This window comes from Lethenteron reissneri, chromosome 55 (assembly GCF_015708825.2).
Source record: "Lethenteron reissneri isolate LAM-NWPU_2019-01 chromosome 55, ASM1570882v1, whole genome shotgun sequence".
Classification (NCBI taxonomy): Eukaryota; Metazoa; Chordata; class Hyperoartia; order Petromyzontiformes; family Petromyzontidae; genus Lethenteron; species Lethenteron reissneri.
In genome coordinates, this window is record NC_083833.1 from 11,761,117 (window position 1) to 11,833,205 (window position 72,089).

Genomic DNA, 72,089 nt, shown 5'->3' on the forward strand with positions numbered 1-72,089 from the left:
AACCCAGAGAGAGAGAAAAAGGTAAACTTGGAACTTCCCCGTAGAAGTGGTTCAATCTTAATTTTGGAGCTTTCGTGACTGCAGGAATTATTCTTTGGTTTTTTCGGTAAAGTCACGTATAAAAATAAAATAATAAATTAAATAATAGCATACGACGTTTCGATTGCAACACAAGCAATCATCATCAGGTATAATGAAATAGCGACATAGAATATAACCAGAAAACTATAGACAGACATATAAGCAGACAGATATCACCAAGATACATAGAGAGAGCAACCCAGGTACAGAGAGAGGTGATCGTCTCTGTGGGGTGGCCTTAAATAGACAGAGGGGGGCGGAGGCAGAGAGAGGGAGGGGGTAGGGAAAACATTTACATGTCAATGAGTACGAAGGGAGGGGAGTAAGGTAAGCAGGCTTAGAGGGAGACAGAACACACTAAATTAAATAACCTAGCAAAGTATCGAAATGTTATGTAAAACGACACAGAGAGTCGGTCAACACACAATTAACGCATTGCCTGGTCGATTACGTATTTCAAAGATTGCTAAGTTAGAATTTAAGTGTGAAAATTCCAAAGAAAGACAAAACATAAAAAAGAGGAACGGAGACACACAGACAGAGCAGAACCTAAGAACGATACAAAACGAGTGTAGACAGAGAAAATTACACTAAATATACAGGCAGAGAGAGAGAACAAGAAAACCAGAGAGAGAGAAAAAGGTAAACTTGAAACTTCCCCGTAGAAGTGGTTCAATCTTAATTTTGGAGCTTTCGTGACTGCAGGAATTATTCTTTGGTTTTTTCGGTAAAGTCACGTATACAAATAAAATAATAAATTAAATAATAGCAAACGACGTTTCGATTGCAACACAAGCAATCATCATCAGGTATAATGAAATAGCGACATAGAATATAACCAGAAAACTATAGACAGACATATAAGCAGACAGATATCACCAAGATACATAGAGAGAGCAACCCAGGTACAGAGAGAGGTGATCGTCTCTGTGGGGTGGCCTTAAATAGACAGAGGGGGGCGGAGGCAGAGAGAGGGAGGGGGTAGGGAAAACATTTACATGTCAATGAGTACGAAGGGAGGGGAGTAAGGTAAGCAGGCTTAGAGGGAGACAGAACACACTAAATTAAATAACCTAGCAAAGTATCGAAATGTTATGTAAAACGACACAGAGAGTCGGTCAACACACAATTAACGCATTGCCTGGTCGATTACGTATTTCAAAGATTGCTAAGTTAGAATTTAAGTGTGAAAATTCCAAAGAAAGACAAAACATAAAAAAGAGGAACGGAGACACACAGACAGAGCAGAACCTAAGAACGATACAAAACGAGTGTAGACAGAGAAAATTACACTAAATATACAGGCAGAGAGAGAGAACAAGAAACCCAGAGAGAGAGAAAAGGGTAAACTTGGAACTTCCCCGTAGAAGTGGTTCAATCTTAATTTTGGAGCTTTCGTGACTGCAGGAATTATTCTTTGGTTTTTTCGGTAAAGTCACGTATAAAAATAAAATAATAAATTAAATAATAGGATACGACGTTTCGATTGCAACACAAGCAATCATCATCAGGTATAATGAAATAGCGACATAGAATATAACCAGAAAACTATAGACAGACATATAAGCAGACAGATATCACCAAGATACATAGAGAGAGCAACACAGGTACAGAGAGGGGGGATCGTCTCTGTGGGGTGGCCTTAAATAGACAGAGTTTTCTGGTTAGATTTTATGTTGCTATTTCACTTCTACGGGGAAGTTCCAAGTTTACCTTTTTCTCTCTCTCTGGGTTTCTTGTTCTCTCTCTCTGCCTGTATATTTAGTGTAATTTTCTCTGTCTACACTCGTTTTGTATCGTTCTTAGGTTCTGCTCTGTCTGTGTGTCTCCGTTCCTTTTTTTTATGTTTTGTCTTTCTTTGGAATTTTCACACTTAAATTCTAACTTAGCAATCTTTGAAATACGTAATCGACCAGGCAATGCGTTAATTGTGTGTTGACCGACTCTCTGTGTCGTTTTACATAACATTTCGATACTTTGCTAGGTTATTTAATTTAGTGTGTTCTGTCTCCCTCTAAGCCTGCTTACCTTACTCCCCTCCCTTCGTACTCATTGACATGTAAATGTTTTCCCTACCCCCTCCCTCTCTCTGCCTCCGCCCCCCTCTGTCTATTTAAGGCCACCCCACAGAGACGATCACCTCTCTCTGTACCTGGGTTGCTCTCTCTATGTATCTTGGTGATATCTGTCTGCTTATATGTCTGTCTATAGTTTTCTGGTTATATTCTATGTCGCTATTTCATTATACCTGATGATGATTGCTTGTGTTGCAATCGAAACGTCGTATGCTATTATTTAATTTATTATTTTATTTTTATACGTGACTTTACCGAAAAAACCAAAGAATAATTCCTGCAGTCACGAAAGCTCCAAAATTAAGATTGAACCACTTCTACGGGGAAGTTCCAAGTTTACCTTTTTCTCTCTCTCTGGGTTTCTTGTTCTCTCTCTCTGCCTGTATATTTAGTGTAATTTTCTCTGTCTACACTCGTTTTGTATCGTTCTTAGGTTCTGCTCTGTCTGTGTGTCTCCGTTCCTCTTTTTTATGTTTTGTCTTTCTTTGGAATTTTCACACCTAAATTCTAACTTAGCAATCTTTGAAATACGTAATCGACCAGGCAATGCGTTAATTGTGTGTTGACCGACTCTCTGTGTCGTTTTACATAACATTTCGATACTTTGCTAGGTTATTTAATTTAGTGTGTTCTGTCTCCCTCTAAGCCTGCTTACCTTACTCCCCTCCCTTCGTACTCATTGACATGTAAATGTTTTCCCTACCCCCTCCCTCTCTCTGCCTCCGCCCCCCTCTGTCTATTTAAGGCCACCCCACAGAGACGATCACCTCTCTCTGTACCTGGGTTGCTCTCTCTATGTATCTTGGTGATATCTGTCTGCTTATATGTCTGTCTATAGTTTTCTGGTTATATTCTATGTCGCTATTTCATTATACCTGATGATGATTGCTTGTGTTGCAATCGAAACGTCGTATGCTATTATTTAATTTATTATTTTATTTTTATACGTGACTTTACCGAAAAAACCAAAGAATAATTCCTGCAGTCACGAAAGCTCCAAAATTAAGATTGAACCACTTCTACGGGGAAGTTCCAAGTTTACCTTTTTCTCTCTCTCTGGGTTTCTTGTTCTCTCTCTCTGCCTGTATATTTAGTGTAATTTTCTCTGTCTACACTCGTTTTGTATCGTTCTTAGGTTCTGCTCTGTCTGTGTGTCTCCGTTCCTCTTTTTTATGTTTTGTCTTTCTTTGGAATTTTCACACTTAAATTCTAACTTAGCAATCTTTGAAATACGTAATCGACCAGGCAATGCGTTAATTGTGTGTTGACCGACTCTCTGTGTCGTTTTACATAACATTTCGATACTTTGCTAGGTTATTTAATTTAGTGTGTTCTGTCTCCCTCTAAGCCTGCTTACCTTACTCCCCTCCCTTCGTACTCATTGACATGTAAATGTTTTCCCTACCCCCTCCCTCTCTCTGCCTCCGCCCCCCTCTGTCTATTTAAGGCCACCCCACAGAGACGATCACCTCTCTCTGTACCTGGGTTGCTCTCTCTATGTATCTTGGTGATATCTGTCTGCTTATATGTCTGTCTATAGTTTTCTGGTTATATTCTATGTCGCTATTTCATTATACCTGATGATGATTGCTTGTGTTGCAATCGAAACGTCGTATGCTATTATTTAATTTATTATTTTATTTTTATACGTGACTTTACCGAAAAAACCAAAGAATAATTCCTGCAGTCACGAAAGCTCCAAAATTAAGATCTTTAGTATGGATAATATTAGTTGTCAAAGTCTGGATGTTAAACCCTCTAAACTCCCAAACCCCAACACCCCTACCCTCTAAACCCCTAAACCCAATCACCCTCTAAACCCCTAACCCTCAAAACCCCCATACCTCTAAACCCCTAAACACATACCCTTATAACCTCCACAACTCCTAACCATCTAAACCATTCAACCTCTAACAATCGAAACCTATAAACCTCTAAAAACCTATCTCTCTAAACCCCCCCTCTAACCCCAAAATCTTCTAAACTCTAACATTCTAAACACCTAATCCTCTAAAGGACCTTACCCTTAAAACTCTAACCGTCTAAAAATCTCTCCCTCTAAAACCCAAACCCATAAACCCCCAAAACTATAACTGTCTAAATCCCTCACCCTCTAAACTCATACACCCCTAATAGCCTAATCCTCTAAACACCTAACACTATACAGCCCTTTACCCTTAAAACCCTAACCCTCTAAACCCCTAACCCTTGAATTCCCTCAAGCCCTAACACACTCAACCCCTGAACCCGAAACCCTCGAAATCCATAAACCTCGAAACCCCTTATCCCCAAAACACCCTAACTCTTCAAAACCCATAAATTGTTTAACTCATAAGCTCCTATCCATCTAAACCACTAAACCTATAACAATCAAAACCTATAAACACTTCAAACACATACCTCTCTAAAACCCTAACCCTCTAAACACCTTTACCCTTGAAACCCTAATCCTTTAAACCCCTAAACCTCGACACCTCTAAACTCCGAACCCTTAAACCCCTAACCCATCACTCTGTAAACCTTTAAACCCCTTAACTTATAATCCTCTAAATCCCTACCCCTCTAAACGCCTTTACACATAAACCCTATCCTTCTAAACTCCTCACCCTTTGAAACCCAAACCCAAATACCCTGAAACCCCAAACCCCCTAACACTCTAAACCCCTTTACCGTTAAATTCCGAATCCTCGAAATCCCTACACCTCTACACCCCTAACCCTCTAAACACCAACCCTCTAAACCCCTAACCCTTAAAATCCTCAACCCCTATTACGCTCAACCCCTAAACACCTCGAAGACGCTGATCCCCTAAAAACCTCAAAACCTCAAAACCCTTAACACTTAACCTTATAAACTCCTAACCCTCTAAACCACTAACCCTGTAACAATCGGAACCGATAACCTTCTAAACTGTAACCCTCTAAAACCCTAACCCTGCAAGCTCATCACCCTCTAAATCGCTAAAATCTTAAACCCCTTTACCCTTAAAACCCTCACCCTCTCAACCCCTAAACCTCTAAACCCAAAACCCTCTAAATACCTAACCATCTAAACCTCTAAACCCATCACCCTGTACATCTCTAAACCCTCAACTTATAATCCTCTAAATCCCCAACCCTTTAAACCGATTTACCCATAAAACTCTATCCATCTAACTCCTCACCCTTTGAAACCCTAACCCAAATACCCTAAAATCCCAAACCCCCTAACACGCTAAACCCTTTTACTGTTAAAACAATAATTCTCTAAACCCATAGATCTGTAGTGACATAAGAAGGGAGGGGCTGCTGGGGGCTCTGGGTTCCCAGGTGGGTCCAGACGCTTAAGCCTCTGGGCGCCAGGCACTGGGTTCCCAGGGGGTCCAGACGCTTAAGCCTCTGGGCGCCAGGCGTTGGGTTCCCAGGCGCTTAAGCCTTTTTGGCGCCGCCAACGGGGGGGGGGGGGGGGGGGCTGTGTGTGCTCTGTGGGATGTCTGGTGGCGCACACGGCCCCACCCCTCGTTAGACCAGGCATAAAATGAGAGCTCCCTGGACGATCAGGGCCCAGTTGTAACTCAAGACCCAAGACCCACGACCAGCCATCTGAAGACCCTGGGATGCTGCGAGAGCCAGCGCTGGGACTCGGGAACTCCTGACTCTACGACCTTGTGAGGGCGAGTTCCGGAGCGTAGCCAGAGTAGAGTATCTAGGCTGTGTAGCTAGGCTGTGTACCTAGGCTGTAACAGAGTATCAGGACTATTGGAGAGTTGGAGTACTGTTGGAGTGTTGTATTGTAATAAAGAAGTACATCTACAAGTGTCTCCGGAACCCGTTATATTTGGCGTCAGAGGTGGCAATGGAGACAAGAAGTAAGCCACGTACCTTCAGTCCTGACGGCGATGTTGAGGAGCAAGCGGCGACGGGGCAGCCAACTCGGGCCGACAACAACGCCGCACCGCCGGCTGAGCAGTCGTCCACCACACCTGCCGATCCTCCTCCAGCGTCGGGAGCAGCAATGGAGGAAACGCTGCTTCGCCTCACCGAGCTGCTCCACGCCACCGTCTCCATCCTTGACGACATGCGTCGCTCACAGGCGGAGGCAGCAGGGAGAGAGGCGGCGCAGCGACCGCGCCATTCCGCCGGCTCCAACACAAAGACATCCGGGTGTGTCGTCACTTCTGCGGGGGGAGCAGTGGCCACTGGGAGCGACGTCACTTCCGGGCCCAGCGTGGGCCAACCCGATGACGCCGCGTCATCAGCGCTGCGTCCCTCACCGCCGGGTGACAGCTGTTTGCGACCGAGCAACGCCGCGTCATCAGCGCTGCGTCCCTCACCGCCGGGTGACAGCTGTTTGCGACCCAGCAACGCCGCGTCATCAGCGCTGCGTCCCTCACCGCCGGGTGACAGCTGTTTGCGACCGCCGAGTGACAGCGCTGCGAACGCGAAGCCAGCTTCAGCCGGGTTGCCAGGCAACGGAAGCTTGGCTCACGTCCAGCAACGCCTGCCGGCACTCAAGGCATTTTCTTCAGAGGGGGGTGAGTGGGCAGCGTTCGAACGCCGGTTCGTCTCTCTTATAGAGACGTCCGGCTGGTCGGAGTATGAAGCGCTCCAGGGCCTCCCGGCCATGCTCGACGACGACTCTCTCGCAGCACTCCTTGCTGTGCCACGCGCGAAACGTGCCACGCTTACGGATGCCCTTCATCAGATGCGGCTGATTTATGGACCCCCATCCGAAGCACGTCACCGCTTCGATGCGAGGAGGAAGAAGGCCTCCGAGTCAGCGATGGGGTACCGCAGCGCGCTGCTGGCCATGGCGAAGGTTGCCTACCCTCGCATGGATGAAGACGCTGTGGAGTCACTCGTGCTGCAGAAGCTCATGAGCTTGGCCCGCCAGCTTCGAGTTGCCATGCCGACAGCCGACGACGACTTCACGTCGCTACGTGCTGCCAGGTGCATCCAAGCACACCTACATTGCGATGAGGACACGACCATCGCAGCCTGCGCAGGCCCACCTGATGCACAAGCATATGACGTGCATTCGGGGCCTCATCAGGCCTTCGCAGCAACAGAAAATCGCGGATCGTCCAACTGGCGAACCCAGCGAGATCACCACCAGCGGGACCAGCCAACCTCGCGCCAGGACAGAGCGTCCATCGTCTGCCACAACTGTGGCCTTCGGGGCCATGTGGCGTCCGGCTGCCGGGTCCCCCGACGCCGGACTTCAGGACCTCCGGCGCCTCGGCCACCACCGTATCCTCGGCATACCCAGGCGAGTCACGACACCTCGCACTCTCGGCCCCCACTTACAACAAGCACGCACCCTCACACCACACAGGGGGGTCATGCTTCGGAGGAGGGGGATACGGGCCCATCATTGAACAACTGGGCGCTCAGACCGGGTCAATGGTCCGAGTTGGCCCATAGGGTCGTTGCCGCTGCGGCAGGGTCCTCTGCCGTAGTGGGTTCCATCGAGGGCGTTGATGTTCGTATGTTGATCGATACGGGTGCGTCGGCGACCATCATTTCAGACATAATTTTTAACATTTTGCCCGATACATGCCGTCCCTTGCAGCCAGTTGATGTGCCATGCTATGCCGCAAATGGGGGTTCGTTGGGCATCACCGGACGGATCAATGCTCAGATCCGCATTGCTGACGTCCAATTAGTTGGGCCCATTTTGGTCTCATCAACCCTCGCCGTTCCGTGCCTCCTCGGAACAGATTTCTTGGGGAAGATGCCCATTAAAATTCTCATTAACAAAGGGTGTATTGAGCTCCCCTCCAGCCGACGCATGGCCTTCCTACCCACACCCACTCGGTTGCACTCCGCATCTACGACGGTGCAGGCGTTGGCGGCGTGCACAATTCACATTCCTCCTGGCTCTCAGATGCTAGTTCCCCTCCGGTTTCGTAAACCCCTTGATTACGACGCGTTCATGGGGGGTGCTGTGATCGGGCCTTCGCGTTCAGCTGAGCGGGTGTTGGACCTCGTGTGTGCACAAACGCTCGTGCGAAGCGACCACGACCCCTTTATCCAGGTCCTTAACGCGGGATTGGAAACGGCCGTTATCTGTCAGGGAATGGTGCTTGCTCACGCGACGCCAGCCCCGCCAGAAGATGTGATCGTGGGTCACGTAGGGGGCGAGTTCTCTTCCGTTGCCAAGCCAGGTCCTGACACAGGATGGCTCGACGCGCTTTGCTCCACTTCTGCCGATTTGTCACCATTACAGCATGCTAAATTACGCACGCTGCTGAGCGATTTCGCCGACGTTTTCAGTCAAAGCAAATTCGACATTGGCTGCACTAAATTGCTAAGCCACCACATCGACACGGGTGATGCCACTCCAATTCGTCAAAACCCATTCCGGTTGAGCCCGGCCGAAAAGGAACATGTACGGGTGGCCGTCAACGATATGTTGGCGGCCGATGTTATTGCGCCATCAAATAGCCCATGGGGGCGCCGATCGTTCTTGTTAAGAAGCACGACGGGAGCCTCCGCTTTTGTGTTGACTTCAGGAAACTTAATAAGATTTCTGTGGCCGACGCCTACCCGCTTCCCAGGATGGACGAGTCGCTCGATGCCTTAGCAGGTGCGCATTACTTCTCCACCTTGGATCTCCTCTCGGGGTTTTGGCAGCTACCCCTTGATGACGCATCCAAACCAAAAACGGCCTTTCGCACGCCGCAGGGACTGTTCCAATTCAACAGACTTCCCATGGGTCTTCACTCGGCCCCGGCGACGTTCCAGCGCCTGATGGAGCTGGTCCTCGCTGGGCTCCAGTGGGATTCTTGCCTAATCTACCTCGACGATGTAATCGTGTTCAGCAAAACTTTTGATGAACACCTCACGCGATTGAAGGCAGTTTTCCTTAAAATGCGAGCGGCTAACCTCAAATTCAAACCGCAAAAGTGCCACCTCATGAGGGATTCGGTTCGTTATTTGGGCCATATTGTCAGCCGCTCGGGAATTGCCACGGACCCCAAAAAGACAAATTGCGTGCGCTCATGGCCAACTCCTACCTCTGTTGGGGAGGTGCGGAGTTTTATCGGCTTCGCCTCATATTATCGACGATTTGTTGCGGGATTCGCATCCATCGCACAGCCCCTCCACGCATTAACGGCCAAAGGGGTCAAATTCCGCTGGGGAGAGTTAGAACAGGCATCGTTCAATGCCGTCCGAAAAGCACTGGTCGATGCTCCTACCCTGTCTTATCCAGATTTTACCACTCCGTTCATTCTGGATACAGACGCCAGCAACACCGGAATTGGAGGGGTGCTGTCGCAAATTGTCAATGGAGTGGAGCGCGTTGTCGCCTTTGGCAGCAGGGTGCTGTCGCCCGCGGAGCAACGTTACTGCGTGACGCGCCGCGAATTGCTTGCTATAGTTTTTTTCATAAAGCAGTACAGGCCATACGTGTATGGCAGGCATTTCACAATACGCTCCGACCACGTGGCGCTACAATACGCCTTGCGAGTGGACCAACCATCTGGACAGCTCTCGCGTTGGCTCGAGATCCTCCAGGACTTTGCGTTCACTGTCATTTACCGCAAGGGGATTCAACACGGGAACGCCGACGGGTTGTCGCGACTGCCGAACAATGAGCGCTGTGCTTGTTTTTTGGGTGCAGGGCGTTGTAGGCGGCCTGACGGGGTACCGCCCCCATCCCTTGCGGCCGCGGCCGGGGATGGGGTCGGGGACCACGGGGCTCCCTCCACGCAAGTTCCGCAGGACGCATTGCTGGGCCTCGGGTTGGACGACTGGGGGCGTCTTCAGATGGAAGACGTCTCCCTCCTCAAATTGAGACGCCGCACTAGGGATGCCGAGGGTCACAGGGGGCAGGGGGGCCCCGTATCATATGTCATCCGGGAAGGCGTCCTCATGCATTGGGATGGGGGGTCCCAATCCCACACATTGGTGGTGCCCACCTCCCTGCGGGGGCGACTTGTGTGGGAAACCCACAGTCGCCTCTTGCACTTGGGTGTTCAGAAAACACTAGCTAAAATCCAATTGGAATTTTTCTGGCCGGGCATGGCAAACGATGTGGCTGACCTTGTCAAGGTTGCACAGAATGTGCACGGCGGAAACCACCTGCTAGGCCGTCCTGCCCGCCGCTCCAATCCATTAAAGTTTCCCGGGTCAATGAGATTGTCGCATTGGATATTTTGGGTCCGTTTCCCGCTACTCCTCGGGGTAGTAAGTACCTTTTGGTTGGGGTCGAATATTTTACCCGATGGGCCATGGCCTGGCCACTCCCCAACCAGTCTGCAGCAGCCATTACGGAGGCCTTTTTCCAGGGCTACGTCCTGGACAAGGGTGCTCCCGAACGCCTGCTGACCGACCAAGGGAAAAATTTCTCTTCCACCCTGTTGCGGGATGTGTGCAACCTGCTAGGGACACACAAAATTCGCACCTCGCCATATCACCCCCAGACTGACGGTATGGTCGAGCGATTACATAGGACACTTACCTCCATGTTAAGCCACCAGGTGTCTGAGTCACAGACTGATTGGGATCTCCACATACCTGGTGTCTTGGCCGCCTATAGAATGGCGCCCCATGCTGCCACGGGGTACTCGCCATTCTATCTTATGTATGGTAGGGAGGTTTGCCCCCCAATCGACGTACAATTGCACATTAAACAGCCCGCACCTAAGGCTAAGATTGCCGACCACATCCGTGCTAATGTGCGTCGTCTCGTGGATGCCCGGGAGGCTGCTCAAAATAACTCAGAAGCCCGTCAGCTTGCCAACGAGCGGTTGCGGAATCTCCGCACATCCCGCCACGTTTGGGTAGAAGGAGACCGCGCCTGGCTCCACTGCCCGCAGGTACCATTGGCTACTTCCTCAAAACTGCTTAAGCCTTGGAGAGGCCCGGTTGTTATTATTCGCGTTCTCCGCCCGCAGTGTGTCAGGATCCAGCATGGCAAGCGACGTTGGTTCGTGCACCCGTCACGTCTAAAACCTTACATTCAACCCTACACACCTCCTTCACTTCTCCGCGGCCGAGAGCGCGACATGTCTGACGAGCCGCGCCGCGATGATGCTGCTTCTAACTCTCGGGCAGGTCCCGCTGTCCCGCCCTCAGGTGCCTTGGGAATGAAATCCACCACGGCCGACCAAGCGGGAACAAGCTTGCCCGCGGATCAGCGACCCAGGACACAAGCGCAACAGCGGGTCGTCGGTCCCCTCCCGTCTCTGTCGCGACCGATGGACCTGCCACTCGGACTCGCTCAAAACTCAAACGATTTTCATGACCCCCACCCACGAACTCTCGTCCCAACGCGACGCCACTCACCTTGCCATCATGTATAGTGGGCGATTGTGGCGTGCGTTCATCCTGCATATATGTGTTTATACAGTGTTGTTCTGCATCGGTGACCACAGGAGGGGGAGAGGCGCTTTCTTCTCATTTTTTTTCTTGATTTGTCACACACTCATTCTGATGGTTAACAAATAATTTATTGTACAATTGTATTTTTTTTTGACAGCCGGGTCGGCTGGAGGCTACGTAGAGGGGGGTAATGTAGTGACATAAGAAGGGAGGGGCTGCTGGGGGCTCTGGGTTCCCAGGTGGGTCCAGACGCTTAAGCCTCTGGGCGCCAGGCACTGGGTTCCCAGGGGGTCCAGACGCTTAAGCCTCTGGGCGCCAGGCGTTGGGTTCCCAGGCGCTTAAGCCTTTTTGGCGCCGCCAACGGGGGGGGGGGGGGCTGTGTGTGCTCTGTGGGATGTCTGGTGGCGCACACGGCCCCACCCCTCGTTAGACCAGGCATAAAATGAGAGCTCCCTGGACGATCAGGGCCCAGTTGTAACTCAAGACCCAAGACCCACGACCAGCCATCTGAAGACCCTGGGATGCTGCGAGAGCCAGCGCTGGGACTCGGGAACTCCCGACTCTGGAACTCCCGACTCTACGACCTTGTGAGGGCGAGTTCCGGAGCGTAGCCAGAGTAGAGTATCTAGGCTGTGTAGCTAGGCTGTGTACCTAGGCTGTAACAGAGTATCAGGACTATTGGAGAGTTGGAGTACTGTTGGAGTGTTGTATTGTAATAAAGAAGTACATCTACAAGTGTCTCCGGAACCCGTTATAGATCTCTCCACCCCTAATTCTTTAAACACCTAACCCTCAAAACCCTTAACCCTTTGTGTGGAGTGTGGTGTGGTGGGTGTCACGGGGTGGGTGGATGCAGGGTGTGTGTGGTGTGTGGTGGGTGTCACGGGGTGGGTGGGTCCAGGGTGTGTGTGGAGTGTGGTGGGTAGTGGGTGTCACGGGGTAGGTGGGTGGGTGCAGGGTGTGTGTGGAGTGTGATGGGTGGTGGGTATCACGAAGTGGGTGGGTGCAGGGTGTTTGTGGAGTGTGGTGGGTGGTAAGTGTCACTGGGTGGGTCAGGGTGTGTGTGGTGTGTGGTGGCTGTCACGGGGTGGGTGGGTGCAGGGTGTGTGTGGTGTGCGGTGGGTGTCATGGGGTGGGTGGGTGCAGGGTGTGTGTGGAGTGTGGTGTGTGGTAGGTGTCACGGGGTGGGTGGGTGCAGGGTGTGTGTGGAGTGTGGTGGGTAGTGGGTGTCACGGGGTAGGTGGGTGGGTGCAGGGTGTATGTGGAGTGTGATGGGTGGTGGGTATCACGGGGTGGGTGGGTGCAGGGTGTGTGTGGAGTGTGGTGGGTGGTAGGTGTCACTGGGTGGGTCAGGGTGTGTGTGGAGTGTGGTTTGTGGTGGGTGTCACGGAGTGTGGTGTCTGGTGGCTGTCACGGGGTGGGTGGGTGCAGGGGTGTGTGGTGTGCGGTGGGTGTCATGGGGTGGGTGGGTGCAGGGTGTGTGTGGAGTGTGGTGTGTGGTGGGTGTCACGGGGTGGGTGGGTGCAGTGTGTGTGTGGTGTGTGGTAGTTGTCACGGGGTGGGCGGGTGCAGGGTGTGTGTGGAGGTTGGTGGGTGTCACGGGGTGGGTGGGTGCAGGGTGTGTGTGGAGTGTGGTGAGTATCACAGGGTGGGTGGGTGCAGTGTGTGTGTGGTGTGTGGTAGTTGTCACGGGGTGGGTCGGTGCGCAGGGTGTGTGTGGTGTGTGGTGGCTGTCACGGGGTGGGTGGGTGCAGGGTGTGTGTGGTGTGCGGTGGGTGTCATGGGGTGGGTGGGTGCAGGGTGTGTGTGGAGTGTGGTGTGTGGTGGGTGTCACGGGGTGGGTGGGTGCAGTGTGTGTGTGGTGGGTGTCACGGGGTGGGTGGGTGCAGGGTGTGCGTGGTGGGTGTGGTGATAGTGGTCGTGGATGACACCGATCAACGACCACCACTCTACTGTGCGGTGGAACGGACACCACACAGCAGCACGCGTCGGAGGATTGAGCGGATGACTCTCCCCATCACCACCACCTGATCCTCTACCCTTGTTTTCTCCTTCTCCTCCACCACCATCTCTTCCACCACGATCTCCTCCACCAAGGGTGTCCTCCTGCACCACCAGCTGCTCTACCAGGGTGTCCTCCTCCTGCACCACCAACTCCTCCACCAGGATCTCCTCCTCCTGCACCACCAACTCCTCCACCAGGGTCTCCTCCTCCTGCACCACCAACTCCTCCACCAGAGTCTCCTCCTCCTGCACCACCAACTCCTCCACCAGAGTCTCCTCCTCCTGCACCACCAGCTCCTCCACCAGGGTCTCCTCCTCCTGCACCACCAGCTCCTCCACCAGGGTCTCCTCCTCCTGCACCACCAGCTTCTCCACCAGGGTCTCCTCTTCCTCCACAACCTTCAGCTTCCATTCAGAGTCCTGGGCGAGCGAGGAGAATGGGGGCAGCGCCGGCTCCGCTCTGTGAAGATATGTGCACGACATCGTTCCAACTTACTGCTACAGCAGAGACCGCAGCCATCCCCTCCTCCACCATCGGGGGGGTGGGGGGTGGCGATGTCACAGTGGATGAAGGGCTACATGGCAAAGATATGGCCGCTTCATTATTTGTCCTCACCCAGAAAGTAATTATAAAAATACATCCGTATATAACCGAATGTACACGTGGGATTTGAACTCTCCGTGTGTTAGTTTGTGGGCGGCAGGGCTGGAACTCACAGCCAAAGAGGGACCTAGGTTTGATGCCCATACTTGGGCCACTTTCTCCATGTGGAACATGGAGTTGTGATTTGCCTTGGCCCCACACCTCTCTATGGACTGCCTTGAACATTGGACAAGCAAAAAGTGGGTTACCGTCGTTCAGCAGCTCCAAAGCACTGTACACGGCCAGGAGTAGCAGTGGTGGTGGCATTGCTGGTGGTGCTGGTGACTGCGGTCCGGAGCCACCTGTGATCCAGCGCCTGCGCTGGTGTCATACGACAATCCGGATCCCATCTGTTGAGAGACGCGTGGGAGATACACGCGCCGCACGTGGTGAGAGAAGCTTGGTGAGAGCATTGAACTTCCTTCCCTTCTCCGAAGAGGTCCAGGAATGCACGGCAGCAGCGGAAGCAGCAGGAGCAATCGCAATCCTCGGATGCCCAATAGCTTAAAAATGCCCCGAGCTTCGCATTGGCCAGCAGCATCTTGCACGGACCTCCCCCTCCTCCACAGAGGGCTATCTTGACACCGGTGGTACTGCACATCAGCAGGTCCACTCAATTCCACATTTTCCTTGCGATCGGTGGAGAGTGATCGCCGATCAATTGGAGGGGGGGATCCTCATGGGGAGGGAGTGGTGGGTGGTCCTTACCGCAGACAGAAGCTGACGAATTCCACAAACGCCGGGTCATGGCTTTTGAGCACCCTGTCAAGTGGGAAGCTCCCTGGTACCCTTTTCTTGCCTGGGCAGAACATCTTCCCTCGATGGTCTGCGGGAGCCATGCACAGCGGGACAAATGCAGTCACCAACCACCAAGTCGCCTACTTACCCACTTACCAACCCATCTATCAACCCACTCACCCACCCACCCACTCTTCCACCTACACAATCACTCACTCACCTACCCACCTACCCAATCACCGACCCACCCACCCACCCACTCACCCGCCCACCCATTGACCAATTCACCCACTTACCCTACAACCTACTCGCCTACTCACCCACATACCCACCCAATTGCCCACACACCTATTTACCCACCCACTCACCCAAGGAATTTAAAATACAAAGAGGCCATTCCCTTCCCCCTCCCCCCAAAAAAATGACAACAGCCGCAGGCCTCTCCTTAAAACTGAATCCGGTCCGTCGCTCGCACCACCCTTTAACTCACCAAACAACTGCCTACTGTCGGGAGCTGCGTTCACCATGTATCTTGGAGGCATTCCCAGAATCTGCAACATGGTTGAGACAAAGACAAAGGTCACCCATGTAACCTCGGCTGACTGTAGGGGCAAGTGCTGTTAGTATGGCGTAGCAACAGCAGCAGCGCTTGTTGAGGGCCAGCATTATGGCACACAGAGACAGGGGGTGGTGGGCCACATTGACCCAGGTATTTTACACACTGCTCTAGATACTCATTTAAGGCTGAGTCTGACTAAGAGAGGCCCAGGACAGGTTCAGATAATCATCACTAGTGTGGGCCATGCTAACCGCTACACTACCGCTCCCGTCACACGTACAAGACGGACACGTGTACACACATACACAACATACGACGGACGCTATTCGCCAGATCACTAATTGGCCACCCCCCTTCCTGCCACCCCCAAAACCCACGACTCCAAGGAAAGAGAGAGGGATCACGAGCGGATGGACGCCCAGTGGGAAATACCTCAATGCAGCGCGGGAGATGATCTTCGTCACTTTCGGACTGAAATAATTGCCTGCCCGTTGCCAACTCTGCCACCGTGCAACCTAGCGCCCACATGTCTACTCCACAGGTCAAGCTGTAGCCCAGGTACAGCACCGGAGCCTTGTATTCCAGGGTCGCACCAACATCCATAGCTGCACACCAATCACAAGAACAACACATATATGTGTGTTTGTGTACTCACTGTTTCTTAAACAGCATCTTCATCACACACATAAACAGTCACATGTACAGACACTCAGATACTCACACAGACACAATCAGACAAACACTTACACACAGATACTCGCACACAGACACAGAGACCACCCATACACAAAGAAACCCACAGACACCTACACGCAGACGCTCACACACCCAGGTGAGGTCACTCACGTTGACTTTCCACAAAAAAGCTCGTGCCAAAGTCTGTGACCCTCACAGTGCCGGTCACGGTGTCCTTGACGAGAACATTTTCCTGCAGCAGAAGGGGCAGAATTAATTCAAACTCAGAGATTATGCCGATAACATTCAGCCAGCAGTTGAACGATCACGTACCACCACCTACACTAAACAGGGGAACTAAACGAGGCGTAGTGCCGTTGACGAGCGTCGGTCATGTACAACATTCAGTGTTTGTTGACAGCTATTACTGCCCCTTTCAATTGCGTCTAAAATAGAGATTTGAGTTGAGACTCGTGTTCAAAGCACTCTGAGGCACCATCGAAGTAAAGGAGGGCAGCCCTATTGACAACTGATCGTGGTTCCTCCGACAGGAGAGCCGCATGGAGCTCACAGCTGCAAGAGTGCCCTTTAACGGGTTACGGACCAAAAGCTCCACATGAGAGCTCGCGGATTCCATGATGGAAGTTTTCCATTCGCAGTGTGGAAGCTGACAATGGGCAGCTGTCAGGTCAAAATACATGTTTAGCACACTTAGGAAATCTTTTTATTTGCTCCAGTTTCTGTCTCCGAAGGACTGGGGTAACGCTGTGATCAACGTTGCCGGCACGACTCTACACTACAGTTTAATTCATACGGCATTATCTTCACCAGGGGTACTATGACCCTGCCTCCTTCCAGTTAGATGGAAAGAGCGAACGCATCGACCTTGTGACTAACGTGGCCGGTGTTCTCCGTGGAACGATTCCCTAATAACGATACACCTCTGCAACAAAGTCATACTGAATGCTGTGTCCACTCACTGGCTTGATGTCCGCATGAACTATGTTCCTGGAATAGATGTGGCACAGGAACATGAGGATTCCCCTGGTATAGCTTTTCACCATTACCATGTCCAACCGGAACCCCGATTCTCTCATCACATCATAAAGGCTCTCCCTGTGAGAGAGACAAAGCGGAAACAAAACCAACACAGTTTCAGTGTCATCTCCTTAAATGCTCTGCTGATTCTGCTAACGACAATAATCTTAATATTGTTCGTGCATGTTCACGACCAATATTTAGAGTCATAGTTCAGTGTGAGTTCAGGTCGTTGGTTTGTCGATAAACCAAAACAGTTGGCTCATTTGCCCACTTGACAAATAGATTTAATTGGCATTTTTGCCAGGTGGTAGAGGGTTATCCATGGGGAGAAGATAAAAACTCCGCCTGGTAAGGTCATGGGGTTTGATCCTGAACTTGACACATGTACATTTGGAGTTTGCATGTTCTCCCTGTGATCATGTGGATTATTCTGTAGGTCCTCTGGTTTTCCCCTACACATTTCGAATCAACATGCATTTATAGTATTTGGCTGCTATACATTTCCACGTGATTAGTTACTTTGTTAAGCTATAATTTGTGGGCAGGTCACTTACAAAAAATAACTAATAGGTCAGTGGACTTTCCCAGGAAAATAAAAAAGTTTGTTTAGTTAATCAGTTGACCACGCTATAAGTGGGGGAGGGGTAGATGAAACACGCGGTACATACTTCAACAGCTCCAGGACAAGGCAGTGGTGTCCCCTGAAATCAAAGCTGTTTAGGACTTTTATGACGTTATAATCTTCATTGCTGTCCTCACTCTGAAGTTCCAGAGCTATCTGGAGCTCCATCCTCTGCAATGCTTCTTCCTTGGAGCTGCGCAGAGGAAGTCCACAAATTAATAACTTACACTTGCTTAAGAAATACCCAGAGGCAAATACTATTCAGAATAAAATAATTAAATATACTTTCACCAGGAGTCGACGTAGGGTGCCCAATAGGATTTGAAGGTGAATAGCCATTCAAATCAGATTGGTCATTCGGGAAAACTAAATGCAAACGCGTGTTAAAACAACGCGTTTGTGCTATAACCGTGGTTCTTCCACACTTTTTACACAATGCAGAATGTGCCTGTTGTAACACGAAACGCGACCATTACAAGATGGACCACGCCCATTCTAACAAGATACGCACCCATTATAACACGGAATAAGCCCATCATAACGTGGTTTGTGAGTAGTCGACAACAAAATACTTTTTTGAGCTGCACCTTTGAGCGGTATGATACAGTACTCGGAATGATAAAAGTAACATGACAGCATACCCTCAGTTATTGGCCTCATCATCTCAGTGTATGCATTGTATCTCACCAAACTTTATTGTTACATTATTTATGGAGAGATTATTTTCGCTCAATGCTTTTTCGCTTAATGCGGAACTTTTCAGGAATGTATCTACAGCATTAAATGATGACTTACTGTAATGTGGAGGTAATCTTTTAGCAACGGGATGTTTTGGCCCATACCAGTTGACACTATGTGTGTATGTATTTTAAGTTTTAGGGACGAAAAACCAGAGTACCCAGAAGGAACCGATGCAGAACACGGGTAGAACGTACACACTCCACACACAATGGCGCCCGAGTCAGGAGCCGAACCAAGGCCCCCCCTTCTCGCTGTGAAGCACGAGTGTCACCACCGCATCGCCCGGCAATGGACTTAACAACAACGTCGGCCTCGTAATGGCACGTCTCTGAAGTCTTACCTCGACGGTGACACTAAGATCTTTACAGCAACCAAGGTGTTCCTTTTGTGGTCAAGGCACTGGATCACCTGGCCTTGACCTCCTTCCCCAATCATCTTGAGCACCTCATAGCGGTAGTGGAGGTGATCATGTCGGAACTGCACAAAGAGGTACAATCATTTAACTGACTATTGTTAAAATCACAACGTTTAAGAAGTGTGAATGTAATACAAAAAATTGCTGGAGTTATGAAGTTTTATTTTACCATAATTTGGAATGCTCAGATGTCTGCTGGCTGAGTTACCCTTAAAAAGAGCTTCTGAGCTCAACGGGCTTTACTCGGGAAATAAACTTCTGATTCAGATGTGTGCGGGTGAGTGCGTTGGTGAGTGGGCGAGTGGGTCGGTGAGGGATTGAGTGGGTGTAATTGTCGAATGCTTTGATACTGTCTGCTGGCTAAGATTCCCTTGAAAATTTGATTCTTATCTAAAAGGGCTTTACTCGGGATTAAACATTCTGATTTTGAAGCTCGTTGGTGTGTGCGTGTGTCATTGCCCTGGTTGGTAATTCAGGGGCAATAACAAGAAGCCACAAACCCCGCTATCTCTGGGCCCTGTGACCGCTCCCAAGGCTGTCGTTTTGTGGTGAGCCTCACCAGAATGTAATTACGTTCGTCGTCATCATATCCATGCCTGTTGAATCCCTTGGGTTTGTTGTCGAGCGCAAAGTACCACACTTCTTGCATGGCTGCGAGCTCCAGCTTTTCGCGGTCAGTCAAGTAAGGGCCAAAGTGAGCCAGGATTTCTGCAGGCACGAGGAGAATAACAACAACAGCTGTGTGAACCAACATTTTTAGCAATTTATAGGGTAAATATTTCAGGATTGGGATGTTTTTGCCAATCCCAACTATGTATGTTGAACTTCTTTTGCACCGCATGTAGCCAATGGTGCTAATCAACAGTGTGGGGGAAGGTTAATAAACTAAACGCAAATAAGTTCCACGCATCTGTTAGAGCCTTTAACAGACTGCGAGACAAGAAGGCTGACATGATCGAGGCTCTCACCTTTCTGAAGAGATGGCGCGACAACAAGGTAATATCGACCACATTTACACTCACATCAGCTTCTGTCACTTCTCCCAACTCTAAACGGATCTTATTCAGAGCTAGCCTTTCTCTAATCTCAGAGAGGATAAGACTTGAACTTGATAATTTAGACAAATGTCTACTACAATCACACTTAACATTAACAGATAAAATGTCCGCATCTGTTTGGAACCTTGCAGATAATATGCCTGCTTCTTCTGCCACAACAATGTCCTCAAAATGCAAGGTTAAAATTGTTGCTAAATTCAAAAACTTGTCAAAAAAGAAACCAGATCCACACATTAAAAAGCTAGATGTTAACAAGACTGTTAACAATCATAGTAACAGCACGATAGCCTAAAATCGGTATAAGCTAAAGGGCTGAATTTTGCTGTCACCCCCAAACACATCCCAGCGGATCACAATTGCCCAGGTAGGTGTAGCCCTCAAAGGCTTGGGACACATCCCGACAGAGGTGGCAAGATCTGAAATTGCTACCATCCTTAAAAATGCTAAGAATCCCATTAGTAACATCAGCAAGGATGAGCACTCTGAACTCGTCAAATTGAAAAAGAGAGAGGACATAGTCATCCTCTCAGCCGACAAGGGATGCTACTGTCATCATGGATAAAACCACATACAGCAACACAAACCAGGACCTTCTTAATGATGGCAATTACACCAAAATCAACAACGATCCTACCAACCGCCTGGCTACAAAAACCAACAATATTACCAATTCGACATCTCTAATTGAACCATTCAAGCGGCTCTCCCTAAAACCTTCTGCTACTAGACCACCCAGATTCTATGGTCTTCCAAAAATCCATAAAGAAGGCACTCCACTTCGGCCCATCGTTTCCACTATCAACTCACCTCCCTACAAATTGTCCATATTTCTGTCTGAGACCTTGCTTCCATTCACGGCCAAGACTACCTCAGCAGTACGTAACTCAGCTCACTTGGTCTTTCTAATCAAGGGCATTTCACTGTCCCCAGATGATTTGCTCGTCAGCTTTGATGTAGTCTCTCTGTTCACCAAGGTTCCTGTACCTGACAACTTAGCAATAATTGAAGACTTGGTCCAACATGGACTGAATCCTGATGTACCAACTTTGGTTAGGCACTGCCTTACCAACACTTACTCTTTGGTTCTTTCGGTAAAGTCACGTAGGTATAAACTAAAATAAATGACGACGTTTCGATCGCAACACAAGCAGTCGTCTTAAGGTGTAAAAAATATAATGCAGCAGTGGAACTGCTGAACCAGCACTTACTTCACCTGGAATGGTACTTTCTACAAACAAAAAAGGTACCCCCATGGGTTCCCCATTATCACCAGTGATAGCAAATGTTTTCATGGAGAAATTTGAAACTGATGCGATCCAGACATCCACCCTACGTCCTTCCTTGTGGAAGAGATACGCAGATGACACTTTCGTCATTTGGCCACATGGCCCGCCAGCATTGAATCAATTTTTCAACAACATCAATTCCATACACCCATCCATCAAATTCACCATGGTAGTGGAAAAGGATGGTAAGCTACCATTCCTGGATGTTTTGTTTGAGAAGAGACCTGACGGCTCGTTGGGACACTCTATCCACAGAAAAGCCACCCACACAGATTCCTATCTAAACCTGATTCCCACCACCATCCGGCTCAGAAGAATTCTCTCATCAAAACCACTACACCATAGGGCCCACTGCATTTCCGACCAACACCACCTAGCCAGTGAACTGGAACACGTACACCAGGCCCTCAAGATGAATGGGTACTCGGACTGCATTATTCGCAAAGCTGTTTCTCCAACCATGTAGAAACAATCCCCTGAGAGGCCAATCAAAACCATCACTTTACCATACATAGCAGGTGTTACCAAAAATATTTCCAAAATCTTAAACAAACACAAGATCCAGGTCCGATTCAATACAATACACAAAATCCGTGATCTCATCCCATCTATGAAGGAGGTCATTCCTGACATGCAATATCTTGGAGTCTACAAACTGAATTGTACCTGCAGTAGCAGTTACATTGTGGAAACAAAACGACATGTCTCGGACCGTGTTCGCGGACACAAGGCAGATCTGAAACATGGCAGAACCAATACCTCTGCCGTGGCTGACCATTGTTATAACGCTGTGGGCTCGGATCATAATGTTTTTTCCGAGACCAAGGTACTCTGCAAACCTTCAGGCAACTATCAAAGGTTTTTTCATGAAGCCATCCGGATATATAAACATAGACATAACTTCAACTGAGAAGATGGATACAAATTGAGCAATCATTGGAAGGATGTTATTAACCAGGTAAAGCCCTAACTGGTTGTGGTTGTTTCCATCATACCCGCCAGGTACGAGTAGATTTTTCCGATTTACTTTCCCCCCGTGTCCCACACTCAGCTTCCCACTTCTAGCTCCACCTACTCCCCCCCCAGCCTCACTTCTTCTCCTCCTAGCACTCACGCAGCTCCCCTTCCCCTGCTCTACACCCCCCCTCCATTTCTCTCTCTCCCCCCTTGCTCCTCCCCCCTTTCTTACCTATGTAATAATCCTTCGGAGACGGCTTCGGAATCGGTCCTCTTTATTTTTACTTCCACGATACACTTATTTCACTCACGCTCCATTGTTGGCAGACAACAGAGAGCGGGCAGACTTCACACCAGCTCCCACCGCGCACGTGGCACCCGGAGCCCCCGTACGCGCGTGGCTCTCGCCCCGTTCGTTTCCCAGTCTGCTCTCGATCATTCTCTCTCACTCTCTCTTAATCCCTTCGTCACGTGGTCCCCCCGGCCAATCCTCCATGGACAGCCTCGACCGTTCTCGATGGTTCCCTGTCACTCCCGGGACCACGCCTCTCATCCGGATCCCCATTAGCTGGGGCCCCGAATGGCTGGGCCAATCACTCCTGATGACATGCCGTGATCACGCCGGGCCCACGCTCCCTATCTCAACCATTATTGGCTACAAAGCAGGACCGGCAAGCCAATCCCCACGTGAACCCTCTATGGCTGTTATTACACCTATATAACCTCTTGCCATGGCAGCTCTCTCGCCTAATTCAGTATTTTTTATTGCTGTGGTTGTTCCACCTGATTAAGATTGCTTGTATTGCGATCGAAACGTGATTTGTTTTATTTTATTTCTACCTACGTGACGTTACCGAAAGAACAAATGAGTATAGAAATTAGTTGTCAATCTAGATTATTTAAACGTGAATAGCTAGTAGTTTCCTAATATTGGAAGAGCATTCCAGATGGCCGCAGAAGCACATTTGAAAGCCTTTGATGTTGTTTCAGTACGGAGGCCAGAGCACAGATAATTATCCCCATGCAACATGGCCACCATGAAATCCCCCATGTAACATGGCCACCGTGATACAGTATCCAATGCAACATGATTACCATTAAGTCCCCCATGTAACATAGCCAACATGATGCAGTCTCCAATGCAACATGATTACCATTAAGTCCCCCATGTAACATGGCCACCATGATGCAGTCTCCAATGCAACATGATTACCATTAAGTCCCCCATGTAACATGGCTATCTTGACATCACCCATACAACCACCATGAAGTCTCCCATGCACCAAAGGCACTGTGACGTCCCCCATGCAACATGGCCGCCGTGATGTCCCACCATTTACCGTGGCCACTGTGACGTCCCTCATTACTGTTCTTACCTTTCGGCGATTTGGTACAGATGGAGCCGGTGCCGTCTGAGGACAGCGCACTCCACGTGGTGAAATAATTGTCGTTACTCAGAGCCTCTCCAGCTCGGCTCATCTACACACACACAAAGACAAAGGTCCACCACATAGGCTTGATTAAGATGTTGAAGCAAGTGCAGGAGGCGAGCACTGAGCCAGCATCTCTGAGATCCTGGGCTCCACATTCAGGAGGGTCCTGCCGAGATGTTGTCGGTTCTCAGCATTGAGATATTTGGCCAATATCAGATGCCATGCTTGGATTTACAATGAAAGACGCGTTGATTTTGAGGTTACACGCAGGTCAATAGGATTGTTCAAACTGTTAAGAGGAGTGATTGGGGCTCGGGCATGACGAGCCATGGCCAGGAGGGACAAAAATGGCTGATAGTCAAGAATAATAACGGAGCGGCAGTCAAGGAACGAAACACATCTGAGAGGAGAGCCACCAGAGAGATGGTGCGACAAAATCGGCACTTGGTGGATTATTCCATCACAGCATCTTAGGGGTAGCAGGGTCTCAGGGAGGTAGGCATTTTCATCCATCAGTGGATAGATAACAGTGCTGTAAATGCTCACGCGTAGACAGGCAGGTACACCAACAGGATCTCGGAGAGACACTCTGATAGACGTACACACACTCAGGCGGACAAGGAGAAGCACACGCAGGTATACAGGTAGGTGCACAAGTAGAGGGGAAAACACACGTCCACCCATATTTTACCACACAATTTGAGGAGCCACACGTACCTCCATGGTAGCAACTTGCAGAGTAGGGTGTTCAGAGCTCACTGTGTCTCTCGCGCGGTCTGGGTCTCTGCGTGGAGAGCGGGAGACGGAGGCGAGGGTCACACAAAACCGACGGGGTGCGACGACAATCATGTCTAAACACGCGTCATGTCACAATGTGGACTCTCATCATCAACATGGACTCACATTATCATCACAGACTCACAACCTCACCACTCACCCCTAACACAAAACACAACAAAAACAACAACGACCGCCATTCGCCACTAAGTAGCGGCAAATGCCAGGCCAGGTGCACTTTGAGACCACGTGAAATGCTGAAGGCTCACTGACAGGTCACAGGTCAGACCCAGGTGCCAAGAGTTGACTGACTGAAATGACTGTGCCAACGTGCTGCATTTTAGCCGCCCAGATCAAAGGTCGTTGTTGTGACCGTCGCTCCTTTGTTCGGACACCAGCAACTCTGCGACTAACACCACCACTAACACCACCATTAACACCACTACAAACACCACCACCACTAAAAAAGACAAAGATCCCCCATATAGCCTGAACATACTGTAGGGGCAAGTGCTGTTAGCAAGCACCTATAAAGGCCGGCATGGCACACGAGGGGGTGGGTGGCCAACACCACGCCTGGCCGCCTTTGTCTCCCTAGCGGCAATGTTTACACATCATACCAGGTACTCATTTGAGGTGGAGTCTACCTGGCCGTGAGCGGAAATCGAACCCGGGTCGCCAGGTTCGTAACGCAGCACGCTAACCACTACACTACAGCTCCCCTCAACTAACACCAGCACTAACACCACTACCATTAACACTACGAACCCCAAAAACACCACCACCAACATCAACTCCACCAACACGGCCACCACTAAAACCACCACACTAACACCACTATTATTAACACCACAAACCATCACTAATATCACCACCACCAATACCACCAACATTAACACCACCACTCCTCCTCCTGCTCGTACAGGACACCAAAGACAACGATCCGCAATAGAGCCTTAACAGGCTGTAGGGACAAGTGCTCTTAGCCAGCAGTACGTATGAAGGCCGGCACGGTACACAAGGCGGTGGGTGGTCAGCACCAAGCCCGACCGCCTTTGTCTCCCCAGTGGCGATGTTTACGCATCGCACCAGGTACTCATTTGAGACTGAGTCGACCTGGGGGAGGGCCGGGAACGGTTCAGATTATCGTCACTGGTGTTGGCCGTGAGCGGGAATCGAACCCGGGTCACCGCTACACACAGACTCACACAGACCCACACACACGTACACAGACTCACTTAGAGACTCACACCACCACCGCCACCACTCACCCACAGCTCGGCTCCACTCCTCACCTGCTCTAGAGTTTGTCTGCGCCTCTCGAACGGCCAAACTGCCAGGGGGAAGCACGTGGCGCGAGATGCGGGGGCGGTAGAAGGTAATGACGCCCCCGTGACGTAATAACCATGGGCTCCTCCCCCCATGCCCCCAAGTCCCCCTTGTCCCTCTCCCTTCACAACCCCTCCATGCCCCCCCATGCTCCCCCACGACCCCCCTGCCCATGCTGCCCCCCATCGCGACCCCCCATGCCCCCCCTCGCGACCCCCCAATGCCCCCCATGGCCCCACCTGCCCCCCCTTGCGACCCCCCCATGCCCCCCGCTCCGCCCCCACGGCCCCCCCTCGCGACCCCCCCCCCTTGCCCCCCCTGCCCCTCCCTACACACACAGATACTCACACACAGACTCACTTAGAGAGACTCACACCACCACCACCACCACTCACACACAGCTCGGCTCCAATCCTCACCTGCTCTAGAGGTTGTCGGCGCCTCTCGAACGGCCAAACTGCCGGAGGGAAGCACGTGGCGCGAGATGCGGCGTGACGTAATAGCCATTAGCTCCTCCCCCCACCTCAGCTCCTCCCCCCATGCTCCCCCTTGCCCTCCCTGCCCCTCCTCCTTCACAACCCCCATGCCCCCCCACGACCACCCCACGACCACCTCCCATGCTCCCCCCTGGTAAGTTTAAGTTCATTTAATAGGTATAGCCCTGTGAGCCATTCGGCTCTTGAATCGGGTGCAACCGCAACAAACAAAAAACAAAAACGTGAACAAAAAACATCTTAAAGTGAATATGTGACTGAGTGCAAATAGAAAATCCAAGAAAACACAGCAAAATATTGCAGAAAAAACACCGTACACCAACGCTGTGTGCAAAAATCCCAGTGGGATGGGAGTCAAACAACAACAACCACAAGACAACTTAGATTAAGGCCATCCGTCTAACTCTGTACTACAACAAACAAATATGGCTAAACCAATGCACTTTTCACAATCACCACAATAAAGCCATGAAAGCAATGAAACAGTGATCATAGGAACTGTGACGGAATTTTCACAATAAATGACATAAACAACATGTACTACCAAAACCCTGCAGCCATAGCTGGCTGCATGAGCCACTCCACAACAGCAGGAGCATCAATCGGAGTATTTGGTTTCCCGCTCACGGCCACCGTCAGTGGGTCGCGAAAGCTTCTGAAGCGGCGGCTCGCTGGGCCCACTCTACGTCGACTCAGCCTGAAGGTGAGAACCTCGCGCGGTGTGCACACATCAGCAGTGGAAGCAGTGGTTCGGGGGAACAGAGGAGGCGCCTGGCCCACAGCCATCACGTTCTAGACGCCTACTGAGTTCACGGCGCTGCTTCAAGCAGAGCCCGGCCCTGCTGCTGATGATGATGAGGCGCTGATGGTGGAAACCGGCCCCAGAGTGGCCCTCGTGTTGAGCCGTAGCTGATGAGAGGCACTCCCAGACGGCAGTGTGTTTTTATCTCTGGAGGGACGGGTTTGTTGTGGAGGCGAATCGCCTGCTTCTGGAAAAGGCATCCACTAGAGGCCGCTATATAGGGGTATTTGGTCTACTCTTCCACGCTGGTCCGGACGTGTTGGAGCGTTAGCTCGCTGGACTTGCAATGCAGAGGTGCAGGTTCGATTCCATTTCCTACTCACCTACCCACTCATTCAGTCACTCAGCCATTCACCCACTCAGCCATTCACCCACCCACTCTGGCACTCTCTCATCCACTCACCCACTCTCTGGGCATCTATGAAAAAGAGATTCATAGCTCATCGAATTCCTCCAGCACAAAATATACTGATTTCTCACCCACCCACGCAGTCATTCACCCACCCACTCTGGCACTCATCCACTCACCCATTCACTCAGCCACTCGCCCACTCACTTGGCCACCCACTCACCTACTCACTCTCCCACCCACTCAGCCACTCACCCAACCACTCACTCACCCACCCACTCAGCCAGCCACTCGCCCAACCAGCCACTCACACACCCAGCCACTCACCCACCCACTCAGCCACCCACTCAGCCACTCGCCCACTCACTCAGCCACCCACTCTCTCACCCAATTAGTCATTGGTTCACCCACTGCCACCCACGCACTCTCTCGCCAACCCACCGACTCTCTCGACAACCCACCCAACCACCCACAGGAAGACACGGAGACACAAGGAGACAAGGAGACCCACAGGGACAGAGCCTTGATACAGTGGTTGTGTAGGTGGTGTGAGAGTGTATCAGCATCATTGTGGTTGTTGTGGTGGTTATGTTGGTGGTTATGGTTGTGGTGGTTGAGGTTATGTTGTTTGTGGCGGTTATGGTTTCGATTTAAAGCTTTCGTGACTGCAGGAATTCATCTTCTTGGTTCTTTCGGTAAAGTCACGTAGAAGGGACATAATAAAATAATTCTCATGACGTTTCGGCCACAACGCAAGCAGCCGTCCTCAGGTGAAGAACAGGTCTGTCGGAAAGACAATGTCTGAATGGGCACCACCAGGCTTGGCAGCATATATTGTTTATTATGTTTTATTTTTATTATTTTATTATTTCCCTTCTACGTGACTCTACCGAAAGAACCAAGAAGAGGTGGTGGTTATGGTTATAGTTGTGGGGGTAGTGGTTATACTTATGGTTATGTAGCTGGTGGTTGTGGTTATATTTGTGATGGTGGTTATGGTCGCAGTGATTGTGGTTATATTTGTTGTGGTTATAACCCGCGATGTATTTCGTCGAGGATGGATGCCGCCGCGTGCAGGAGTTGGGCGAGGCGGGAGTGAGCCACCCGACGGTGCTGAGCCGCCGGGCGGCGGGCAGTGTGCAGCTCGGCCGGCGGCGCTTCTCCTCCCCCCTCCGGGGCTGCCAACCCCGGTGCTGTTGAGTCGTCCTCCTCTTCCTCCGGAGCCCTGGTACGAGTTTCTCTTCGCGTCTCCATAATAGCGATTCAGATAGCTATTTGGCTACTTCTGACGCCAGTTGTAGTGGGTAGAACGGAGAGCGAGACTTCTTACCAAAAGAACCAAAGAGTATGAACTTATATGGTTTATTTAACCTATTTTTAGTGGTTTGCTATCCTTCCCTTTGCACTCCTATCGTTTTTGTATTGTTTGTTGTTGTGACGTTATGACCACGTGCCCCCTACTGGCACATCTGTGATCAAAGAGCTTTATAGCTCATCGGATTCCTCCGGCACAGAATCAATACCAATTCTGATGATACCGTAATGAACACGTTTGAATCGATTCGCGTTCTTCGCTTTACAAAAATAGTCGTGGAATCGATTCTTGTGGAATCTGTTCTCGTGGGATCGAATCATCGATATTAATTACAGAGATTAATCAAAGACGTCGCTAGGTGCATCGTGGTGCCGCACTCAGAGTGCAAGCTCGTGGTTTGTTGCTGTTCGCTGCTGCATCTTCGTCTGGGCTTGCTTCTCCGATTCAGCGCGGTTGGCTACGTACGGTGCGAAAAAAGTTTGCGTCTTCTTCTGGAGACACGTGCCACGCGCCGGCTGATTGTTATTTAAAAACTATAAACTAAACTATTAAGCTATATTTTTACCAGGAAGGCCCTACTGAGCTATGTAGCTTTATTTTTTCAGAAGCCACCTGGCCATCACAAATGATAGCCTACGGGAGTTTGTGTCGGTGGGAGCGGTGGTGTAGCACAATAGGGGGCACAGGTGGTGCATCGGCCAGTCATCTCAGTCAGGCAACCAGTGGCAACCTGGGTTTATCTGTCCGTGACCTGCTGCCAGCGGGCGTTCGACGCTTCACGTGGCCTTAACGTGCACGTAGCGAATGGCGGTTGTTGTTGATGGTCGTCTCGCGGTTAGCGCTACGCTGCACTACGAACCCAGCGACCCGAGTTTGATTCCCGCTCACGGCCAACACCGGTGACTATTCCGTTCCTGGGCCTCCCTGAGGTCGACTCAGCCTCAAATGAGTACCTGGTGCATTGTATAAACATCGCCACTGGGGAGAAAAAGGCGGCCGGATGTGGTGCTGGCCACACACCCCCATCGTGTATCAAAGGTGCTGCTCGCTAACAGCACTTGCACCCGACAGTCCGTCGAAGGCTACACGGGGGATCTTTGTCTTTGTTTGGTGGTGCAGCTGAGGAGGCGCAACTGCACAGCGAGTACCTCTACCGCAAGGCGCACGAGGCCAAGAAGATCCTCGTGGAGGAGAAGGCGTGGCTCAAGAGGGCGCTCGATGATAACGGGCAGCGAGACAGATCTAGAGACGGGCTCGCGACGACGAGACGGACGAGAGACAGCGAGACAGACTAGAGACGATGATACGCGCAAGACAGACTAGAGAGAGATCTAGAGACAATGAGACATGCAAGACGGACTAAGATGGGACAAGATGGTCTGATGATACAGGCGAGAAGACAACAGCGCTTGGAAAGCGTTTCCGAATGAATCCATGCGTGCGCATTATTTTTCTTCCTTGTTAATTCTCCCCCCCGCCCGCCCCCCATCCACTGCCTTCCTCCCCCATCCCCCTGAGGTCACCGTAGAATACCTGGTGCTGCCCACGGACCTGCGGCGGGAGGTGCTTGAACTCCAGAAGGCCGCGGAGTTCGACGACCAGGGAGGGGAGGATGAGCTCACATCCCTCACCATCGCGTCTCCTCGCGTCTCTCACTCTCTTCCTTCCTGCGAGACTCCCAAGGCAGGGGGAGAAGCGTTACGCCGAGTCGGCGCGCATCCCCGGCTCGCCGTAGGTCCTTCCTGCCGAGCGGTGGCACCGCGTTTTTCCGCGGAGGTTCGCGGTTCGAGAACGGCGGGCCCCCAACCCTCCCCACCGGTTTAATGGGAATAATGCCGCAGTTGCGTTGACTGTAAATACCGCACGGCGATTGCTTCCCAAGTGGACGTTGAAAAATCTCGTGGCGTGAACACGGAAAAGAGTCGGCCCTGTGAAGTGTGTGGTGGTGGCGTAAATTTTGGTCGGCTGTCGAATGAAAGCGGTGGTCACAGCACCTTCCAATATTGAAGTATGACAACTGATCACCTACCCTCTCTGTCTCCCCCCCCTGCCCCATTTACACCCTCTGTCTATCCACCTCCCCCCCCCCCCCCCCGTGCCGGTAGGAGTGAGCAGCCACATGGATGACGAGTACCGCTGGGCCGGCGTGAAGGACCCACGTATCATGGTGATGACCTCGCGTGACCCCAGCTCCCTCCTCAAGCAGTTCACCAAGGTGCAGGCTCGGGGCTATAGGGTTCGAGGTCAGGTGGCGCATGAGGGACGTGGGTCCCCGTGTATTGCGTGTCTACAAGCGCGCAAAGACAGAGGTCCCCCATATAGCCTTAACAGGCTCTTGGGACAGGTGCTGTTTGCGAGGGGGTGGGTGGCCAGCACCACGACTAGCCGCCTTTATCTCTATAGTAGTGATGTTTATACACCGCACTAGGTACTCATTTGAGGCTGAGTCGACCTAGAGGAGGCCCAGGACCAGTTCAGATAATCGCCACTGGTGTTGGCCATGAACGGAAATCGACCTCGGGTCGCCAGGTTTGTGGCGCAACAAGCTAACCGCGAAGCTACCGCACACACACACACACGTGTTCTCTATCGGCTTTAGAATCAGTTCCTTGCACCTCGCACAAGCCGTGTCGACCAATCATGGGGCTTGTGCAGTGTGAGACAACTCGCATCCGTTGAGTTAACCGGAAGAAATGTGGTTATTGGTGAAAGGTGGAGTCCGTGTGGGGGGGTGGTCGTCAGTGGTGGAACGTTGGACACTTTGGTTTGGTGCGTGCAGCTTTTCTCAACCTCATTCCTCGCGATTCAGTCCGCCTTATCCCGATGACCGATCCCTTCCATTTATCGAAAAATGTATCTACTGGCCCACTAAGCACAGGACGGTCGGTGGTCATGGGAAAGATGTACCATTGGGGGCGCCGCTGTGGCGAGATGTTAACTACCTCACCGGGTATACAGGAGGTCGCAGGTTCAATCCTGACCCTTGATGCCTGCTGTCCTCCGGTTTTTCCCTCCGCATTTAGAATTGACGTCCGTTTAAGAGTATTTGGCCGCTATAAATTTCCACATGACAATAAGCCTCTTAGTTGAGCTCTGATTTGTGGCCAGGTCGCTTCTGTAAAAGAGCTGCATAGCACAGTGGGCCTTACCTGGTAAAATAAAAATAGTAAAGTTTTTCCAATGGTGCATCCCAGTTGTACTAACACGGGAATTGGCGACCCTGTATACCGGCACGGCTTGGCTTCCGCAATGGAAAAAACAAACAACACAACCTGAGTCTGATGCAGTGGGGGGGCGGGGAGGTGGGGGGCGGGTAGGTGGGGGGACAAAGGCAGCGTGGCCGGGACGGACGCCGGTGGGACGAGCGGACTCGGCGAGTGACCGCTTGGTATCATGTTACCACACCACCACCACCACACTCCCACCACCACCACAGGAGATGAAGCTGATCCTGCCGAACGCTCAGCGGATGAACCGCTGAAGCCACAAGCTGGAGGCGTTGGTGCGGGCGTGCCGCGCCAACGCCGTCACCGACTTCATTGTCCTGCATGAGCACCGCGGTATGCCAGGCACGCGCACGCACCGCAGTAGACAAAGCTCCCCCGTGTAGCCTTTAACAGACTGTCAGGGCAAGTGCTGTTTGTCTAGTGACCTACGAAGGCTGGCACGGCACACGGCGGGTTGGGTGGTGTGGTCATTACCGCATCTGGCCCCCTTTGTCTCCCCACTGTCGATGCTTGGACACACCGGAAATCGAACTCGGGTCACCGGATTCGTAGTGTAATGAGATAGCTGCTCCGCTCCCCAGTGTGATGCGGTGCAACAGACGGGGGATGGCGGTGTATTTAACTGTGTGTACGATGTGCGGTGTGTAGTATGACGCTGCAGACGGGGGATTGCGATGTCTTAACTGTGTGTGCGGTGTGGTGTGGTATGATGCCGCAGATGGAATGGCAGTGTGTCTAACTCCAGTACGCTATCTGTGTGACGCACGTGGTGTGTCAAACTCTCCGGCGTGCTGTCCATGTGACACGTGGTACGATGCCACAGACGGGATGGTGATGTGCCACCTGCCGCTGGGCCCCACGGCGTACTTGACGCTCTCGAGCCTGGTGATGCGGCACGACATCCCGGACGTGGGCACGATGTCCGAGGCGTTCCCGCACCTCGTGATGCACAACTTCACGTCGCGACTCGGAAAGAGGGTGCATGCTGGCACCGTGCCAGTCTCACCCACATCTTTCTCCCCCCCCCCCCCAAACACGAAGATCCCTCGTATAGTCTATAACCCTTTCTCATTTCGATGATGTACATATACGTCGTCGAAACGGAACCGTAAGAAAAACTCAAGTACGTCTTCTGACCTGAAGACATACCGAGGCTCCATAAGGCCATGCGGGAGGGCGTGTGGCAGTTTTGTTCCATCGAGTACCGGTCGTGTCACTACGGTTCTCTGCGGTGAGGGCAACTTCATTTAAAAACAGCAGCGCTACGCCTCTATAAATACAATTAACGCTGAGCTGCTCGCTCGTACCGAAATTCAGCGGTGAACATGACACCTACCACCCGGCAACTTGTAGATGTCTCAGAACCGGAAAGGGTGAGCAGACTTTTGGGCCAGGTGCTGTGTGCCCACCCCCACCCCCTTGCCAACGAAGGTCTAAAGCGTTTTATTCATCAGCTTCATCGGTCCGTCTGTCTAAGGGGTGGTCATCACGAGGACTTGCGTAGAGATGATCCTGTATGAAAGAAGCCGGAGTGTAAAGTCGTGTTGCTGGTAGGGGCTCGGCACCACAATCACCGCCACCGTCATCAGGCGCGACTTTGTCTCGCGACAAGATGTGCCTCACTGAGCCGCGTAGCTTTTTCAGAAGCGACCTGGCTATGACAAACGATAGCTCAACGAAGTGGCTTATCATCATCAAATGGAAATTTATAGCAGCCGAATACTCCAAACCAGGGGCGGTTTCTTCATTAGGGCGATTGGGCGACGCACCACCAATGTCATTCAACCACAGAGTCACGCTAGCCGTCACTGTGCCTCTGGATATAGTCCAATCAGCGTCATGCTACGTTCTGTGGAGTACCGCCTCTTTTTGGGCGATTTTCCTCCAGCTGAGAATCGCCCCGAGTGGTCCCATAGACTTACATTCAAAGATGTTTTTTTTCTAACGGGGGCGCTGCAATGCATTCCCTATGGCTTCCGGGAGGGCTCGCCCTAACGTGCTTACGTCATCATACGTGCTTACGTCATCATACGTAAGCACGTTTCATCCAACAATATAATTTGTCGCCACCTAGTGGAATCTTTAATAAAAGAAACTTGAGTGGTTTGTTTTAATAGTGAGTATAGAAACAAACAAGATGTATTGTAAGAGTCACTTTATTTTTCAATAATATTAAAGAAGTGAAGTTGCCTTTACATGCTTAAGCTGTTAATTTATCCATTGCATGGGTGGACCTTATCCTTATCAATCATCCAGACATTTGCCCCCCCTGAGAGATTTTGCAGGAGCCGCCACTGCTCCAAACGCCTGATGTTGATTCTAAACTTGGAGGGAATAACCGGAGGGCCTGGAGAAAAATCCACGCGACCATGGGGAGAACATACAAACTCCAAATATACAGCAGGCATCAGGTTCAGGATCGCACCCACGGCTCCTGTATACCAGGCGAGGTAGTTAACATCTCGCCACGGCAGCGCTAAATTATTGCGAGTTTAATGTGCCCGGGAGACCAACCCGACGTGGCATGTACGTATGTTGAACTTTTTTCACACCGTACATAGCCAACCTGGCTAATTGGAGGTGCAGAGGAAGGACAACAAACTAAACACAACAAGCATTTCTAAAGAAATTAGTTTCCAATCTAGATTTAAAAGCGCATAGCTCCCAGAAATCCAGACTCATATAGAACCACAGAGACCCATATTCATGTATGTATGTATGTTGAACTTCTTTCGCACCGTACGTAGACCGACCGTGCTAATCGGAGGTGCCAGTGGGGGGGGAAGGACGAGGAATCTCCGCATGCGCGCGCCCGATAGTTACCCTCGGCGTGTTTTACCCCGTCTCTCTCGTGGCGAGAGCAGGTGTCGAATAACCTCCGGTACCTGTTCCCTGTGCCCAAGGAGGATAGCCGGCGCATCATCACGCTCGCCAAAGACGACGACTACATCTCGTTCAGGTGCGCTGCCGCCGCGCCTCCTCGCAACGTCTCGGTCGTCGTCGTCGTCCGCTGTCCGTCGCCGATGGGTCTGCCGCAGCGTTCTTCATTGCAAGGCCCACCACGAGCCACTTGGGGGCCCTGGTGGCCTTGAGTGCAGACCCCGACAATGCACATATGTGAAACTAAACTATTTTGATGTTGCGATGTGATTTGACCCAACTAGTTCATTTGCGGGTTGTTTTACAAACTGTAAATTTTCACCGTAACGCAGGCATGCAGCGGTGGTGAGATGTTGACGGTTTCGCCAGGTATACAGGTCATAGGTTCGATCCCGATCCTCACGCCTATATATTCGGAGTTTGCATGTTCTTCTCCTGGTCGCATGGATTTTTCTCCGGGCCCTCCGGGTTTTTCCCTCCACATTTAAAAACTTGAATTTAGAGTATTTGGCAGCTATACATTTTTATGTGAAGAGCTACATAGCTCAGTGGTAAAATAAAAAATAGTTTCGTTTTACTTGAGTTTTCGAGCATGGGCACAGAGTTTTTATTTAACGCCATCTCTGAACTGACGGCGCGTAATGTTGTTCATTTGTTTATGCATCCGCAGTTTTTAACAGGGCGAGCGCTGGCTCTAACTGGCAAACGTCTGCTAGGACGCGTAATGAGAGTCCAGCACCGTCCGTGTGACTTGACGCGACCCCTCCTGTGACTTCTGTGCCCCCCCCCCTCCCAACAGGCACCACGTCTACAAGCGCGACGGCAAGGACATCGAGTTGAAGGAGGTGGGACCGTGATTCAAGATGAAGTGTAAGTCTGCTTGACACGTTCCAGCTCGTCTCCACTTTACACCCCTGCGGAGGTGGTGGAAAATCCTTGTGGACGTCCCTACGAAGTGGTCGACCCCAGGGAGGATGATGGGCTTGAATGTAAGAGTCTAGCGTCGGGCCGCGCGGCCCGCAAGTGACTTGCAGAGCGGGTCGGAACTTGAGTCGGTGGGGTCGCTGCTCTGGTCGCATTCGCTGTGCCGTGACCTGACCCGCATTCCCCCACCCCCGATGCGATGTGTAAATTTAAAGATGACCGGGCGTAATGCTGGCCACCCACACCCACCCCTTCGTGTGCCATGCTGGCTTTCCTACGTGCTAATAAACGAACAGCGCTTTTCCCACACGGTCTTAAAGGCTACATGGGGGGGATCTTTGCCTTCGTGTATCGCGCAGTCTACGAGATTAAACTGGGCACGCTGGACAACGCGGCCACCGCCGAGGTGGAGTGGCCCTGGCGACTGTACATGAACACGGCGAAGAAGCGGAAGTTCCTGAGCGTGGATTGAGGGGGGGGCAACTTCTCCCCCCCCCCAACACTGCGGGCTTGGGGGGAGGGGCGGTGGGGTGGGGTGTTTGTCCCTGAAAACCCGGAGTTGGAGTCAACTCGCGGCGCTCTCCGCCGAGGCTCGAGGCGTTGAGGAGAGATCGCCGTGTGGATAGGGCAGTGCGTGAATTGCTGTTCCAACCCTCGTCACACATACGCATCATACACGTCACACACACATTGCGGATGTACATTTATCAAACACAAACATGCACATCTTCGCATGCGTCGCACAGACGCACACAATTGCACAAAAAGACAAAAGTACCCCGTATCGCCGTTAACAGATTGCTGGGGCAAGTGCTGTTAGCGGGTAGCACCTATGATGGCCGGCATGGCACAGAAGTGGGTGGGTGGCCAGCCCCACATCTGGCTGCCTTTGTCTCCCCAGGTTTGCGATGTTATACACACCACACCACGTACTCAGATGGCTGAGTTCGTAGGGCGCTAACTGCTGCACCACCGCTCCCCAAACGGTGTACACAAACATACACGTGTACACAAAACGAAATTAACATTTATTTAAGTAAAAAAAAAAGAAAATACCAAGTCAGGCAGATGGAGAAAGTGGCGTGTCGTTGTGCATGTGTAGATATGAAAAAACTGCCATAAATAAATAATATTTTTGGGAAGTCACAAGCGCCTTACATCACATCTCGACCATTTGAATGGACATCCCCCCCCCCCTCTGTGGCACAAAATAAACTAACAAAAATAATCTATTTTTATTTTACCAGGTAAGGCCCACTGCTATGCAGCTCTTTTCCAGAAGCGACCTGGCCATAAATGAAATACCCATGAAGTGGCTTGTCACAGAGAAATTTATAGCAGCCAAATACTCTTAAACACATGTTTCTGAATGTGGAGGGAAAAACCGAAGGACCCAGACAAAAATACACGCGGCCACGGGGAGAACAAGACGCTTCTCATCCGTGAAGCACTTCACTTTAATGAGGCGCTGCTGGTGGAGATCGTCTCTGAGGCACTTCTGCTCTGTGCGGCACTCCACCCTGGCAAGGCGCTGCATCTCAAAGAGGTGCTCCTCTACCACGAGGCGTTTCTCCGTGGCAAGGTCCTTCTCCTTGAGACGCTTCACCCCGCTGACCACAGGAATATTCAGACATGCACATGCAAACACAAATTCATACCCTCATAATCAACGTTTTTGTGTTAGATCGCGTTATTTATAAATGTGTCGTAACCTTCCACCACCCGACATGGCCAATCATCAAAAAAGTGTCACGTTGACAAAAGACAAATAGTTCACTACTTTAGCCCACCGGTGTGTTGAAGCGTGAAACCACAACATTTACAAAAAAAAACTGGAAATGTTGTGGATTCACTTCAACACACCGGTGGGCTAAAGTAGTGAACTATTTGTCTATTTGTCAACGCGACACTTTTTTGCTGATTGGCCGTGTCGGGTGGTGGAAGGTTACGACACATTTATAAATAACGTGATCTAACACAAAAATGTTTATTATGAATAATACTGGTCGCGAAAGCCTCTGTGTTAAAAATTCATACCCACAGGCACGCAAACATAAGACGTGCACATAAACACAAATGCATACTCACACATCTATGTACAGATGCAGACATCCACATTCACTCATTCAAGCTTGCTTAGCACACACATGAATATACACTATCACCTGATGTTAACATAACACCTTATCCATCAATACTTTTATCACATTGTACGTGTAGCCCTAACCCCTAAATATCCCAATCCCTACAGAATCAAAATACATGTTACATCCTCACAAACCCCATACATGCACTTAAGGCTGTGAGCGACTGCGAAGATTTCATAGCAATTGTTGTCAACAATCATCACTGCAGTAGTTTCCACAGAATGCTCCATTATAAAGATCTGGTAGCCCACTGTAGTGCCCATGTAGTGCCCATAATGGGCAACTGGCATGGAACTTCAAAATCAACTAACAGACAATTAATGTGACTGATTTATATAATTCTGGCATTGGTAATAAATTACCACTTCAAGTGCTTGCATGAGTGGGATGGTGGAGAGATGGTGTTATTTGGAGAGGTCAAGTAGTGGAATGTTCTCGAGAGATGGTGTCTTGTGATGGTATACAGTGAGGGAAAAAAGTATTTGATCCCCTGCTGATTTTGTACGTTTGCCCACTGGCAAAGAAATGATCAGTCTATAATTTTAATGGTAGTTTTATTTGAACAGTGAGAGACAGAACAACAAAATCCAGAAAAACTAATGTCAAAAATGTTATGAATTGATTTGCATTTTAATTTGGGAAATAAGTATTTGACCCCTCTGCAAAACATGACTTAGTACTTGGTGGCAAAACCCTTGTTTGCAATCACAGATGTCGGACGTTTCTTGTAGTTGGCCACCAGGTTTGCACACATCTCAGGAGGGATTTTGTTCCACTCCTCTTTGCAAATCTTCTCCAAGTCATTAAGGTTTCGAGGCTGACGATTGGCAACTCGAACCTTCAGCTCCCTCCACAGATTTTCTATGGGATTAAGGTCTGGAGACTGGCTAGGCCACTCCAGGACCTTAATGTGCTTCTTCTTGAGCCACTCCTTTGTTGCCTTGGTCGTGTGTTTTGGGTCATTGTCATGCTGGAATACCCATCCACGACCCATTTTCAATGCCCTGGCTGAGTGAAGGAGGTTCTCACCCAAGATTTGACGGTACATGATCCCTTCCATCGTCCCTTTGATGCGGTGAAGTTGTCCTGTCCCCTTAGCAGAAAAACACCCCCAAAGCATGTTTCCACCTCCATGTTTGACAGTGGGGATGGTGTTCTTGCGGTCATAGGCAGCATTCCTCATCCAAACACGGCGAGTTGAGTTGATCCCAAACAGCTCCATTTTGGTCTCATCTGACCACAATACTTTCACCCAGTTGTCCTCTGAATCATTCATATGTTCATTGGCAAACTTCAGACGGGCATGTAAATGTGCTTTCTTGAGCAGGGGGACCTTGCGGGCGCTGCAGGATTTCAGTCCTTCATGGCGTAGTGTGTTACCAACGGTTTTCTTGGTGACTATGGTCCCAGCTGCCTTGAGATCATTGACAAGATCCTCTTGTGTAGTTCTGGGCTGATTCCTCACCGTTCTCATGATCATTGCAACTCCACGAGGTGAGATCTTGCATGGAGCCCCAGGCCGAGGGAGATTGACAGTTCGTTTGTGTTTCTTCCATTTGCGAATAATCGCACCAACTGTTGTCACCTTCTCACCAAGCTGCTTGGCGATGGTCTTGTAGCCCATTCCAGCCTTGTATAGGTCTACAATCTTGTCCCTGACATCCTTAGGGAGCTCTTTGGTCTTGGCCATGGTGGAGAGTTTGGAATCTGATTGATTGCTTCTGTGAACAGGTGTCTTTTATACACGTAACAAGCTGAGATTAGGAGCACTCCCTTAAAGAGTGTGCTCCTAATCTCAGCTCGTTACCTGTATAAAAGACACCTGGGAGCCAGAAATCTTTCTGATTGAGAGGGGGTCAAATACTTATTTCCCTCATTAAAATGCAAATCAATTTATACAATTTTTGACATGCGTTTTTCTGGATTTTTGTTGTTGTTATTCTTCTCACTCTTCAAATAAACCTACCATTAAAATTATAGACTGATAATTTATTTGTCAGTGGGCAAACGCACAAAATCAGCAGGAGATCAAATACTTTTTTCCCTCACTGTAGAGACACGATGAGGCTCTATGATGGTGCATTTAATTGGCCGTGGTGGTGTGGTGTCTTGAGAAAGGTAATGTGGAGAGATGGTGTAGTGATATTTTGGTGTGATGGTGTGCTAGTTTTGGAGAAAATGTTGTGTGTTTGGCCCCCACAGACCCCACCACCTTTGGGGAGTGATGCTTGTAGCAACTTTGGCCTGGGAAAGGGTCCACCTCATCCATGTCCCCTCACGTGGTCGACTGGCACGACGACTCCCGGCCTACAAAGAACAAAAAATTACACTATGGGGACCTCATTTGCCAGTAAAAATATGATAATTGGTTCTTTACCCTTCTATCTGGCAACAAAACTGACACCTTTTTGCAAGGAGTCATGTTTGCATAGACCGCAATACCTGCAGTCATAAATACAAACAAAAGACATAACTCTGATAATGTGCACTGTCCCTGAAGTTGATTGGTCCACACCCGAGACAGCTTTCCTTCGAGCCTAGTCTCATATGGGTTGGACCAGATGACGCCAAAAGGCGCACAACTCAAGGACAATGCACCATCAGAGTATGAGAGCTCGGGGCAAGCATCTACACTATGGGGACCTCATTTGCCAGTAAAAATATGATAATTGGTTCTTTACCCTTCTATCTGGCAACAAAACTGACACCTTTTTGCAAGGAGTCATGTTTGCATAGACCGCAATACCTGCAGTCATAAATACAAACAAAAGACATAACTCTGATAATGTGCACTGTCCTTGAAGTTGATTGGTCCACACCCGAGACAGCTTTCCTTCGAGCCTAGTCTCATATGGGTTGGACCAGATGACGCCAAAAGGCGCACAACTCAAGGACAATGCACCATCAGAGTATGAGAGCTCGGGGCAAGCATCTACACTATGGGGACCTCATTTGCCAGTAAAAATATGATAATTGGTTCTTTACCCTTCTATCTGGCAACAAAACTGACACCTTTTTGCAAGGAGTCATGTTTGCATAGACCGCAATACCTGCAGTCATAAATACAAACAAAAGACATAACTCTGATAATGTGCACTGTCCTTGAAGTTGATTGGTCCACACCCGAGACAGCTTTCCTTCGAGCCTAGTCTCATATGGGTTGGACCAGATGACGCCAAAAGGCGCACAACTCAAGGACAATGCACCATCAGAGTATGAGAGCTCGGGGCAAGCATCTACACTATGGGGACCTCATTTGCCAGTAAAAATATGATAATTGGTTCTTTACCCTTCTATCTGGCAACAAAACTGACACCTTTTTGCAAGGAGTCATGTTTGCATAGACCGCAATACCTGCAGTCATAAATACAAACAAAAGACATAACTCTGATAATGTGCACTGTCCTTGAAGTTGATTGGTCCACACCCGAGACAGCTTTCCTTCGAGCCTAGTCTCATATGGGTTGGACCAGATGACGCCAAAAGTGCGCCTTTTGGCGTCATCTGGTCCAACCCATATGAGACTAGGCTCGAAGGAAAGCTGTCTCGGGTGTGGACCAATCAACTTCAGGGACAGTGCACATTATCAGAGTTATGTCTTTTGTTTGTATTTATGACTGCAGGTATTGCGGTCTATGCAAACATGACTCCTTGCAAAAAGGTGTCAGTTTTGTTGCCAGATAGAAGGGTAAAGAACCAATTATCAACAAAAAATTAATTCAAACGACGAGTAATGAATTAGAGAACGAAGGACGTGGAGTTTCACAGAACTAATTTTAAGATCGCTGTAATTGCCTCTTACCACACAACAGGACCTGCTATTGAGAAATATTGATCACATGGCAGTAAAACTTTACAAGTCATGTTTAGCTTGAGACCCCAGTTTAAACAAAAATGGCTGAAACTCAGATCTGAACCCATCCTCTCAGCCACACTCGATCATAACGTCTTCCCATCACCACCAAGCCATGTCTACTAAAAGTAATTGATCAAGGAGCCTCCTTCTCTGCATATAAGCAATGTGATGCAGGTATCTGGGACTTACCCTCAGTCATCCAAGATCTCAGCCCACTTGATTTGGCTGTCCATGTTGTTGAGAAGGAGTAGATTCTGTTTGAAGTTGGATGGCCTGGGGAGGTTGGAACAACGCTCAGATTTTGCAACCTTTTGACTTACTCATCTCAATTATTACATATTTGACCACTCACTGTACCAATTCAATACATTTCGTGCCTGTTGCTTTACAAGCCACTCACTCGCTCGTTTTCCCAATCATGTGTAATAAAGGACTCGGTCAGGCGATGTAGGTCCTGTTCATCCTTTATTTGGGTTCTTGTCTCGTACCCCGCTCGTCCTCGTCCGGACCCGCGCCGCCTCTGCCGTGCGCCCCGCGCACGCTCCGTGTGGCCCTCGCCCACACCGCGGCCACTCTGCTTCCTCCGTGTGCCCCTCCGCATATGCCACCAGCCACACCGCTGGTCCGTGTGCCCCCGCACACCCTGCTAGCCACTCGCTAGCTACGTGTGCTCCGCACACTCTGCTAGCCCCTCCACACTCTGCTAGCCCCGGCACCCCCACGCACACCGCTGGCCTACAGTGCGCGTCTGTCTCCATCCACGTGGCAAATGGCACCACTTCTCCGCCACTGCCCAGCGTGGCTTCCTCCCTATTCTCGATCTCTTCTGGCTCTCTCCTTATATCCTCCCCCTAACGTGACCCTGACTCCTCCTTCCCGTACTGCCCCCGTCTCCGCCCCCGCTCACCCCGTCTCCCATTGGAGCCGAGGTGAGCAGTGGCTCCTCCCACATGCTCCGTTGACCAGGCTCCGCCCCCCAATACTCCGGGCCGTGTGAGTGGCGCGGAGGCCAGCAACCACCCTATTCTTGCTCGCATTACACATGCATGCGTCCGTTCACTCATTCATCCACATGAACATGTTTATTCCACCTGCATTAAACATCATCGCCAGACTTAATGATATTTAACCTCTAATCCAGACATGCATGTTAATGTACAGGCCATTTATATTAATTGAATGCTTGATAAAGACCCCCCACCCCCATGCCTTGTACGTCATTAGGGTCATATGACCATACTTAAATTATTTGTTATAACCCGAGCATGACTTCGCAGGTCATTTGATGTCAGAGATACCATCCTTCAGATTGGAGACAACTATGGCAGCAGCGAGTAGGCCTCGGCAAGGTAAGGTAATTTACCCTTTTTACCGGGTAAAAGGGTAAAGGTAAAGATGTCGACATGCCAAGGGGTAAGGTAAAAGGTAGGGTAAAGGTAGCTTGGAAGAATTACCCGGTAGGGTAAAGGTAGGGCGAAGTATTACCCGGTAAATACAGTACGTAATTTACCGCTAAAAGCTCAGTGGCGCAGTCCGTGGCCTCCATTTAATAAGTTATATTTTAAAAAACTTTCTTAAAAACACGCTTTTATGAAATGTACTAGTAATGGAAGAACTCCACGACTCCAGGAAGTGGCCCCGAAGCTTGCCACAACGTAAGGGACCGTGGTGATTTACAGCCAACGTCAGTTGACCATGGACAATTAGACCCAAGCCGAAACATAACATATAAAAAAGGATTTTATGATAGAATATAGTGTTGTCATCAGTATGACATAAGTGTACCAAGTTTCCAGTCGATACCACATTAGGAAGTGGGTAAAAATTTTGTTACAAGATTTGAGGATACGACAACAACGTCAACAACAACAATGACAACACCAACAAGCGTGTAAAATTGGAATCGAGAGTATTCTATATGAATAAAGCGCTCTACCCAGCATTTACCGTTATAAACCTTGTTCATGTGCAGTTCCCTAGTAATTACCCTGTAATTGGGTAATTTATATGGGGTAAGGGTAAAAGGTAGGCTCGTTGCTTTTTACCTTTTAACTTTTACCTTACCTGCTAAAGGGTAAAAGGTAGGGTAGAGTGATTGTATTGTGGTAAGGTAAAAGGTAGGGTAAAAATAGGCTCGTTGTTTTTACCTTTTAACTTTTACCTTACCTTGCCAGGCCTAGCAGCGAGTGTCTGAACATGAAGGCAGACTCCTCCCCAATGTTGAATAACATTCAATACATGTAATGTAGGGCACAATTGTGCCAGCAATCAACACAATCATTGTAGACATGTTATTCATATTCTAAGAGATTTAAACAGGTTTGGTATGCATGTTTTAAATGCTGACTCACTTGGGGTCTAAACAATGACAGTAATAGCAACATATCAGGGCTTGCCAAGTTACTTATCCAACAGTCCTTGTTTCAGTTTTATTAATACTGGTAGGAACCTCCTGGTTACACCAGCCCACAGGGGATTATTATGTCCGTCCGTCGTGCAGGGAGGGCCTGGGTGGGGAGGAGGGGAGGGTAGGGAGGGGCTGGGTGGGGAGGTTGGGGAGGGGCTGGTTGGGGAGGGTGGGGCTGGGTGGGGAGGGGCTGGTCACCCCGTGGTGCCCTTATAAAATTCAACGTTTAACCTACTCACGCCGGCTTGTGCCCGCCCTCACAGTCGGCCATATTTGCGGAATACACCACGCCGCCGTTGACCCTGGCCATTGACCGAGCAACCCAACGTTCCTACCAGCTCCCTCCGCAGGAATGTGTTGTTTTATAACCCTGTGAGCCATGCGGCTCTTGACTCGGGTGCAACCGCAAAAAAAAAAGCGAGAAACATCACAACAGAAAAATCCTGGATAAAACAGCAAAGTCTTCCAGAATAAAGACCGGATTTCAATGATGTGTGCAAAAATCCCAGTGGGATGCAAGTCAAACAATAACAACCATAAGACAATGTAGATTCAAGTTATCGGGCTAACTCTGTACTACAACAAACAAACATGGCTAAACAAAACGTTTTTAAAATCACCAAAATAAAGCTATAAAAACAATGTAACAGTGATCATAGGAACTGTGATTCAAATTTAACAATAAACGATACATGTAACATGTACGACCAAACTTTGCAGCTATAGTTGGCTGCATGAGTCACTCCACAACAGCAGGAGTGTAGTAAGTATATATGGAGGCTTGACGACAGGATCGGAGGCACACTTATTTATTACACCAACACAGTTATTACAGGTCACTTGGCTACAGGGATTTCTCGACAGCTAACCCCTCTAACCTATACCAACTCCTCCACTACGGGACTAGGGGAGGCTATCTGTCCCAGCTTGGTTAAGCTGGGATCCCGGCTCCCTGAGTCACCAGACCAGCTTCGTCTGGGCTCTCGGGGCCACGCCACCGGCTTGCCCTGGTCGGCCCTTAGAAGGACAGCGAGCCAGGGGAGCTCCGGGGCCTATACTAGCAGGTCTTCGTTCTTCTCTGGTTAAAGCTGAGTCCCGACTCCCGAGCCTTTCGGCTCATCACCTTTTATAGGACTTGCCCCCAAGGGGGGGCCCGTGGGGGATACACATGCGGACGTCGTTGCGAGCGCCACCCTTGTGTATGGCCGTAACCCCGCCCCTTGTGTTTGTTGGCCATCCGTGGCCATGCATAATCACACCTCAACATTCGTAGACATGCGCAATTACACCTCTACATCACCCCCCCCTGTACAGCTCGCAGCCGTCCCCGGCTGCAAAAAAAAAAGCAGAATAAAGGTGCATCCCTCACAAAAACCCCGTGTGTGTGCCTCGCGTAATTTTTAACAAGAACAAGAAAACTTCAACAAGAACAACGAGAGGAAGAGAGAGAGAGAGAAAAAAAATAACCCGACGCACCCTCCCCGGATAACACCCCAAAACCAACATATATATATACTCCGGACGCCACCTTTCCCATTGTCCGCAAGGCCCCCCAACGGCCGACCTCACAACACCCCTCCCCTTTTGTCCGCAAGGCCCCCCAACGGCCGACCTCACAAAAGTCTGCGCGTTTTGGCGCGCGTTCTCGCGGCGGGTCCGTCACAAGGGCCCGTCCCGGCACGCTCAGTGACGGTTGTTGACGGTCCGGGTGCAAGAGGGTCAGGCTTCGCTGCCGAGTGACCCCCGACCCCTCCGGGAGGGGTTGGTGGGCGTGGGCCCGTCACTCCTGTTTCACCTGGGGACGGAACAGTTGGCGTCAGGTTAGGCGAGTGCAGCGACGACGGGGAGTCGGCGACACCCTCACACGTTTGGCCATGCGTGTGTGTGTGTGAACCCCGGGGCGGCGTGACGAATGGTTTTAACCTTGAGGGGTGCACATACCACCGGCGCCTCCCCCATTTGACGCGAACACATTGCGGCCGCAAAACCTGCACGACCTCCACTGGCCCCCGCCACGGCCGTACCAATTTCGACGAGGTTGCCAGCGGCACCTGAAGACAGTGCAACCACGCCCTGTCCCCTGGTTCCCATTTGACCACCTGCACCCGCCCCAACCGAAGCCTCTCGTTCGCCTTCTGGCGGAGTTCAGAATTTTGCACGGCCGCTTCCCGCGCCTCAGACAATTGAGCGATGTTAAATTTAACGTGTTCGGACAAATTAGACTTCGCCTGGAACGCCGAGAGCTTCAGCTGGGTCGCCACAGGGGGGTTACCTTCGCGCCCATACATTAAAAAGAAAGGGGAAAATCCGGTGGCCGCATGGGGAGCCATTCTGTAGGCCTGCAACACACCGGCTATGCGGAGGTCCCAATCCGTCTGGGATACCGACACCTGCTGGGACAGCATGGACGTGATGGTCCGATGCAGCCGTTCCACCATCCCGTCAGTTTGTGGGTGATACGGAGAGGTCCGAACCTTCTCCGTACCCAAGAGGTCGCACACCTCACGTAGGAGTTTACCAGAAAAATTCCTACCCTGGTCAGTAAGCAGCCGTTCCGGAGCACCCTTGTCGAGGACATAGCCCTGGACAAAGGCCTCCGTGATGGCTGCTGCCGACTGGTTCGCCAGGGGCCAGGCCATAGGCCATCTCGTGAAGTATTCAACCCCCGTTAGTAAATACCTATTGCCCCTGGGTGTAGCGGGAAATGGGCCAAGTATGTCCAGAGCGACGAGCTCGTTAACCCGGGAAACTTTTATGGACTGCAGCGGAGGGTTGGACCCCCTAGCAGGTGGCTTCCTCTGCGCGCATTGCGTGCATGACCCCAAGAGATCCCCCACGTCCTTTTCCATGCCCGGCCAGAAGAAATCTAGCTGGAGCGTGGCAAAGGTCTTATGAACCCCCAAGTGCAGAAGCCGCTCATGAACAGCCCATACCACCTTACCCCTTAAAGCAGCAGGCACCACGAGCCGCTGGCGCCGGGTTTTACCATCCCAGTGCATTAAAAGTCCCTGGAACAACCCCCACGAGTCAACGTTTTCCACCCCCTGGCCAACCCCCCCGGCGCGACGGCGCAGAGCGAGGAGGGAGGTGTCCTCCATTTGGAGGCGACCCCATTCCGCGACCGACAACCCCAGCAACGAATCCCTCCCTTCTTGCTCGATAGGACCCGAAACCGAAGGCGCATCGGCAGCGGCCACGAAGACCGAATCGGTGGTGACGTTCGGAGACCTACAACGCCCCGAACCCAAGAGGCACGCGCACTCCGAAGTGGGTGGCAATCGCGACAGGGCGTCAGCGTTCGTGTGGCGGAGACCCTTATGATATGTGGTGACAAAGTCATAGTCTTGGAGAATCTCCAACCATCGAGACAACTGGCCCGATGGTTGTTGAACCCGCAGGGCGTATTGTAGGGCCGCATGATCTGTACGGACGGTGAACCGCCGACCGTACAGATACGGGCAGTACTGCTGAATGAAATAAACAATCGCCAATAATTCCCGACGGGTAACGCAGTACCGCTGTTCGGCTGGAGACAGTACCCGACTACCGTAAGCCACCACATGCTCTACGCCCCCAATGAGCTGGGATAGCACGCCCCCGATGCCCGTGTTACTTGCATCTGTATCGAGCAAGAAGGGTTGTGAAAAATCCGGGTAATTCAACGGCGGAGCCCCCACCAAAGCATTCCGGAGGGCGCGAAAAGAAGCCTCCTCCTCCGGCCCCCAATGAAACCTGACTCCCTTGGACGTCAAGGCATGCAATGGTTTCGCAATCGTAGCGAAGTCAGCCACAAATCGCCGATAATACGACGCGAACCCAATGAAACTCCTGACCTCTCCCACAGAGGTGGGAGTCGGCCAGGAGCTGACGCATTCCGTTTTGGCGGGATCAGTGGATATCCCCGAGCGCCCAACAATGTGACCCAAATATTGCACCGATTCGCGGAGTAAATGGCACTTCTGTGGTTTAAATTTCAAATTGGCAGCCCGCATTTTGAGAAAAACAGCACGCAACCTCTGGAGGTGTTCCTCGAAGGATTTGCTAAAGACGATGACATCGTCTAAGTAAATCAAACACGAATCCCATTGCAAACCTGCCAAGACCAATTCCATTAACCGCTGAAAAGTTGCCGGCGCAGAATGCAAACCCATCGGCAAGCGGTTAAATTGGAAGAGACCTTGCGGTGTACAAAAAGCAGTCTTAGGTTTCGATTCGTCATCCAGAGGAAGCTGCCAGAATCCTGATAGCAAATCGAGGGTGGAAAAGAATCGCGCACCGGCCAAGGCGTCGAGCGACTCATCCATCCGAGGAAGCGGGTACGCATCTGCCACAGAGATTTTGTTGAGACGCCGAAAGTCGACACAAAATCTCAGTGAGCCATCATGTTTTTTCACCAAAACGATCGGCGCGCCCCACGGGCTGTTGGAATGGGAAATGATATCGGCGGCTAGCATGTCATCAACAGCCGATTTGACATGATCCTTTTCGGCGGGACTCAACCGAAAGGGATTTTGGCGGATTGGCGCGCTGTCACCCATGTCAATATGGTGTCGCAGCAATTTAGTACAACCAATATCAAATTTGTGTTGACCAAAAACGTCAGCAAATTCGCTCAGGAGAACTCGCAGCTGCGCGCGCTGCGAGTCGGACAGGTCCACCGAACCCGCGCAAAGCGCATCCAGCCATCCTCATCACAGTCCGAATGTGGTCGCGACGGAGGATCGGTGGATACCTGACCCACGAGTGGTTCCTCATAGGGCACCGGCGTTGCATGTGCAAGCACGGTCCCTTGAGGAACCACGGCCGTTCGCGATCCCACATTAAGGACTGCAATGAAGGGGTCCCCATCCCCTCTCACCATGGTCTGAGCCGCGAGCAAATCGGGTTCATTGACCCCGGCCCGAGATGGACCCAACAAGACCCCCCGATCCGCAACCCCTTCATCAAACGGCCGACGCAACCTAAGAGGGACGAGCATCTGAGCCCCCAGAGGCACGCGCACCGTTTTAGTGACGAGCGCCTGCACGGTGGCAAACGCCCGACGCTCCATGGTGGGGGAAGACAAAAATGTAACGCGTCGGCCCGATGGGAGCTCAATGCACCCCTGGTCAATAAGGATACGGATGGGCATTTTGGCCAGAAAATCCGTCCCCAACAGGCACGGGACCGCGAGTGAGGAGGAAACCAAAACAGGCCCGGATAATTTAATGTCCCCAATGCAGATAGTGGCGCGGATTTGGCCAATAATGCCCAGCGAGCCCCCGTTAGCGGCATAGCACGGCACGTCAACAGGGAGCAAGGGACGACTTTGAACGGGAAGGATGTTATAAATTAAATCAGATATAATGGTCGCCGATGCCCCTGTGTCAATTAAAATCCGCACCTCTACCCCATCAATGTGACCGACCACGACCGATGATCCCGCTGACGCAGCAACGACACGATGGGCGAGCTCCGACCACTGACCCGGTTGGAGCGCTCGCTGCATTACCGAACAATCGCGCGCGATGGATGGGGAATTTGGAGCCCTGTTTAGTTGAGCGCGTGAGTGTGTGTCGGATGTGTGCGTGGGCCAAACGTGTGAGGTGCCGCGACTCGCCGTATTTCTCTGCTGGAGCTTGGGAGGAGACGGCGTGGCGTCCTGACGAGGTGTCGCCCCGCGCTGAAGGGGAGCCCGGCATCCTGACGCAACGTGGCCTTGCAGGCCACAGTTGTAGCAGCGTGTGAGCGCCCCCGATGTCCTGGGCTGCTCCTGGCGGCTCGGTCCATTCCGAGCCTGTGGTGCCGCCGCTCTCCATTCCCCTCGCCGCTCCACCCCGCAGACCTCCTCCGATGGGAGGGCGGTAGCCGCCAAGGCATGGCTGGCCGCCCCCTTTGCCGCCTTTCGACGAAGGGACCACAAGCCCCCGTGGATGTGGCGCGCGACCAGCAGGGACGACATCTCTGCGTCGTCTTGAGCCAGGACGTTGACGTCCAGCTCATCAGCGAGTAGCAGCAGCTTCTCAGCCACCATGGCATCCACTCCTTCCTCGTCCATCCGTGGAAAAGCAGCCTTCGCCAGGGCCAGGAGAGCCGTCCGGAAGGCCAGGGGCGATTCGTTGGCGCCCCGATGCCGATCGTGGAACAGCTGCCTGCAGTCCGAAGGCGGCCCATAGACGGCTGACAGCAGCTGCAACGCCAGGTGTAGAGTGGCGCGCTTTTCCCTCGGCGCCGAGGTGAGGGTAGCCAGGGCGTCGTTGTCCAGCATCGCTGGCAGCGCGCGTAGAGCCTCGGCGTCCGACCAGTTCGCCATCTCTTGATGAGCGATGAACCGCCTCTTGAAGCCGCCCCAGTCTCCGTCAGCGCCGACGAATTCTTTAAGAGGCGGCAGACGCTGCTGTAAGGCGGCGTCCGTGGCTGCAGAACGCTCTCCGTCGCTCCCCGCCGATGATACAGTGTGGGCGGGCCGTGAGCATGGCATCGCCGGTCGCTCCGATGTTGACGCGCCGGCCGGCGTTGATGATGTCACGGCTTGTGCTTGGCGCTCAGCAGACACGTGACGCGGGCCGGCCCCGCCCACCGCTCGTACTGTAGAGATGGCGGGAAATCTGACCGCGAGCCGCGTCGGGGTGGCGGGAACCGTCGCCCCGCGCCGGCTGCCGTCGTCGACCCGCGCTGCTCCTCCAGCCCCCAGCCGCGTGATCTCCTCCAACGCGGCGGCCGCGGCGTAGAGCAGGTCCGCCAGGCGGGAGTGGGCCAGCCGGAGTCCTTCGGCCGACGCATCCCCCTCCTCCTGTCGTAGCGGCGCGGGCGTACTCGGCCCTGGCTGCTCCGATTCGACCCCGGCCATCTCTGGTGGTGATTCGGCCCCGGCGTCTTCCATCTCCGACTCCCTGGTACGTGTCGTCCCTCGTGTGTCCATCGTTGGACGTTTTACTTCTGACACCAGATGTAGTAAGTATATATGGAGGCTTGACGACAGGATCGGAGGCACACTTATTTATTACACCAACACAGTTATTACAGGTCACTTGGCTACAGGGATTTCTCGACAGCTAACCCCTCTAACCTATACCAACTCCTCCACTATGGGACTAGGGGAGGCTATCTGTCCCAGCTTGGTTAAGCTGGGATCCCGGCTCCCTGAGTCACCAGACCAGCTTCGTCTGGGCTCTCGGGGCCACGCCACCGGCTTGCCCTGGTCGGCCCTTAGAAGGACAGCGAGCCAGGGGAGCTCCGGGGCCTATACTAGCAGGTCTTCGTTCTTCTCTGGTTAAAGCTGAGTCCCGACTCCCGAGCCTTTCGGCTCATCACCTTTTATAGGACTTGCCCCCAAGGGGGGGCCCGTGGGGGATACACATGCGGACGTCGGTGCGAGCGCCACCCTTGTGTACGGCCGTAACCCCGCCCCTTGTGTTTGTTGGCCATCCGTGGCCATGCATAATCACACCTCAACATTCGTAGACATGCGCAATTACACCTCTACAGGAGTATCAGTAGCAGAATATAAATTTTTCAATGCAACTTTAAAAATCAGCACACTATAATCAAAAATCAAGATCGTAGAGTTCTGCCCTTACTAGTACGGTACATTTCATTAAAGCGTGTTTTTAAAAAAAGTGTTTTTAAATATTACTTATTTCTATCGATGTTCCAAAATCCGACCTTTTCACGCGGTGTTTCTTCATCTCGTGTACATTCGCACACTGCCCAGGCGCATTTCTTTAGAACGACTCATTCTTTCAGAATTGCCTTCTGCGTTTAGTTTGTTGTCCTGCCCCTGCACCTCCTCCGATTAACACGGTTGGCTATGTACGGTGGGAAAGAAGTTAAACGTACGTAAAGCACGCTAGCAAGGTTTAAAGGAGTCTGCACTTTAATCTTGTATCTCGTAACCAATCCGTGCGTACGGTGCTGGTAAACATCGTGTTCAACAGACGTTCATATATCGGACGTATCCGCATATACTTTGGTACCACGGTGAGTTTGATACGCACTCCCGCCCCCCCCCCCCTACAACAGGTAGACAAACTGTGGCATAATTGTGGATTTTCAGGAAGGCCTATAATAGCACCCCATCAACATTGATTGCCATAAAGATGTCAGGAGCAGTAAAAAAACCTCTATGAGTGCAGTCTGACAAGGTATGATCATCAAACTGCCAGTGCCAACTGTTTCTGCTTGGTCAGAGTGGTGCAATTATTCCCTTTAGAATTCCAGATCATGCTCTTGGGTTAGGTTTAGTCTGGCCTTAATCCAGATGCAAATGTGCACCAACTATATAGTCAGTCAGGAAGTTATTTTGGGTAACGGCCATTTAGCTAAGCATGTATTTTTCACTGGTGACCTACACTGGTCATAGCAGCAATAAACAAATGATTTTCCAAATGTGCCCCATGGTTTTCGTTGTTTGTTTACCCATGTCTGTGCACGAGATCGCCCTCTCTAAGTGTTGAGTAGGGGGAGCAGGGGTTGTCATCGCCCGGCGAACTCTTGAGCGCGCACACGCGGTACCCAAAAACCCAACACTTTGCCACGAGCATGGCGCAGCCACGCGAGACTTAGTGCCGCTTGTACAACAGAGCGGCGTGGCAGCCGGCGAAGAAGGCTTCACGAGCACTAATTACGTAATAATAACAATACCGTGTGGTAATACTTGTGCTCTACTAAATTTCAGAATGATGTAAAGGATGTTTTGTGGGGGTTGTTTTTCTACGAGCAGAAGTGTGGGTTACATTAAAACCAACAAAATCATTTCTGATTCAACCGCATTAATTGATCAAACCAAACAGTTCTCGTTGAAACCTTCTGCAGCCAGGCCACCAAGATTATATGGCTTGCCAAAGATACATAAAGAAGATACACCTCGTCGTCCCATTGTCTACACTATCAACTCCCCCACCTACAAACTGGCTCGTTTTTTGTCTGAAATCCTGCGGCCTTTCACTGGAAAAACCACCTCTGCGGAACTAAACTTTACTGACCTGGTATCGACAATCAAGGGAATTTCCGTCCCCAGACGACCTGCCTGTTAGTTTTGATGTGGTTTCCTTATTCACCAAAGTTCCTGTACCTGACACCATCGCAATCATTGAAGACTTGGTTCATCAAGGACTGAATACTGGGGTACCCCCCCTGGTGAGACACTGCTTAACCAATACATACTTCACCTGGAATGGAACTTTCTACAAACAAACTGAGGGCACCCCAATGGGCTCCCCCCTATCTCCGGTTGTAGCCAACGTTTTCATGGAGAAATTTGAGACTGACGCCATCCAGACTGCCACTCTACGCCCGACCTTATGGAAGAGGTACGTAGATGACACTTATGTCCTCGACCACATCAATTCCATACACCCAGCCATCAGATTCACCATGGAAGTCGAAAAAGATGGCAAGCCCTAATTAAAAGGAGACCTGATGGTTCAATGAGCCACTCTGTCTACAGGAAAGCCACCCATACAGATGCTTACCTAAAACCGGATTCCCACCACCATCCATCCCAGAAGAATTCACTCATCAAGACTCTATACCAGGGGTCCTCAAACTTTTTAAACAGGGGGCCAGTTCACTGTCCCTCAGACCGTTGGAGGGCGGGACTATAGTTAAAAAAAACTATGAACAAATTCCTATGCACACTGCATATATCTTATTTTGAAGTGAATAAACAAAACGGGAAAAATACAATATTTAAAATGAAGAACAAGTAAAGTTAAATCAACAAACTTGCCAGTATTTCAATGGGAACTATGGGCCTGCTTTTGGCTAATGAGATGGTCAATGTCCGGTTCCATATTTGTCACTGCTAGTCGTAACAAGTGATGCAAGTGTGCATCCGTTAGTCTAGATCTGGTTGGAGATTTCAAATGTTTCATTCTGGAAAAAGTCTGTTCACAGACTTGTGCTGCCAAAGATGGTTGCCATTTTGAGTGCATGGTTCCTGAGATGAGGATATGTCTCAGAGGAGAGAGATGCATAGAAATTATGAAGGCTGCTTGACTTGAATGCGTCTTTCAGAGAGTCACAATTCTGCAGTTCAGCCAGTTCCATTTGGTAAATTGTATCCACATTTTCAATGTCAATAGAAAATGGGTTACGGAAAAGCTGTATGTCCTGTTCATGGAGATGAAGCTCTTTAAATCTAAATTGGAACTCCTTTTGCAATTTTTCCAGTGAATCCACACATGTTTTGTTTGGGAATGCAACCAATGGTTTTTCCGCTAACAGATTTTGAGTTGTGGGGAGATGGCAGAAGTTTTCCTCCTTCACTTGTTTGATGAGGATGCCTAATTTTACTTCAAATGCTTGGACATGTGATTGCATATCACAGATGAGCTTCCCCTTTCCTTGAAGTTGCACATTGAAACTGTTGAGTAGCTCTGTTACATCTGTCAGAAAGGCAAGGTGCCATTTCCATTCTGCATCATTGAGCTCTGGTACTTCTTTGTTTTTTGAAAGCAAAAAAGCTGTAATCTGTGGAAGTAAGTCATAGAAACGTTTCAAAACTCTCCCTCGACTCAGCCAACGGACTTGTGTGTGGTACAGAACATCTTCATAGTCAACATTTAGCTCCGACAGAAATTCCTGAACTTGTCTGTGGTTTAGTGCATGACCTCTAATGAAGTTAACACAAGATACCACCATTTTCATAACAGAGTCCCACTTCAGTGATTTACTACACAGCGCTTGTTGGTGGATGAGGCAGTATATGGCTATTGGATGAGAATGGTTATGTTTGTCCATCTCTTGGTTAATGCGAGCAATTACTCATTTCTTAGACCCCACCATGCTAGGAGCACCATCAGTTGTCACACTGGCTAGTTTAGCCCAGTTCAGCTCCAAACCATTCACAGTTTGGCAAACCTTTTCATAGATATCCTCTCCTGTAGTTGTTCCTTTGATGCTTTGCAGTGCAGCAAGCTCTTCTGTGACTTCGAAATAGTCATTCGTCCCACGAATAAAAATTAAAAGTTGTGCAGAATCACGAACATCATTGCTTTCGTCGAGTGCCATGGAAAAATAGGAAAGTTTTTTGTGGAGTTTTGCAAATGCTGATGCAAATTGTCTCCCATTTCTTCAATCCTCCGTGTAATTGTAGGTCCTGAAAGACTCACTGTACTAAACAAATCGGCCTTCTCTGGACACATCTCTTTGGCAACAGAAAGAAGGCATTCTTTAACAAATTCTCCCTCCACGAATGGTCTGCCAGTGCACGCTATTAGCTTGGCAACTTGAAAACTTGCTCGCAGTGATGAAATATTTAGCTGCTTCTGCTTCACAAAAGTATTTTGCTGAGTTGTTAATGTATTTTTCAGTTTTAATATTTTATCTTTTCTCACTTCTCCGACCAAACAATCATATTTATCTTTATGTTGAGTTTCATAGTGTCGACGTAAATTGTATTCTTTGAACACAGACACTATATTCTGGCATATCAGACACACAGCTCTTTCCTTGTACTGCATGAAAAAGTAATCATAAGTCCACTGTTCTTTGAATATCCTACACTCCGAGTCAATTTTTCTCTTTCTTGACATCATTGTTTCCTAGGGAGTTAAAATTGCTATTAGTAAAATACCAATATATATACAGCGCTACAAAAACAATATACCTGCAATAACTTTGCCCACACAGAGACATACAAACTGCACTGCCCATCAATGCAGTCTGATTGGGGGAACTCTGCTTTTACCCCAGGCTCACACTGGTGCGGGTGCCATTAAAAAGTTAATTACATCTGCAGTTTTGTTCACAGATCGCAGTGCGGTGGGCCCAATGAGTGCCCACCGCCGCAGCTCAATCAGTGCTCACCAGCGCAGCACAATCAGTGCCCACCAGCGCAGCTCAATCAGTGCTCATCAGCGCAGCCAAATCAGTGCTCGCCACCGCAGCCCAATCAGTGCTCACCAGCGCAGCCCAATGAGTGCTCACCAGCGCAGCCCAATTAGTGCTCACAAGCGCAGCCCAATTAGTGCTCACAAGCGCAGCCCAATTAGTGACCATGGGCCGGATAAATGTCCTCAGCGGGCCGCATGTGGCCCGCGGGCCGTAGTTTGAGGACCCCTGCTCTATACCATAGAGCCCAATGCATCTCCGACCAGGAACACATTGCCAGTGAACTCAAACACGTACGTCAAGCTCTTAAGGCTAATGGTTACTCCGACTACACAATCAGCAAAGCCATCACTCCAACCATCAAGAAGGATCCTGTTGAGGAGCCTTTCAAAACCATCACTTTACCCTACATTGCTGGGGTCACAAAAAAGATCTCCAAAATCCTGATAAAACACAAGATCCAGGTCCGATTCAACACAGTACATAAAATCCGTGATCTGGTCCCGTCTGTAAAAGATGTGGTTCCAGACATACAGTACCCTGGCGTCTACAAACTAAGTTGCCTCTGTGGTAGCAGTTACATTGGAGAAACCAAACATGTCTCGGACCGCATCCGTGAACATAAAGCAGACTTGAAACACGGTAGGACAAACACCTCAGCCATGGCAGATCACTGTTACAATTCAGTGGGCTCACATGATATTGACTTCTCCAAGACAGAGGTTCTCTGCAAGCCATCTGGCTACCATGAGAGATTCGTTCATGAGGCGATCCACATATACAAACACAAGAGACAATTTCAACCAAGAAGATGGATTCTGGCTCAGCAATCATTGGAAGGACGTAATAAACCATTTCGGATCTTAACTGATTGTGTTCACGTTTACGGTGACTTTAAGACCGCTGTCCACTCACTGGCATTGACTATATATATTGTATTCTCCGCAAGGAATGGATTCTTTGCTCCGCTGCAAGTCTCCAACCACCACTCTCCCATTGACATATTTCGTTGCTTCCTCTTAGTATCTTTCACGCGACGGTCAATGGTATAGTGTATAGCGGATTGTATGATAATAAATAGTATAACATTGTAATGTTTAATACAATGTATAAAGTAATATATAGTATCATAATTGTATATTGAACATACAGCAGTGTGTTATACAGTAGGGTGGGTAGAATAATACATAGTGTAATATTACAATGTATAAGGTATTGGGTGGTGTATAGTAATACAGTATATAATTTAATGTTGGGTTTGTCTATGGCAGTATATAGTACAGGGTAAGCCCGTGTGATGTAAGAGAATAAAGTTTAGCTGGAAGCATATTATATTTTTTGCGACATAGAATTGTAATGTATTACTTACTGTTAGTAGTTCAGCTTATTGGAGAGTATATTTAGTATACTGATGATACTATGTAGTTTATACTTTAGTTGTTTACGTGGTGGTTTAGTTACTGCAGCTACATACTATTATCATTCCTTCCCTTTGTTAATGCTACCCCCATCCCCTCCCTTTGATGCTGCTAATCCTGCATAATGCACGGGCATAATATGACTTTAAACCCCCCGCCCACCTCCTACGCATTTTACAAGTAGTACTAATCCCATATCTGCATTTCCCATAAATATGCTAAATTCCTCTTGATATGCAAATTCTTTTGTCAAGGCGCTCTTCCCCCTCCAACCCAGCTTAAATAGACGCTCCAAGCCTGGTGTGTTTCATTCAGACTCTGTCTTCTCGACAGACCTGTTCTTCACCTGAGGACGGTTGCTTGCGTTGTGGCCGAAACGTCGTGAGAATTATTTTATTATGTTTTATTTTTATTATTTCCATTCTACGTGACTTTACCGAAAGAACCAAGAAGATTACTCCCACCTATTCCAAGGCGTCTTGCAAGCTTGGAAGAGTTCACCAAAAAATACCCTCTAGAACAGCACTCTAGAGTTATTTCTAGCAGAGGCCCTTTCACCAGCAGTGGCACAAATAAGCAATTGCAGGGGCTGTACCTTTACCTTGTATTACAGTTACTACGGAATCGAAATATTAACTACCTCGACTGGTATACACGAAGTCGTGGATTCGATCTCGACCCTGACATCAGCATATTTGGAGTTTGCATGTTCTCCCCGTGGTCGCGTGGATTTTTCTCTGGATCCCCCGGTTTTTCCCTCCACATTTAGAATATAAACATGCGTTCGGAGTATTTGGCTGCGATATATTTCCAAGCGATAAGTCACTTCGTTTTTGCTATCATTCGTGGCCAGATCTCTTCTAAAAAAGAGTTATATAGCTTAGTGGGCCTTCCCTGGTAAATAACAAAAAAGTTTAGTAATTATTTCACGGCTATTATACGACAATCAAGCTAAGAAAATGTCCCCATGTTCATGCGAGCACTGGGGCGTCACCCATCTCCATTAGTGGTAATTCCATAGAGACTTTCTACAGGACAACCACCGATTCATTATTCCACAACACAACAGTCGTATATTTTGCAATAATCGCACACTCTGAGTGGAGTATTACAGCGATACCAGTGTTTGTCTCTGGAAATTTTCCGATTTACAATAAAGTGGAATGGTGGCGCAGTGCATTCACGTACAACTGGACCTCGAAGAGTTGCTCTTCATAGCCCATGTGACGGAAGACGTTTGATACCCGGCCCGAGGTTTAACATTCAAGATGCGGCGACACTTGAGCCAGCCTTGGCTCCCCTTCATCAACCTGCAATGACCAGTGTAGTGAGGGCCTAGTCAAACAACAACCATGACAAACATGTTGTGGGGAAGCCTTCAATCAGCAGTGAATTGGACAATTATTTTGGTATGCCCCCCCCCAACCAGACTTCCAGACTTCGCAAAAACTACCCAACACGGCAATCCGATTTTTCTTCACGTTAAATCTTTTTTTTTCTTCCAAACTTGCAACTGAATAAAAAATTATCGGAATGAGAAGACAGTTTAGAACATACTGATTGTCCATGAACATTTTCAGTCGCATTTTGTTACCTAGGTCAAAGTTTATACATATTCGATTATCGATACCATCGTTCACACGTCCCTCCTGTTTAGGACGAGCCCTATGTACAACAAAATACTGCTGTGATTGACAGGATGACTCGCGTCTAGACAAATGAAGTTTCTCGTCATGCACACCGCTGTGTGGAGAATTATGTAAACGCTGAGCACACGTTTTGTACGGGAACCACGTTGGAACAGCCATCAGATGTGACAGTGGTTCTCATTGCCACAACGTAAAATGTTAAACTCATAAACATCAAAGCAGCTGGCTTCTAGATCTCTGAAAACAACAATGCGTGTCGCAGGTCTTTGGCAACCGTGTTGTTAAAACTGTGCACGATGGTCGTGCACACTCCAAGGGTGAATAATGTTAACAAATGTATGAATTTGTATACGACTTGCCACTATGAGCGCCGGTACTAAAGAGATGTTTGTTGTAGAGACAAAGGAAGTAACGATTGTCTACGAATTGCGGTTAAAAAAAGTGCATACATGGCAATTCAGATTGGTTAATTTTCCAGTGGTCGTGAGTTGCAATGAAACTATGACTGTTGTTACAGCAACAGTGTGTGATGGATATCAACAGTATATCTATTTTATGTTTTGCGTGACTTGTTATATCAGTGTTACAGATTAAATTTTTCCAAATTATTCCGGAAAAAATACATGGCATTTCAATAAGCTCACATATATTGACGCACATACTGTATATGAGATAGATGCATTGCTTTGATAGTTGTTTATGCTTACCATTTTGTATGTTGAATTGTTTTCACTTGAGTAAATAATAGAAACTGTAAGAATGATGATAAATTCGGTCTGCTTAATATCATTCCTCATTTATGTTTCGTAGTAAACTCATGCAACAGCATTCGTGTCAAAAGTATTCACCCGTGGTGTTATTCTAATGACCCATATGCACGAGTAGAGAAAGGCACGTATGATATGAATGGAATAATTGTACAGGCACAATTGTTTTAAAAACCACGAGCTGATTTCCCCACTCTTCATCTCAGCAATAAGAGTTAAGCAGGCGACAGTAAAGACGGCAGCTATGCCAAACTTAGACTTCAAAGTCACCGTTTCTCCACTTTCAAAGCCTCACTGAACTCTGCTCATCTCCGTTCGTGGTCCCTAGCCGGTGGTGGGAATTCCTCATTCCTATGGTGGGAATCAGAATGTCCACACGATGACCACACAGAGACCCACAGACTCACTACACAGAGAGACCCACAGACTCACCACACAGAGAGACCCACATACTCACCACACAGACCCACAGACTCACCACATAGAGACCGACAGACTCAACACACAGAGACCCACAGACTCACCGCCACATAGAGACCCACAGACTCACCACCACCCAGAGATCCACAGACAGCCGTCAAACCATGGCAACTGAGTTATTGTGGTGACGTCACCGCCACGAAGTTGTGAATGGCGACTGTTGATGTGTGTGAGTATGATGGTGAGTGTGGTGGTGAGTGTGGTGGTGAGTGTAATGGTGAGTGTGGTCGTGCGTGTGGTGGTGAGTGTGGTGGTGAGTGTGGTGGTGAGTGTGGTGGTGAGTGTCATAGTGAGTGTGATGGTGAGTGTCATGGTGTCATGGTGAGTGTGGTGGTGAGAGTGGTGGTGAGTGTGGTGGTGAGTGTGGTGGTGAGTGTGATGGTGAGTGAGATGGTGAGTGTGGTGGTGAGTGTGGTGGTGGGTGTGGTGGTGAGTGTGGTGGTGAGTATCATGGTGAGTGTGGTGGTGAGTGTGATGGTGAGTGTGGTGGTGAGTATCATGGTGAGTGTGGTGGTGAGTGTGATGGTGAGTGTGATGGTGAGTGTGGTGGTGAGTGCAGTGGTGAGTGTATCATGGTGAGTATCATGGTGAGTGTGATGGTGAGTGTGATGGTGAGTGTGGTGGTGAGTATCATGGTGAGTGTGGTGGTGAGTGTGGTGGCGAGTGTGGTGGTGAGTGTATCATGGTGAGTGTGGTGGTGAGTGTGGTGGTGAGTGTCATGATGTCATGGTGAGTGTGGTGGTGAGAGTGGTGGTGAGTGTGGTGGTGAGTGAGATGGTGAGTGAGATGGTGAGTGTCATGGTGAGTGTCAAGGTGAGTGTGGTGGTGAGAGTGATGGTGAGTGTGGTGGTGAGTGTGGTGGTATCATGGTGAGTGTGGTGGTGAGTGTGGTGGTGAGTGTGGTGGTGAGTATCATGGTGAGTGTGGTAGTGAGTGTGGTGGTGAGTATCATGGTGAGTGTGGTGGTGAGGGTGATGGTGAGGGTGGTGGTGAGTATGGTGGTGAGTGCGGTGGTGAGTGCAGTGGTGAGTGCGGTGGTGAGTGTGGTGGTGAGTGTGATGGTGAGTGTGATGGTGAGTGTGGTGGTGAGTGTGGTGGTGAGTGAGATGGTGAGTGTGGTGGTGTCATGGTGAGTGTCATGGTGAGTGTGGTGGTGTGGTGGTGAGTGTGGTGGTGAGTGTGATGGTGAGTGAGATGGTGAGTGTGGTGGTAAGTGTGGTGGTGAGTGTGGTGGTGAGTGTGGTGGTGTGTATCATGGTGAATGTGGTGGTGAGTGTGGTGGTGAGTGTATCAAGGTGAGTGTGGTGGTGAGTGTGGTGGTGAGTGTGGTGGTGAGTGTATCATGGTGAGTGTGGTGGTGAGTGTGGTGGTGAGTGTGATGGTGAGTGTGGTGGTGAGTGTGATGGTGAGTGTATCATGGTGAGTGTGATGGTGAGTGTATCATGGTTAGTGAGTAATACTGAGTGTGAGTTTGACTAATTCTCCCCCCTCTCCCTCTCGCTGTCTCTGCTTTCCCCCATAACTACCTCGCCTGGTATATAGGAGATTGTGGGATCGATTCCGACCCTGATGCCTGCTGCTGTATATTTGGAGTTTGCCTGTCTGTTTCTCCCCGTGGTCGCGTGGATTTTTCTTCGGGTCCTCCGGTTTTTCCCTCCACATTTAGAAACATTCGTTTAAAGTTTTGACTTGACTGCAGGAATTCATATTATTGGTTCTTTCGGTAAAGTAACGTAAATAGAAAAAAAAAATCTATATATTTTTTAAATATATATTTTTTTATACAAATTAAGAAAAATTGAAAATAGGAAAAGCGTTTTATCATATTTACTTTATTTTTTTCATTTCATTCTTTTTTCTTTTTCTATATACATGACTTTACCGAAAGAACCAAGAATTTGAATATTCGTTGAAAGTATATGGCTGCTATAATTTACATGTGATGATGAGCCGCTTCGTTGAACTGACATTGGTGCCAAGTGGCTTCTGAAAAAAAGATGTTTAGCTCAGTGGACCTTACCTGGTGAAATGAAAATCGTTGAGACTTCAGTCGAGTTTTCTCTCTCCTTCCCGAGCACAACAACAAGCAGGAGCAAGGGGAGGAGCATTCTCCACTAAGTGGTGGCGACGACACCACGGCGCTTGTACCAGGATATGTGCACCACAGATATCCATCATATAGAGACTCATAGAGTCATCACACATAGCCCTATACACTCACCACGCACAGACCCTCAGACTTGCACAGATAACCATAGACTCACCACAGAGACCCATAGACTCATCAGACAGAGAATCACAGACTCAAACAGACCCACAGACTCGCACAGAGCCCTGTAGACTCTCCAAACAGAGACGCAGAGACTCACCACGCAGATAAACATAGACTCACCACACAGATGCCCATAGACTCACCACACAGAGACCTATAGACTCATCACACAGAGACCCATAGATGCTTCACACAGGGACCCATAGAGTCATACAAAAACGCATAGACTCATCACACAGAAAACCACCGACTCAAACAGACTAGCACAGAGCCCGAAAGACTCACAAAACAGAGACACAAACTCACCACACAGAGACCCATAGACTCACCACAGAGATCCATCGACAGACCCAAGGGCTTGCATGTGAATGTGTGGTGATGTAGTTGAAGGTGGAGGGGGGTTACCAGCCCCTCGCACCCATCCAGAACTCCCTGTGGCCATTGTGGTGGCTGCGAGGCGACGTGAGGTTCACAGCTGGTCAGGGTTGGCGCCCCCCCCCCCCAATGGCATTGCTCACAACCACCGCTGCGTTATCGACCGTCACCATTCGCCAATAAGTGACGGTGACGTCACCACGGCGCCTGTGCCAGGCCAGGTGCACTTTGAAGCCACGTGAAGTGTCGAAGGCTCGCTGACCGGAGGTCTTGGAACAGACCCAGGTGCCACGGGTTGGCTGACTGAGATGACTGGCAGATGCACGACCCTGTACTGACACATTGCTGCACATTTATCATCCGGTGTTTCGCTCGTTTTTGTGAGCATCACGCCTCCGTTGTTGTTGGAGGGCGACTGCCTCCAACTGCCCAGTAGAAGCGTCCTTCACGAGCCTCCCCCGCAGAGGCCGATCCTGACACCGCTGGTACCAGTCGTCGGCAAAGCCCACTCAGCTCCACATCCTCCCGTACCGCATTAGTCCACCTCCACTCCAGCCCATGCCGTTCCCGCCCAGCCCCCTTCATCCACCTACATACTCACCTACCGGCTTGCTGACGCACTCATCCACTCATATCTGCTCACGCACCTACGCATGAAATTTTAAATGCAGGCTACGCAAAGCATGCTGATCAATTTACACCAAGATCTACTCTCAACCACTCAAACCACATATTCGTGAACGATGCGCACCCTAATCAGCCACTACAGTTGTGTGCAGGGTGTTGTGATGTCACGTAGTACGACGTTTTACCTGCTCCCCCCCCACCCCTTGTTATAACGCGGCGTATATCCATGGTCTCGTTGCATTGGCCTTAATGGACGCGTGGTGATGGTGAAAGATGATTCAGCGGTGAACACTGAATTACCGGGGCCCCATTTAACGTTCAGGTGACACGGGGCACGGTACGTGAAGAACCTCTGATCTGTCCTGTAAGCAGACTCCTCTGCGTGGGATAGTTAACGCCTCTTAATGCACAGACAACAGCTAACGCAGCCTCGCCTGCAGGAGGAGCTCGCAGATGATCGGACAGTGTCCAGATCTCTCAAGGATCTGTGAGCTACTCGCACACAAAGACCCCCCGTGTAGCCTTTAACAGACTGTTGGGGCAAGTGCTTTATAACATCATCAAAGGGGCGCTGTAATAAGATGCTATCAAAATCACCGATCAGAGATTTTCCCATATATGGTCTTTGTTGATCGTGAATCGAGACTCATTATATTGATTCCACTCAGTCGATCCGGCAGCAAGCTCAAAATGTCCGATTTTATCTGAAATATTCTGCGTTTCACAGATCATACAAAGCAACGGTATTGATGCCCGATTTGTTTGTACTTTTTAACTTAATTTTTTCATGTAGTCTATCAGACTTTTGTGTTAAATCGCTCTGCAAAAAGTCCTTCTGTATATTTATAAATCAATGTTATGCTAATGCCAAATTTCATCATAGCGGCGACTCAGTTTACTCCGATGTGCTATGTCATCTTTAAATCGATCTTGTGAGTGTACAATTTTATATTAAACTTCATTTAGTGAGTGAATACAAGACCACTTATACGCCGATGTCCATTTTTTATCATAGCTGTGATTTCATTCAGCCATTCACTCACTCAGCCACAAACTCACTCAGCCACACACTCACTCAACGACTCACTCAACCAGTCAGTCACTCACTCACTCAGCTATTCAATCACTTAACCACTCACTCAATAATTAACTCAACCACTCACTCAACCACTTACTCAACCACTCACTCACTCAACCACTCACTCAATCACTTACTCAACCACTCAACCATCACTCTCTCACCCACTCAACCATTCACTCACTCAGCCACTCACTCACTCAGCCACTCACTCACTCAGCCACACACTCACTCAACGACTCACTTACTCAACCACTAAGCCACTCACTCACTCAGCTATTCACTCACTCAACCACTCACTTAATAATTAACTCAACCACTCACTGACTCAATCGATCATTCAACCACTCACTCATTCACTCCGCCACTCACTCATTCAACCATTCACTTACTCAACCACACACTCAGCCGCTCACTCACTCAATCACTCAACCACTGGCTCACTCAACCACTCGCTCATTCAACTACTCAGCCACTCCTTCCCTCAACCACTTACTGACTGAACCACTCAACCATTCACTCACTCAGCCACTTGCTCAACCAATCACTCAATCATTAACTCAACTACTCACTCACTCAACCATGCACGTATGCACTCAACGACTCACTCATTCAACCACTCACTAATTCACTCAACCACTCACTCAACCATTCACTCACTCAACCACTAATTTGTTCACTCAACCAATCACTTGCTCACTCAACCTCTCTCTCACTCACTCAGCCACTCACTCTTTCACTCAGCCACTCACTCCTTCACTCAGCCACTCACTCTTTCACTCAGCCACTCACTCATTCAGCCACTCACTTAACGCCTCACTCACTTAACCACTCAGCCACTCACTCACTAAGCTACTTACTCAACCACTCACTCACCTAATCACTTACTCAAGCACTCAACCATCACTCTCACTCACTCAACCATTCACTCACTCAGCCACTCACTCATTTAGCCACTCACTCATTCAGCCACACACTCAACGACTCACTCACTCAATCACTCAGCCGCTCACTAAGCTACTCACTCACTAAACTACTCACTCACGTAATCACTTACTCAACCACTCAACTATCACTCTTTCACTCACTCAACCATGCACTCAATCAGCCACACTCACTCAACGACTCACTAACTTAACCACTCAGCCGCTCACTCACTCCATAACTCAAGCACTCAACCACTCGCTCACTCAAACACTCGCTCAATCAACTACTCAGCCACTCACTTCCTCAACCACTAACTGACTGAACCACTCACTCAACCACTCACTCATTCAACGATTCACTAATTCGCTCAACCACTCACTCAACCATTAACTCGCTCAATCGCTCAATCACTCACACAACCACTAATTTGTTCACTCAACCACTCACTTGCTCACTCAACCACTCACTCAAGCAGCCACTCACTCAATCAATCACTTACTCACTCAATTATTAACTCAACCACTCACTTGCACACTCAACCATTCACTTAGTCAACCACTCACTCACTCAACCACTCATTGAAGCACTCACTCAGCCACTCACTCAACCACTCGTTCATTCAACCCCTCACCCAACCCCTAGCCCAACCACTCACTCACTTAGTAACTTACTCAACCACTCAACCGATCATTTTCTCACTTACTCAAACATTCACTCACTCGGCGACTCACTCTTTCACTCAGCCACTCACTCATTCAGCCACTCACTCAGACACAAACCGACTCAACGACTCACTCAACCACTCAGGCGCACACTCACTGTGCTACTCACTCACTCAACCACTCACTTACTCAACCACTCACTTACTCAACCACTCACTCAACCACTCGATTACAGCAGTGCATACTGCTGTGGTGGAACCTGCTATGATGACAGCGGTGGATACTGACTGTGATGGTACCAGCTATTGTAATGGGTTCTGGAGACACTTGGAGAAGTAACTTCTTTATTACAATACAACACTCTAACAGTCCTGATATTCTGTTACAGCCTAGGTACACAGCGTAGGTACACAGCCTAGATACACTACTCTGGCTATGCTCTGGGGTCCTCCGGCTACAATTACCCTAGGGGAAGCTACCTGACCCAACCCAGCCACGGTGCGGGTCTGGACTCTGGCTTCCTCGGAACTCGCCCTTACAAGGACGTAGAGCCGGGAATCCCAGAGTCCCACCACTGGCCCTCACAGCATCCCGGCCCTTGCAAGGACAAGCGGGACGAGGGGGTCCAGGGTACTAAGTTGGCTGGCTGGCAGGTCTTGGGTTTTGAGCTGCGACTGGCCGGCGTGTCTTGGGTCTTGAGCTGCGACTGGTCCCGATCGGCCAGGGAGCTGCTCTTTTATGCCTCGTCCCCAACGAGGGGTGGGGTTGTGTGCGCCCCCAGATATCCCACAGAGCACACACAGCCCCTCTGTTGGTGGCGCCAAGGGGCTTAACTGTCTGGGGTGCCTGGGATCCTAGCGCCTGGCGCCGAGGGCTTATCTGTCTAGGGTCTCAGAGCCCCCAGCAGCCCCTCCCCTCTTATGGCACTACACTATGATAACAGCTAGGGGTCGGCACGGTTTGAACCGACTCAAACTGGTTTCAAATTGAGCAAACCAAACCAAACCAGCGACGACTGAACCAAACCAAACCAAAACCAAACCAAACTAAGCTAAACCAAACCTCTTGAGTTGGCTTGAACCGAAAAAAATGCGCGGCAAACAATATTCGCATTCAATACAAATATCAAGTGTATTAATCGCTAATTTCTACGCAGGCTTTCTTCATATTGAGATTCACTAGCAAGTACTGGACGACGATGTCGTCCACAGCCATCTCCTCAAGCTTGGCACGCCCAATGTCCTTGAACGCAGTGTGGTAGTTCAATGGCAGTGAAACCCCAACACTAGGCAACATCCGCGCCCACGAGCGCACACACATCTCGGCCTTGAACGTGCACTTGTGCAGGTTTGGTCGGTCGAGAAAGGAGCGCTTGGCGGCCGAGTTTGCTCTCTCGGAGGGCACGGACGACGCCGGGATAGGCAAATAGTCGAGGGCCACGCGTCGTAGGCGCGGGTACTTGCCGCCGTACAGCTTCCACCACTCGACGACGTCCATGCTCAGGTCCTGAGTCGGCTCAAGCAGGAAGCGGTCGACCTCGGAGGCGGCGCCGTCGTGAGCGTTGGGCGCGTAGACCATGTCAAAGAGGATGTTAATGCCGCCACGCGGCGCCGCCTTCGGCGCCGCGTCCGTCGTCAATGCTGGGTAGCGCTGGTTGAGAATGTCCGTCATCATGTCCTTGATATTGCTGTACTCGGTGCTCGAGGCCGCGGGCTTGGGGTGGCGCAGGTCGAGAAAGCGGGCGACGCGGCTTGGTTCGGACGAGAGAAGGTCGCTGTACTTGACCATGTAGTCGGAGATGGTCACGGCGGCCGAGCTCACAACCACATGAGGACTCGGGCGGTGGGTCATGCAGTGGCTCAAGAGAGCCTCCTGCGCCGTGATGGCGTTCGAGATGGTGCAGTACTCCTCGGCGCCCATGGCATTGGAGATGGCCGCCGGCTTCTCCAAGAACTGGCAGAGCAGCGCCGCCTGCTCCCACTGCTCGTCCGACAAGCCGGCCTGGCTCCGCGACCAGCCGGGCTCAAGGCAGATGACGTCGATCACTTGGCGCTGCCTTAGCGACGCCGTGAGCATCACGTACGTGCTACCCCAACGTGTGACCACGTCGAGGCAAGGCGGCTGCAGCGGGCACTTGAGGTAGTGCCGCGCGAGCGACGTGTAGGCCGCCCTCTTCGTCTTGCTCTTGCGGATAGCGCCGAGCATCGCGCGGAGGCTGCGCAGCAGTGTCTCGAACGCGCCGAATGAGGCCTTGACGCCGAGATTGACGCAGTGCGCGATGCACCGCAAGCAGCACGTCGAGCGCAGGTTGCTCCCCTCGAGGAGCGTGAGGGACTTGGCGGATGCGACGGCGTCAGAACCGCTGTCGGTGACGACGGCGAGCAGGCGCGGCCACACGCCAAAGTCGTCGAGCAGCTCGTGCAGGCGCTGCGCCATGCGCTTGCCCACGCCTTCGCCCGGGGCCACCCAAAAGAAGTCAATGATGCAGTTGCACATGGAGAACGACGCCGGGTCCATCCAGTGGAGGGTGACCGAGAAGAAGCCGGTCATGGCGTCGTTTGTCCAACCGTCGTAGGTCAAGGAGACGCAAGAGCCAAAAGTAGTAAAGTACTGTAGCACGAGTAGCTTGAGGACGACATACATCTCGAGCATGCGGCGCTTGACCGTGCGCTCAGACTTGGGCTCGTAACCTGGGGCAGCTCGTTGAAGAAGAGTCGTAAAGGGATCCGATGTTACGTGTTTATGGCCTAGACCACTCGTCGCGATGTACTCGGCGACAAAGCTGTCCATGGCCTTGCTCGCGTGCGCTGACATGGGCGTGGCCATCTTGGACTGCACGAGCAAACCCTTCCCCGTCGGTGGCGACGCGACGACCGTGGGCGACTCGGGGTCGACGATCCCATGGGTCTTGAGATGCTTGATACGGGTGCCCGAGGAGGTGGAGCCCGCGTACTGGAGGGTGCAGATCTTGCAGGTCCGGCTCTGCACGTCGCCCGCGGCCTGGCTCGTCTCAAAGTACTCGTCGTGCCACAGCGCTCGGGACACACGGGCCTTCTTGGGCTTGGGCTGCGTCGCGGTCTGCAGCGCTGTGGCGCCGAGGGTGCGCATGAGGCTCTGCCGCGTGTCGCCGCGCGTGGCGTCCAGGCTCTCACGTTCGCTCGCCATCGGCTCCTCGTCGCTACCGGCGTGTTTGGTCTCTTCCACGTCGTGGATGAGATACCTTGTGATGCTGGAGCCGCCGGGGATGGCGCCGTCTTGAGCCGCTCAAGCCATGGAGATGCAATTGCAAAGTGAATTCGCAGGCAAAGGCAACTACAGCATGTCCTTCGTGTCGCCTTTACAACCAACCAAACTAGTTTGAGCCGGTTCCACCCTGTCCGAGCCAAACCGAGTCGGTTTTCGTAGCCCCAAACCAAACCGAACCAGTTCAAACAGAGCCAAACCAAACCGATTTGGTTCGGTTCAAACCGCGGTTTGGTGGTTTGAGCCAAACCGTGCCGACCCCTAATAACAGCAGTGCATACTGACTATGGTGGTACCTGCTTTCACTACAGAAGTGCATACTGACTGGTGGTACCTGCTATCACCACAGCAGTGCATACTGACTGTGGTGGTACCTGCTATCACCACACCAATGCATACCGACTGAGGTGGTACCTGCTATGATTACAGCAGTGCATACTGACTGTGGTGGTACCTGCCATCACTACAGCAGTGGATACTGACTGCGGTAGTACCTGCTATCACTACAGCAGTGCACACTGACTGTGGTGGTACCTGCTATCAATACAACAGTGCAGTGGCGTAGCTAGGATATTTTGCGCCCGGGGACGAACTATAAAATTGGCGCCCCCCCCCCCCCCCCCCGTTTAATCACATACCAAAATGTAATTACATGACATGTAGGCTGTGTGTGGCGGGATATATCAACTTTTAGGTTGAGGTGTAGATTTGTGCAGTCGTTTCAGGCTGCCGCGCCCGCCGCAATAAGTTATAATGTAACGTTGTAAGCGTCATTTTGGCGCCCCTTTACCTTGGCGCCCGGGGACATATGTACCCCCCTGTCCCCCCCCAGCTACGCCTCTGCAGCAGTGCATACCGACTGTGGTGGTACCTGCTATGATGACAGCAGTGCAAACTGACTGTGGTGATACCTGCTATGATGTTCATATTCTTAGGTTTTTTTGGTAAAGTCACGTAGGTAAAAATTAAAATTAATAAAAGTAAAATAAATAAAAGAAAAATAAAGGCTCAGTCATTTGTTATGTAATCTAGCCGTAGTCTCAAGCCGCACCTTACCATAATAATAAAAAGTGGGCCGTTCCTGGCCCACCCCCCCCTCGACCATTATATATACGGAGTGGTATCTGTTGAAATCTCTCATTTACTTGATACAGCTGTCGTGCTGTGACGGATCCACCTGAAGACGGTAGCTTGTGTTGCCTCCGAAACGTCGTGATTTTTATTTTTATTTTATTTATTTTACTTATATACATTTTTATTTTTACCTACGTGACTTTACCGAAAAAACCTAAGAATATGAATCATTGCAGTCACGAAAGCTTCAAATCTAGAAACTGCTATGATGACAGCAGTGCATACCGACTGAGGTGGTACCTGCTATCACCACAGCAGTGCATACCGACTGTGGTGGTACCTGCTATCACCACAGCAGTGCATACTGACTGAGGTGGTACCTGCTATCACCACAGCAGTGGATACTGACTGTGGTGGTACCTGCTATCACTACAGCAGTGCATACTGACTGAGGTGGTACCTGCTATCACCATAGCAGTGGATACTGACTGTGGTGGTACCTGCTATCACTACAGCAGTGCATACTGACTGTGGTGGTACCTGCTATGATTACAGCAGTGCATACTGACTGTGGTGGTACCTGCTATCACACACAATGCGTGTGTGTATGTGTAGAGGTGTATTTGTAAAGGTGTATTGGCACGGATGGGTAACAAACACAAGGGGCGTGGTTATGGCCGTACACAGAGAAGGTGCTCGCACCGACGTCCGCACCTGCATCTCCCACAGACCCCCCCCCGGGGGCCGATTGATATAAACGGTGGTGAGCCGGAGGGCTCGAGGTCGAGTGTTAGCTTTAACCAGCGAAGATTGAAGGACAGCTAGAGTAGTCCCCGGAACTACCCTGGCTCGCTGTCCTTGTCAGGACTGCCCAGGGAAAGCCGGTGGCGCGGCCCCGAGAGCCCAGACTGATGTTTTTATAAGAGCCGGTCTGGAGACTCAGAGTGCCGGGAATCCCAGCTTGACCAGGGCTGGGATAGATAGCCTCCCTTAGCTCTGGAGTGGAGGACCTGGGAGTAGGCTAGCCGGGATAGACGTTGGGTCTCCCTGTTAGACGGGTGAAGGGGCCGATACCCCTTCAAGTGTTGTGTATCCCCGGCTCTGTAAATACGTTGGTGTTAATGAATACGTGTGCCTCCAACTACGTCGTCCAAGCCTCCTGCAACTTACTACATATGTACAGGATGGACCATAAGTCAGCACACGTAGGTTTTTGTTTATTTTAACAAATGACATCCAGGCTATTTGGTATATTTCAATTAACGTTCAAACGGATTCCCATTAACATTAATGCGTGCTTTATGTACAATTATTTCGTCTCAATGAATTCTACTGAATGTTATCTGAACACAAAAAAAAACATTAATAATGATAATAGACACAATATTAACTTAAAGAGAAAAGAAAACGTTTTAATGCCAGTGTTAAAATAAATGAAATCAGCACCTCTGTGTCCTCACTTTGTGGACCACCCTGTAAATACAGAAATACTGCATTTGTCAGTGCACGTGCGAATCTGTGCCCATGTGGCCTCTCGCACACCGTTGACATCATTCCCAA

General features: G+C 50.1%; 1 pseudogene; it reads left to right on the top strand.

Moving 5' to 3' along the window:
• The first annotated feature begins 30,866 nt into the window (after positions 1-30,866).
• On the top strand, positions 30,867-36,205 carry LOC133356702 (U3 small nucleolar ribonucleoprotein protein IMP4-like; annotated as a pseudogene).
• The last annotated feature ends 35,884 nt before the right edge of the window (positions 36,206-72,089 follow it).